Source organism: Lolium perenne, chromosome 4 (genome assembly GCF_019359855.2).
Source record: "Lolium perenne isolate Kyuss_39 chromosome 4, Kyuss_2.0, whole genome shotgun sequence".
NCBI classification, from domain to species: Eukaryota; Viridiplantae; Streptophyta; class Magnoliopsida; order Poales; family Poaceae; genus Lolium; species Lolium perenne.
In genome coordinates, this window is record NC_067247.2 from 293,504,052 (window position 1) to 293,575,747 (window position 71,696).

Consider the following 71,696-nt stretch of genomic DNA (forward strand, 5'->3'; position numbering starts at 1 on the left):
CAAGCATGGAGAAAAGTTCGAGTGGAACGAAGAAGCGGACAAAGCATTTGAGCAGCTCAAGCGCACAATTTCGATACCACCAATACTGGTGGCTCCAAAGGATAAATAACCTCTCATGTTATACATTGCGGCCACACCTCAGGTGGTCAGCACAGTCCTCATGGTGGAGCGAGAGTAAGAAGGGAAGATTCATGGGGTGCAGCGGCCAATATATTTCCTTAGTGAAGTCTTATCACCATCCAAACAACGCTACCCGCAGTATTAGAAGCTAGCGTATGGAGTTTTCATGTCAGCAAGAAAGCTAAGGCACTATTTTTCGGCACACCCGATAATAGTAGTCAATGAAGCCCCTCTTTCAAATATACTGAACAATCCAGAAGCTACATGACGTGTCTCCCTCTGGGGAATCGAGCTTTCCCCTCGGGACATCACATACGAAAATAGAAAGGCGATCAAGTCGCAAATTCTGCCTGACTTCGTCGCAGAGTGGATGGAGTTGCAAAACACGGGACTCCCAGATTTATCGCGTACCTGGCACATGAACTTCGACGGGTCCAAAAGACTAGAAGGAGCAGGAGCAGGCATAATACTGGTTTCACCCCAGGGTGGCAAGATGAAATATATACTGCGGATAACCTTTCCCAATGCATCAAATAATGAAGCGGAATATGAGGCTTTAATCCATGTGATGAAGATGGCTAAGGCGTGCGGTGCTACCTGCCTAAAAATATTCGGCGACTCCAAGTTGATGGCTCAACAAGTGATGAACAAGTGCGACGCAATCAACGATAGTATGATAGCATATAAGGAGGTGTACAATGAACTCGACAAACTCTTTGATGGTTGTGAAGTCAACCACATCAGCAGACTCAGCAACGACGAAGCCGACGTTTTGGCAAACATCGGCTCGCAATGTCTTCCAATACCACCTGGAGTCTTTAGGGAGGAAATAAGCAAGAGGTCAACCAAGGTGAAGAAGGTACCAAAGCGATCGAAGAAAAAGGAGAATCCCAAGAAAGACTCGGGGGCTCCAGCAGCTCTAGAGGCACATACATCGGAACACGAGGAGGAACCAGACGAAGTCATGATGATCCAAGTCCCCTGGATGCAAGTATACCTAGTGTCAACACCCGGATTTTTTAGTCCAGATGCCTATTATGCCATACATCGCAATCCCAGGAAGATTGTTTTTGCGAGACATAACAGTTGAATATCATAGAGTCATCATTCATTACAACACCATAATAGTCTTACAACAAAAAGGATCACATGATCCAGTCTCATCACAACACTTGATCTAATGATCCATACATAACACATAGCGGAAGCGAAGTCTTAGAATTCCATCTAATCCACAGGAAACGCTTGACGTTAGGAGAAGCTCCTAGTTCGTACTGCTGTCCATCCTCCTGATACTGCTGCTCTTCTTCATAGTCTGGCCATTTGAATAGTCAGGGACACAGCCGTGAGTACTTTCAAGTACTCGCAAACTCATACTAGTGTAAGCGCTAACAGTTTTAGTGAGAGTGTTCTAAGCTCTAGGTTATTTGCATAAAGCCAGTTTTATTTCATAAGCATTTAGTAAACAAAGACTCTTCAATTGCCTAACTTAACTCAAGTGGGAACATTAGTGTCATTCCTACAACTCTGTTATGATTCAAAAGCAAGGTCACATTTCAAATTCAAATCACAAGTCACCCTTTTGGGAAAGTTCTGATGACGGAACAATATGGCCTTTCCAACTGTCCATGACCGCGGACGCGGCTATTCCAATAGGTTTACACTCTGCAGAGGTTGCACACTTGTACCACAATATTTGATTACATCCGTCAGGGATAACCCTGAATAATCATAACTCAGTATGCGGATCATCAACCATTAACCTTTCACTTACACATCCTAGTATAGGTACCTCTCCCCATGAGCTTGGCCTCCCAGTGATAACCAACTGCTATCCTGGGAACTGCACAGGGCTTGGGTAGGACATTCACCTCATTTCACGTCATTTCACTTTCAACGGAGGCAGCCTCGGCATAACCTCTATGACGCTTGTTCAGAGGGAACCCATACTAAGACATATAAATTTCCAGCTAAAGCCTTACCCATAATCAGGTATTGTGGGGGTACTCAAGAATTGGAATGGTATCGCATCCAACTCAATCATCAGTTTTTATCAAATTCAACAAGTCATCCAAGTCATATTCACCTTCAAAAATCTTTCTATAGAATGACCCATCATTCCAAGGTTTTCAAAGTCATTTCAAATCACATGTTCCCATCTAGAGTAGTCATTTTTAGTTTTAGCGCTAGCAACTAGTCATGAGGGGTGCTAATTAGCTTGTATTGCTCTAGGCTAAATTTGAGGCTCTTGTACTACTCCATATCTAGACCAAGTGCATCATGAATCAAAAGTAAACTTTGATAAACTAAAGTCAAAAGCTTGTAAGGTAAAAACTTGGATTGGGATCATTAAGCATAAGGTATTATGTAAGAGTGCCTTGCTCTAGGAGAGCTTTGCACTAAGGTAGCTTGCAAGAATATTAGCTTGCCTTGGTTGGTGTACTGATCAAAGTGGTCTTGTTCTTCCTGGAAGTAGACCTCCTCCTCCTGGTACTCCTCGGTACTAGCGTCTAAAAACGGATACGAGGTAACAATCACCAAACCAAGCTTAAGAGCTATACTAAGCACACTCATGGTTCACACCAGTTATTCTAACATCACCACATTAATCACAAGGGGGTTGGCTTGTGTGTTAAGCAAAGATTTGTAAGAGAAAATAATTTCCTCTCATTGAATCTTATTAAGATTTAATTTCCTCAAATAATAATAAAGTATGAATACATGTTGACTAAGGTCAACACTTCATATCTATTATTTGGGGAAAATGATTTAAATGAGGTACAATACCTCATGCATCTGAAATACTACTATTGCAACAATTTAATGTCTCTAAGTAATCCATTATGAGATACTATAGACCAAAGTCAACACCTCATCTTGAATTGCTTAGGACCATGTTTTAAATGAGAGGGAACCTCTCATACTATTTAAGAAATAATTTGGGCTAATTTAAAATGGACTAGAAATAGCCACATAGCCATTGATTTGCTCTAGTCCATGATCATACAGACAACTATGTGATATTTTTACAGAAACATGTAGAGTATGTGAAATGTGATTTATGAGAGTTGGAATCAACTCAAAATCACTTAGGGTTGATTTTTAATAATTGTTTGAAGTTGCAAAAGGCTATGCCTTGTTATTTTTACCACATTAATTCTACAACTAATTTAGGGTTGAGACCAGTGGAGTTGGGTAGAGCTTTTCACAAGCTTTCCAACAATACCAAATTCACCAAATTTGGCCCAGTAGATCTTCCTGAATTTAAATTTGAAATTGAAACTAATCTGAAAAACCAAATTTGAAAGTTTGGGCCTGGCGGGAAAGCTAAAGGGTTCGAAACGGTTTAAAAACGAGAAAGCCAGCCCAACAATGCGTCCAGCACGCGTGGGCTGCCTGACAGGGTGGGCTCCACCTGTCAGCGACTATTAAAACGCGAATCGGTAAGTTCTGTTCTGAGCCGCACGATTAGAACACGATCCAACGGATCAGGTTCATCATCGTCGACGGCAAGAGGCGAGTGTACTGGCGGCACAGGTAGGGGGTAGGGGAGCTCACTGGCGCTCCGGCGGTCGTCGGCGAGGTGCGCGGCAGAGTTGTGGACGACGGCAAGGCTCTAGGTACAAGCGACAGCTCCGGGGATGGCTCCTAGCTTCTCCTTCTTCCGCAGCGGCGCTACGGGCTCCGACGATGCAATTGGGTGGCTCTGGTGGCTAATGTCGAGGTTGAGATGGCCGAGGAGGGTCAGGGAGAGGAGAGGAGGCTGGCGGTGTGAAGAATTGAGAGAGGGGAGTGCCCCTTTTATAGCGGCGCGAGGGTTTGAGGTGCGGCGGAGGAAGTCGTCCATGGCGATGCGTCTACAGGGGCGCGGAGTGGCTGGCGATGATGCAGGCGAGTCGGCGACGTCACGGCGGTCACGTAGCGCTTGATTGCGGGGAAAACAAGGCAGTGACGAGGGCAGGAGGGTGACGGATGCTTGCAGTACCGCGGCGGACGTCGGCGATGGTGGCATCGTCTACAACGTTCCCGCGAGCAGGTGAGCGTGTCCTGGCGTCTCCTGGTGGCGTGGCGCTGCTGCTGGCGAGCGGAGAGAGCGAGTGGTGGCCAGGGTCAGCGGGGCGGCGTCACGCTCTAGCGCGTACAGGGCTTGTCCGTGCGCGTCCTGGCGTGCACGTGCGTCACTGGGCGCGTGTGTGCTAGCGCATGTGGTGCTCCACTTCGTCGACCACGGTATCTAGCGTGTGCAGGAGAGTAAGGGGAAGGTGGCTGACAAGGTTTGGCACGCTGGAAGAGGATGGAGAGAGGAGTGGCATGTGTGTGTGTCATGCCATGCACGGCATGGCCAGGTTTTGTCAAAATGGTGACGATTTGGTCTACCACTCTTTGTCTCTGGTGCTTGGCAAGGTGGAGAGGGTACAGGGGAGTACTTTTGATGAGCAAAGCTTGATGGTTAGGGCTAAAACACACTGGACAAAGGCATGTCTAGAGTTGGCAGCTCAGTGCTCACCATGTGTTCGGTCAAATGGCCGCAAGAAGGAAATTTTCAAATTTTGAAATGAATTTTGGTGGAGTTGATTTGAATAAAGATTGGAGCATAATGGTGGTGGTGGGGTGCAAAATGGAGTTGGTTTGCAAAAAATCAAAATGGGCATAATCTAGAATCTGATTTGATGTCCCTACTTTGCTTGAGCATAACTTTGAATCTAGCAAGAATTTTCAGGGGTGGTTTTGACCAAAGTTGTTCTCCTTGATGAGGTCTTGGATGAGGTGCAAAGAGTTGGAATTGTTTGGTTTACAAATCTCTTAATACAGAGGCTCAAAGTGGGCATGATAAAAATGGCAGATTTGACCATTATCTCATGTGAGCTCAATTTGAATTCAAATTTGATTTGATTTGAGTTTCTTTGATTCAAATGGTGTTCTTAAGTGTTTAATAACAATCTCCAACCAATGGCACAAGTCAAATTGGCCTAAGTTAAGTGTTTTCAAAAATGGCCATAAACCATATGTGAGGGTTTTTGTGATTTCTCACTTTTATTCTTTTCTTCTTGTTTTGCTTCTCTTCTTGATCTTAAGGGATCATCCTCTAGGGTTTTAGTAGTAAGCATAAGCACACAAACAATCCTCATGGCAAAGTCACACAATATTGCACAATTACCATGAATAACACTATAAGCAAATAAAAGTTTTTGTTAGGTCTAAAATTTGAAATTTGGAAACCACCTTCTTTTATTTATTTGAAAATTGGGATGTTACACCTAGCGTACATCACAAAGAAAGAGATACCCGATGATCCGGTCGAAGCAAGGTGAGTTATTCGGCGATCCAAGGCTTTCACCGTGGTCAAGGGAGAACTATAGAAGTGAAGCATCTCAGGAGTACTGCAGAGGTGTGTCATACCTGAGGAAGGGCGAGTGATATTGAAGGACATACACGGAGGAATATGCGGCCACCAAGCGAGCAGCCTAGCAATAGCAGCCAAAGCTTTTCGCTCATGATTCTATTGGCTCTCAGCAACAGAGGATGCAAAGGTAATCGTGCGAACCTGTGAGGCGTGTCAGATATTTGCATCGAAACCTCACTCACCAGCAGCAGAATTGATGCTGATATTGGCGTGGCCTTTCGCGCGATGGGGCTTAGACATGGTTAGGAAATTACACAAGTCCTGGCCCGGAGGACATGTGTATATATTGGTGGTTGTCGACAAATTTACAAAGTGGATTGAAGCAGTACCGGTAACATCGGCAGATGCAGCATCGGCGGTCAACTTCGTCAAGGGGATAGTTTTTCGATTTGGCGTCCCTAACAGCATAGTTACGAACAATGGCATCAATTTCACCTCCCGAGAAATTAAAGAGTACTGCAACAAATTCGGGATCAAACTACAGTTTGCATCAGTGGTGCATCCGCAAACCAATGGCCAAGTAGAAAAAGCAAACAACATTATTTGCAATGGAATCAAGAAGCGATTATTGACAGCACTGGAGAAAGCACGACACAATTGGGTAGAGGAGTTACCCAATGTATTATGGAGCATACGAACAACACCCAACACAGCAACCCAAGAAACTCCATTTTTCTTGGTTCACGGAGCCGAGTCGGTACTCCCGATAGAAATAGAGCATGACTCTCCCAGAGTTGCAGAATATGATGAAGAAACCTTACAGAAGGCACTCAAAGATGATGTGGACGCACTCGACGAAGCCAGGGATGAAGTACTTTCGAGAGTAACCATGTATCAGTAAAATCTCAAGAATTATCATAGTCAACGACTGCGGCTCAGGTCGTTTGAAGTTGGCGATCTAGTTTTCTTCGACTCAAGCAAGAAAGCCACGAAAATTCGAGTCTCCGTGGGTAGGACCATACATATTTACTGAAGTAATTCCAGGAGGCGCATACATGCTGAAGGACAAGAAGACAGGAAAGGACGATCCTAACTCGTGGAACGTGGCACAGCTACGACGTTTCTACGCTTAGAGATCAATATAGTATCGACTATGTAAGCATACATTGTACTGAAGAGCTCGCAAGTTTTTAGACGCACTCTTTTCCTTTCAGGGCACCGAGTGGGGCTGCAAGGTTTTTAATGAGGCGGGTTTGCAATGCTGCAATATAATAAAAATAGTGATGGCATATGTTTTTCTCGCAAGGCTCGGGGGCTCATACCCGAAGAATTCGCAAAATATACTTGACTCTCAAAATATAGCTCAAAATTATTCTCCTTGGTTCACAAAAAACCTCGCGGATAACAAACATAGATACGCCAACGAGGACACTCGAGGGCTTTAAAAGAAAACAACAACATACAAATTTGCTTTGACTGTACATAAGTCTCGCAATAATGATTACAATATATACGAGTTACAAATATATTCGGCTCAGACTACATATCTCGGGAAAAGCGAAAAATTGCTTTCACATGAACCTATCTATGGCTATGTTCTCCTTGGCAGCACGAATATTCTACGTCGAGTCATCATACCGAAGATCTGTGAAGAAAGCGGCGCCGTACCGAAGAAGCTCGTCAATCATTTTCTCGGCTACAGGTGATGCAACTTCATTGTGTTTATCAACGTTTACCCTCCTTTTCGACGTATTGCGATAAAAAATGTCGAAGAGATTGTTGAAGTCCAATTTCGAGTGACAAACCTTCAACCAAATCAGAGCAAACTTTGCACCGGCCATCATCTGGGCCTTCGTGAATACTTTCAACATCCCTGAACTTATTCATAAGCTCAATAAGATTCGCAGGCTGAGGGTTCTGAGGAAACAGAGCATTATACACCATGGCCAAAGTGCTGCCAAAAAAATCTCGGAACTCACGAACTTGAGCGGCTCAGTCCTGGAACTAAACAATTCGGCGGGTACGATTTTCGTCCGCCCAGAAGTCAATATCATTCTTTCTAGCGAGTTCAAGGAGAACCTCGAATCGCGAGTTCACACGTTGTTCTTCAGCGACTGTGTCAAGGAAAGAACCTACACACAACATAGGAGAAGCAACACAGTCTGAGAAGAGACACGAAAAATGTAAAAAGAAAAGGAAGGATAAAACACAACATACCCGCCATATCTTCACTTGCATCAGTCATCAGATCAAGCATATAATTCTCGTGCTTAATAGCCCAAGAAGCATCGGCAGCAGCAGATTCTTTCAACTCGAGAGCCTCTTGTGCTTGCCGAAGAGCAGCCCGCTCACGATCCGATAATTTGCGAGATTTATCCATAACGGTGATAGCATGTTTTTTCATAGCTTGCAACTGCTGTCGAAGATCGGCTAGTTTTTGGTACATTGAACTAACACACGAAGAATCATCCAAGAAAACATCGCCAGCAACTCTCGCAGAATGAGAAAGGGCGGGTGAAGTATTGGACGGACCAGCAGCTTTGGTATAGTTATCGCATATAAACTGGAAGAAAAGAAAGTTCGACATCAATTACTCAGCAAAAGGCACTTTTTCATTCATACTTTGGCATATATACACAAGTCAAGATCTTACAAAAGGTGGCTCCTAGCGAGCCCTACAAATCTTCGGAAGCAACAAAAGTTAGCACTAGATACAAAAGAAAATAGAAAAGAAGCGGGTTGGTCTACTTGACCTCCGTCCGCGCAGTACTAGCAGAAGCAGTGGACTGTGGATCAAGGAACGCAATGATTTTCTTCGATTGAGTCGTAGCATCCTACACCAAAGTCTTCCACTTCTCATTGTTTATGCTCGCAAGAGTGTCAGCCTTCGCCCAATCAACTTCTTGGCCGTTGGCAGCGACCAAGGCAATTGTTCCTTCGACTCCGATCTTCAGGCTAGCCTCACGATCAGCCAGAACGGGATCATCCTTTGTCTGGAAGCAATGTACACGCTTGGAGAAGATATCCGGTTGCGTCTGCTTGGGGAAGAAGTGGAAGAAGAAGCGGTTCAGCACTCCCCGCACAGCCGAGATGTTGGTGCGCGCCAAGTCATAGCTTAACTCGAGGAGATCGAGACTTTTGAAGAGGTGATCATCGGATTCTTCCTGCAGGGTATATTCCTCACCCATCCGTCCTGCTGGAGAGAACCGTGAGTTCGTTAATATCAAAGAAACGGACAAAAGCAGAAGCAAAGGGGCAAGAGAAGTAACAGGTTACTTGTAAATCTGCGGATCTGCGTTTCAAGGCGCGTCACTATAGTGTTTTCGCGCTCGATATGCTAGGCCTCCTTGTCGCTTAAAGCATCTTCTGAAGTCTGCAAACTCTGCCGAACACCTTCGACAGCAGCATCATCCTTCTTGGCTTTCTCACGAGCTTTTTCGTTGAGCTTCAGCTTGGCGTCTAGTGCATCATCACGTTCTTCGGCACGACGGAGCGCCTCTGAAATGAAACAGATCAAAAGAAAAAGAATACTCATTAGAAGACAAAGAATTCACTGGCAGAAGTAAGGAACATACAAAAGAGCAGTGCAAGCTTTACCTCTCAAAGTGGCAGCTTCATCACGAAACCCGAGAAATTGGGAACCCAGTTGGATGAGATCCTTCATCAAAGGCTAAACGCAACTCGACAAGACAGAAAAATACCATCAGGATGTAAAAATTTGACAAGCAAAATAGATGTTCAATAGAGAAAGGAGAACTTACATGTTCCAGGTAAGGAGTCGATGAACTCCTAGTGAAAACTTCTTGAGCGTGTCCAGCCCCGGTCCTAGCTTTCTTAGTTGGAGGCGCTCGGGCACTAGGCACGAGAGTCGACGCTTTTGGGCTACGCTCCGGGGGAGGCGAAGTTTCCGCGGTAGTGCGGTTTCCTTCGGAAAGAACCAGGGTGTTGGAAGTGCTCGTAGGAGCTGTTCCATGAGCCGCGGTTCCTTCCTCCTCTGCCTCTTTAGTGGACCTGACAATATAGCGACAAAGGAAGATATTAGAGCATTGAAAGAAAACTAAGATAGATGGAGACAATAAAATGGCAACTTACGAGCTAACTGCGCCCGCGGCGGCAAAAGGGTCGAAGGCACCTTCAGCTTCCGGAGAAGTTTCTTCGGCAATAACTTCGGCAGGCTTTGACGTGCCAAAGTCTTCGACATTGTCTCTCTTCCTTTTGCCGCGCCCTTCATAAGAAGTGGCAGGAGGAGGAGAGATGGAATGGGCAGAATCAGAGGGTTTCCCTGACTCTGTCTCCTTGCCGGAGGAACCCGCGGATCTTTGGGAACCCGCGGTTTCACTCTCAGGAAGAGAGGATTCATGCGAGTCGTCGGTGATAACGACTCGACCATCTACCTCTCCACCTTCAGGAAGGGGGGAAGATAAGAAAGAACTTGGTGACCCTACATGAAGCAAAACAAGGAAAACACAAGAAAATGAACACAAGAGAAACAAAATAGAAGCCGAAAAAATAGCGAACTTGACTCGAGAAAAAGCATTTACTTCAGGGAGAGCATGGCCGACACTGTATGGCTCCACGCGACAGGATGAGGGGACTTCATGTTTCTTTCTCAAGGAGGTAAAATGTCAGAAGAGCCTCTCCAAGTCCTTTACAGAAAGATCTTTGGACAAGCGGTCGACATCGTTTGCTCCCGAGTACATCCAAAGAGGGTTTTTGCGAGCCTGCAGCTGCTGCACCTGAATTCTAAGGAAATAAGCGATAATCTGTACACCCGAAAGTTCCTCTCCGTCGCTGTTTTAGAGTTGATGGATTCGGGTCATCAAGGCTTTAACGTCTGCTTTTTCTTTGGCAGTGGCTTCCATGTCCCAAGATCGGCGCCTCTGAATTTCTTCGGCACCCTTAAACGGCGCAATGCCATATTCTTGGGGAGAGGAGGACTCGTCTTGCATGTATAGCCACTTCTTGCGCCAGGCTTGGACGGAGTTAGGGAATTTATCGTCAAAATAATCAACGTCGGGATAGACTCAGATACAAACGCCACCTACATTTTAGATGACGTTCCTAGAGTTGTTGCGCCGGAGATATAAAATGTGTTTCCACAGGCCCCAATGAGGATGGATGCCGAGGAAACACTCGCAGAGAGTGATGAGAATAGAGTTGTGGAGGACAAAACAGGAGTAGGCTTGAATCCAAGATAGGCGAGGATCTTCTTTGTGTTGGGTTTCGCAGCCTTGATCAGTGATCGCCACTTCGTGGTCTCCATCTCCTGTGTGTCGCCAACTTTGGTCCAGTCGATGTTTTGCTGGCTGTTAGCAACCAGGGCGACAGTGCTTTCAACGGCAACCTTCATATTTTCTTGGCGCAGCTTCAGTCCAAGATCTACTGGCGGATTAAAGTCCTTGGCAAGAGCAAGAAAAGTCGCGGGTTCCTTTTTCTTCGGGAAGAAGTAAGGGTAGAGCCGCGACAATCCTTCCTTGGCCTGATCAATGCCGTCGCGTGCTTCCATTCCGTGAAACTCAAGGAAAGCAAGCGCGTCAAGAAGAGGATCATTGTCGGGATCTTCAAGTTCATATTCTTGAGAGGTTTTCCCTGTCAAGGCAAAAAATTCTATTAGTCAGCAAACAAGTAAAGAAAAGCAAGTCCAAAGGATGCAAAATAGAGCGGGCACTTACTGACAAAGCGACGGTTTTGTGAATCCAAGCGCTTCGTAATCGCCTTTTCACGAGCAGTTTGTGCGGCCTTATGCTCGCTCAAAGCAGTCTCGGCGTCATGAAGCCTCTTCTGAAGTTCTTCGACACCAGCAGCTTCTGCTTTGGCCTTGTCAGCATCTGCCCTAGCCTTGCTGGCATCTGATTCGGCCTTCTTACGAGCCTCCTCACTTTGCTCTAATTTTTGAGCAAGTGTGTCGGCACGTTTGTTGGCCTCCGCAAGTTTTTCTGCCAAAATAGTCAAAAATAGTTAAAATCGCGACAAAAAAGGAGCAAGAAGTCATGGGTAAAGGAAAGCAGGGAGTCATTACCTTCAGCTTTGTTAGCGTACTCGCGGTACCCAACGAATTGGGCACCGAAGCGAATGAATTCCTTAATCAAAGGCTGTCAAAGAAAGATAGAGAAAGAAAGCGCCGGTATGGGAAAGAGTGCGATAGCACAAAATGAAAAGAAACAAATAGTGAAAACATCGACAGCATCAGAAAGCATTCGAGGACTTACATCATCCAAAAGAGGAGTCGAGGAGCTACCCAATGATAAGGTAGGCTCCGTGACTGTTTCAACCCTCGCCCTTTTTGGTGAAGGGACAAGGGGGCTTGCAGGAGGAGTAGGTGCGTCGGTGTTTTGTTGAGGAGGCGAAGATTCTTCTCCTTCAACTTGCACCTCAGAAACAACTAGAGTATGTGACGTACTCATTCGAGCAGTCGCATCAATAGCTGGCATTTCTTCCTCGTCACCACTACGATTAAATGGCGACAGTATAAGAAGCAAGATAGACAAAAATCTTCACGAAGCAAAACAGTAAGAAACAAAAGTTGACTTACGAACTGACGAGGGCTTCAAGGTATGGATCGAAAGCTGCCTTCCGACGCGAAGGAGCAGTTTCTTCGGCTTTGGAAGTGCCGGAATCTTCGACATCAGTCCTCTTCCTCTTGTTCTTTGGAGAAACAGCAGGAGGAGGAGACTGTGCCGATGTGGTAGCCTCAGAGCCAGCCTCCTTTTCAGAGGATCCCGCAGATTTTCGAGAACCTGCAGGTTCACTATCAGGGCAAGGAGCATCTTGGTTGTCATCAGTGACAATAGCTCGTTCTTCGACTTCCCCACCTTCAGGAAGGGGAGGAAGAGAGACAATATCTGGATGGTTCTGTACAAAGCAAGGAAGGATGTCAATAAAGGAGTTATGCAAAGGATGTCAAACAAAAATTGAGAGTCAACCAAAGTTACCTCGGGAAGTGCATTGGTGGCGTTGTATGGTTTTACCCGACAAGAAGAGGGGACAGCATCTTTTTTGCTGAGGGAGGAAATTTTCCGGACGAGTTTTTCTAAGTCCTTGACCGGCAAATCCACCGACAGGCGATCCACATCATTATCGCCAGCATACTTCCAGAGGGGATTTTTGCGAGCCTGTAGAGGCTGCACTCTGTTCCTAAGGAAATACGCCGTGATTTGGATACCCGACAGTTCTTTACCGCGGGTGCTTTGGAGCTCGTGGATGCGGGTCATCAGCGCCTCCATCGCCGTTTTTTCTTCCTCGGTAGCATCGGCATCCCAGGAGCGGCGGCGATAGATTTTCTCGGCACCATCAAAAGGAGGGATGTTGTCTTCAGCACATCCATGATTCTCCTCATGAATGTACAGCCATTTTTTGCGCCACCCTTGAACTGAGTCAGGGAATTTGACATCGAAGTAATCGACATCAGGGCGAACGCAGATAACAACGCCGCCTATGTTATAGGCGACATTGGGAGAGCCATTGCGGTGACAGAAAAAGATGCGTTTCCACAACGCCCAGTTAGGCTGGACGCCGAGAAAGGACTCGCAAAGGGTGATGAAGATGGAAATATGGAGGATAGAGTTGGGAGTGAGGTGATGAAGTTGCAGACCATAAACAAAAAGAAACCCCCGAAGAAAAGGGTGAATGGGGGCAGAGAGGCCGCGGATGAGATGATCAACGAAACTAACCCGATACTCCATTGGAGGGGTTGGGTAGCTTTCTTCGCTGGGGAAGCACAGCGCCTTTGGCTTCTTGCTGATCCCCAGTTTCTTCAGGAGGTTGATGTCTTGGGCGGAGATTTTGGATCTCTCCCACTCAGCGCTCCCTAGATCTGCGGAAGCCATCTTGGATTCAGGAGTGCTGTGCCTGATCAATCTACGTGGTGGCATCAACAATGGCGCAGGAACACAATGTGAGAGTGGTTGAGCTCAGGGAGTTATGGAGCGCAAGAGGGGATTTTTGCAGAGGAGAGCAGAGGAGCGGCGCGAGCGAAAGTGCTGGAGGAAGAAGATGAAGACCTTAAATAGAGGTGCGGCGAAGCGGTGTACCGTTGGATGGAAAAAGTGTGCGGCAGATGATGTACACATGGAACAGGGGTAAAAAAGTAATTTCACCCTGGAAGAGTTACAGTGCGTGCGCCAGAAAAAGCGGAGGACGTGTGTCCCCCACTTGCACGACGTGTCAATACGATGCGTAATTTGGGCCCGCAAGGCAGCGAGAAAGAACTTCTCGCGATTTCCAAGAACAGCGGTCGTGGCTATCGTCAGCAATGATGTCATCTTAGCAAGAGAAAATTTCGACTCAACAGTTTCATAAAAAGGCGATAGCAAAAGATATTGGAGAGACTTTGATCAAATACAAGTTTTTGATCAAATGCTCGGGGGCTACTTTGGTAAAAATGAAAAGTTCGAGAAAGACAAAATAGAAATGGTGTGAGCCTATGATCAAATACAAATATTTGCTCATAGCCTCGGGGGGCTACTCCCATCGGGAGCACTGTTCGCGCGCCCGAGAGATTTGGAAATATCGGGAGAGAAAGAAAATATAGCGACATAAGGCGTGGAGCCTACACCCAAGCACAAGTCCTTGGCTGTAGCCTCGGGGGCTACTCCCATCGGGAACTCTGTTCGCGTGCCCGATGAAATTATAAAAAAAAAAGAAAGATAGAAGAACAAGAGTGTATATTTCGAGTTATAAGTAACTCTGCATATACTCCCATCGGGAGATCAATATAAGTCATCCGTTGACTCAATAAAATGTACCATTCCAACAGCCGAATAAGCACTCGACAATATATTCTCAGAACGCCAAAGTTGCGAACAATTTCTAAATGCCGCAAGACTTTGCGAAGGTAAGACCCCAGATCCGTTCTGTGTGGCGTGGCGCCGTCTCTGACGTCGGTTTGCTACTTTTATCCGTATCAACAGATACGAAGAAAAATCCTAACGGACGCGTTAGGTACCCGATAAATATGACAGGGACTCGACAAAATGGTAAGACCTTAAGCGGCACCTGTCGAAGTTTACACCAGTATCCCGAGATCATGTCCAGGGACGTGATCTTGAAGTAGATTTTTGCGGATTGCCACTAGAGCAGTTAACTAGTACCTGATCCGTCAGATGAACTAGCCCCAACTACCATTTTCCCTGTACAATATAGAAATTCATATGAAGAAATATAGATAAGTTTAAAGTTGGCGAGTAAATATAAACAATGGAGATTTTCCCTGACTCTACGATTCAAGCAAAATCTCGGGGGCTACTGACATAGGCATCCCCAATGGGCCTGCCGAATATAGTACCCGGGGTTTACTGAAGGCCCACGACTCGAAGAATAAGAAGAATCGGAAGCCCAAGTTGTTATTAAGGAAAACTAGAGTTGTATTAGAAGATAATATTTGTAATCTTGCGGGATGAGTTGGAAACCCTCCCGGACTCTGTAACTTGTACAATACGAATCCCTCGGCTCCACCTCCTATATAAGGGGGAGTCGAGGGACAAAGAAATCATCGAATCATTGTCTCACAAACCCTAGTTTTCATAATCGTCGAGTACTTTTCGGCTGAAACCTTCGAGATCTACTTGCCCTCTACTTCCAACTAAACCCTAGTCTACAACCCGTAGGCATTGACAAGTTAATCCCTTGTCAGATGGTGCAGCTGAATCCCGTAAACAAAAAGGAGACCACGAAGAAATTCGTGGATAGGAGTGGAGAGGCCACAAACGAGGAAGTCGATGAATGTTACCGGGAATCCGATTGGAGGATGAGGGAAGCTTTCATCACCGGGGAACTTTAGCGACTCCTGCTTCTTCAGTAGGCTTAACTTCTTCAGAGTCTTTTGGTCCTGAGTGGAGATCTTGGACCGCTCCCAACCAGAAACCCGGGCTTTCCCCGCGGGTGCGTCAGTGCCTGGAGCTTTGTTCCAGCATCTTCGTGCGAGGAGGAGCCATGGAGGAGAGCTTTGGTGGAAGAGCAGGATGAAGGGAAGCAGGAGCGCAAGGAGCTTAAGGGATGGCAATGGCGGAGTAAGAGAGAGAAAGCAGATGTGCGGCACGATGAAGGGTATGAATGAGGATGATGCGGTGAATATATAGTGAGAAGCTGACCCGCTGCGCCGTTGGATGAAAAAGAGAAGTATTTTTAGCCTTACGCGTGTCCACAAGGGTAGAATGGTTTCGTCAGCCCTAAATTACTGGACGGAGTTACTGCGCGTGTGCCGGAAATTACGAAGGACCTATGTCCCCCACTTGTGCGACGTGTTGACGGTGCAGAAATTCTGGACCCACAACCCAGTGAGGTGACAGGACCTGTGGCTTCCCAAGGAGAGAATCGTGGCTATCGTCAGCAGCGACGTCAGTCGAAAAATCTTCGGGTGTTTTCATTAAAAGATGGCGACAGGATCTACTTGTCATCTACTTTTTCATAGTCAAGCACATTTTTCGGCTGAACCTTTGAGATCTATTTGTCCTCTACTTTCTACGAAACCTAAGTCTATAATCTGTAGGCATTGACAAGTTAATCCCCTGTTATATAGTATATGCCAAGCTTTATGCACTATTTTGACAATACAATCAGAAGTTCGAACTGATGGATCGGAGTAGTGCAATTCACTTATACACTTTAGCAACCTCACTCACATGTGACGGGAAGACAAGTCAACACGTGTAGATACTCAAAGGTAAATTTTTTAGGATAAACTGTGAAAACTAAAACTTAAACTTGAGACTCTTGGCTTTGATACCATGTTTAAGGCTTTAAGCAACAGGTTAACGCAGCCAAAAATCTGAGTAATAAAAGTAGCTACTCTCTCTCTCTCTCTTAGGCGTGCGTATACCTCTAGATATATAGGTTAAATTGACGACCTAGATATACGAAGAAGACTAGTAAACTGAGACGGAGGAAGGAGCGCAATCCATTTATACGCTTCAATAATAGTATATTGTTTGCTAGCATTTGTAGGTGCTGGATCGGACCGGCAATGCATGTCAACGTTCGATTGAGGAGGGCATGAGTGTTGTCCAGTGATTTGCCCGGGCTCGTTTCTTTATCACGAACCGATGGTTGACCGTGAATTTTGTTTCTACCCAGATCTTTAAGTAGAACCGGTAGTGTGGTTAATGGTTACTGGTCGTAGTCTAGCCGGTGGGGTGTCTCGAGCTTTTGTTTATTTCGGGGATTTATGGCGATAGGGGCGTCACGATTCTCCTTTCACGTGATGGGCTACTATATGGGTTTCATGGCACCGTGCATGTGCATCTCAGCGTGGAAAGCAAGAATGACCAGACATGAGATCGAGTAGTAGTAGGATGGTCATGTAGGATGGAAAGAAGTCTAGATCACCCCCTATCTTTCACGTTTGGGACATTTAACCCCCCTAGGTTTAAAGTGGAGCATATAACCCCCTCAAGTATGGATTACCGGTTAAATTACCTCCTCAGGCTCTAGATGGCTGTTTTAGCTGACTTGGACGGTGGTTTTGCCCACGTATATTTGCCCACGTAGATTGCAGTTAAGAGATGGGGAAAAGGAGAAAAGTCAACTGCACGGAGACGGCGGCGGCCAACTACAGGAAGCTCAAGTGCCCATCGCCCGTCCTGGGAGACATCCACGAGGGCATGCTGGAGCGCGTCCTGGCGCGCCTCCCACCGCCCAGCTTCTTCTGCCTCCGTGCTGTCTGTCGAGAGTTGTGCGCGGCTGTCGTCTCCAGGAGACCACGACGCTGCGCCCGTCCTACCATAGCCTTCAACGCCATCGAGCGGTCCTGGAATCCTTGCTACGTCGCGCCAGGGTCCATGCCGGTGGTCGCATCGGGCGGCCTCATCCTCTGCGTGTGCTGGCCATCGTGTCCAACCCTCTCACCGGCGCGTCCCACGTGCTTCCCATGCCGCCGCAGAACCAAGGCGTGCCGCAGCTCAACGCAATTGCGATGTACGACTCCCTCTACAGACTACAGCGTGCCGCTCTTCACGGGCTAGGTCCCTGGCATGTCAATGTTAGTGTTTGACTCGTCCAAGGACTCGTGGGAGAGCCCCATGGCGCTGGCCCGGAGCAGCCAGATCTCTTCCACTAAAGCACCAACTGAGGGTGGCGGCGGCGACGACTGCTTTCTGAGCAAGTCCGGCGAGTTCCACGAGCGCTCGGGGCATCAAAGCAGTAGCAGTAGTGGAGTACTCCTTGGTGGTCGTCTCGTCAAGGAGAGAGGAGGAGCAGAGCAGCGCTTCGACAGGAGAGAGGAGAAGCAGCGCGGCGCTGGTAGAGAGGAGGAAAAGCGCGACGCTGGGAGAGAGGAGGAGCAGCCCGGCGACGGGCCGGCAGAGAGGAGGAGCAGCGCAGCGATGGGAGAGGAGCAGAGCGGACCAGTTCCCATGCGCTCGACCGGATAAGACCAGGTGCCAACGGGTTCTACCACCTCGCCAACGCACCACCTCCACGTGGACAAATACCGCCTCCCAAAACAACCATAAGCCTCACAAACCGTCTGGAGGGGGTAATTTAACCGGTAATCCATACTTGAGGGGGTTATGTGTTCCACTTTAAACCTAGAGGGGTTAAACGTCCCAGACGTGAAAGATAGGGGGGGGGGGGGGGGTGATCTAGACTTCTTTCTGTAGGATGGGAGACATACAAAGGTGGTGTCGAGGAAAACTTTTTGGTGTTGGGGATGGGCAAATGTTGTCAGCATTTTCAGTTATTTCGAAAAAGAACATGTTTTACGAATTACGACTACAAACGTAGAGCGGATTTTTTCAGAACATGGAGCGGTTGCTCTCACAATATTAGATGTTAACCATTTCGTGATTGGGGGGGGGGGAATCTTCCCAAACTTACATCACATCAGGTCTAAGTTCTAAAATTTCCTAAGAGCTAAGAAAAAAGACAACAAAAGATTTAGAATCTAAAACCTACTTCCTCATTTTAGAATTGCATCAAACGACGTATTATTATTGCATGGATAAGTTTTAAATCAACATCTACGTGGAATACTTTATTGGTACAACTGAACTGTAAAATATTCCACATAGATATGGGGGTATTGCTTCTGAATTTGTATAGTTCAGTTTTGTGGGGTCATTCCATCGCTTCCACAATATCATTTGATCTTTTTTTCCGGAATTCCGGTCTTGCACAATTTGCATTTCTTGAAAGTGGCAAAGTAGATGAAATAAGAACCATTGTCACGAATTTCAGAGCAGCCCATTAAGGGAGAATCCAACAGTGTTACATGCTAGCTAGACATATCCAACTATTTACTACCGTTGTTTGTAAATATTTTCATGACATCAGAATTACAAAAATATCTTAACAAATATGCAAATTTTTATTAGCACACGGTGTAAAAATAAGGTAAACATGTATATTGGTCACTATATCCAAATCCAAAACATCATCTCTGCAAACATGATAGATCTTAGAAAAATATAGATAGTCCTTGGTGTGTGCTTATAGGATCAACATTATACCCAAAATCAAGAGGAAGAGATATAAGATTTTTTATGAACGCCTCAAAGAGGGGTATATGCACCTGAAACTCATTTGAGAAGAGATAATTGATATTGTTTATGAGAAAAACTAAGCCAAAACCATACAAATCATGATTATTTAAAAAAATGCACAGAAACCTAACCACAAGCAAGCCACACCTAGGAACCTAGGCTCGTAGCTAGCATCCCTGGACCAAAAGGTTGAATCGGCTGAGCAAACCTCCGCCACAGAGCTCTAGTGTCGGAGAGAGAAGCTAGACTCCTTATGATAAGGAAGGCAGGCATATCTGGGTCTTGACCAATTCTAAGAGAACAAGGACAATCGTCTTGACCAATTTCGCCCAATCCATGACGAGTTCCCACTTTCCCGAAGTTACAACCACTAGCTAAACCATATCTAAGTTTTTCACCCGGAGAACCTCAACCATAAGGCTTGTAGAGGGAGTGGTGTTGCACAACAATGCCTTCAAGAAGGGGACAATGTTCGCGTTGTCGCAGGCTCAGAGATGGGGTTTCACACAAATCCACCACATGCCCCCACCGCAAATATCAAGAGACGACCATTGTTGGGGGCCCTCCCATCCTAGATCCAGTGGCACACTGAGGGATCCGAACAATTGCAACTGCCCGCCTCCTTGCAACCCCGTCAACTAGCTAGGATCCCGCGTTGATGATTGTTCTTGAACGTGTCACTATTTCTGCCTCGACAAGGCATTATTGTAGTGCCACATGGACATAGCAACACCTAGCAGGCCATGCCACTAAGCCACTATGTGCACCGCAACCACCATGAAAAAGAAGTGCAAAGAGACCATGTTGCCCGCTAGCCTCCGCGGGTGAGGGTGAACTAAGGTGACCCCCGACGACTAGGATTTTCCCGACTAGCTTGTGTCGCGCTAAAGAGAGCGACGATCGCCTTTTTTTAGATACATAAGTTCACTTTGAAGCTAAGTAGCCCACATTGATGAACAAATTGCATATCCGTGGGGAATGATTAGATCAACAAACCAAACAATTTTAAAACAAGAGAAAAAAAAGATCAAATAAAAGCTTCTTGTTGTGTTGTCGCCTTCGTGCCGCCTCCCTTTCCCTCTCGTCTCCACCACCTTCGGCTGCCACTTTCGCCGTCTCCACCGCCCTCCTCCCAACCAAACCACGGGCCATCTCTCCTGTAGCATCCCGCCTCCCGTGACCGGCGCCTCAACCCCCATCCACCTGCCGGACCGGGTTTCCCCCTCTCCGGCGCACGCCGCTGGTCCTCTGCTATTATCTTCTCGGCTAACCGATGGAGTGGCCGCCGCCCCACAGGCTTCTTCTTCTGTTCCTGGTTGCTGTTTCTTGGGCGCTCGGTGGCGCAGGTTTGGTTCTCTTTGACTGGGCTTTGGATTTCTCGAAGTTGCTGGGTGTGCAGTTGGACTTGGGCTCATGGCGTTTGCCATTTTGGTCGGCTCTTTTGGTATGCTGCAGGGATTGGAGGCTTTGGAGTTGGAGCTGAGGCCCTGATCAGCAATGGAGCTTCTTTTAGCCGTAGGTAAGCGCTCAGGTTCTGAGAATCGGTTCTACTTTTGTTCTGTAACTCTAGTAGTTTCTTACTTGCAGGGAATGGGGCCACTACGATTTTACTATCCAGATTTTTCTTTAGATATTGGAGTTGCAAAATAGATTCTTTTTGGTGTTGGGCTATTAGCCTTAATTGTTAGAAGATGCCCCAAAGTTTTCACTTCGGTAGGCACTGAACACTAGTATCATGTATCTGAACTAAACTGTTACTGTATCATCCCTAAAAAGCTGTTACTGTGTCAGTTATGCATAAAAGCAGATAGTAGCGGTCTGGTTCCCTATTGATATTTTGTTTCTGGTAAGAACTGGAATTAAGCTTATTGTGTTCCCATTATATACTATTTATTTCCATGAATTGAAATATAATTTGTTGCCACACTTCTCTTTGCATTTTTATCCAGACAGAGACAATTAAATGGGTGAATTCTGCAATTGTAGCAATTTCTCTAGTGCCTGTGTAGATTTTAGAAATCCATGGTACTATAGTCACGGAGACATAAGAAATTCGTCAGTACGCTATATCTAACTAATTTGTCAACTTCAAATATATAAGTACTGAAAAGAAAATAATACTGTATTGCACTATCTCTTAACCTAGAAACGATCATGTGAATATTGGCAGTAAATGAATCAATGGTAATTATTTTTTATAATTGAATCGGCAGAAATATCAATCATTTATATTGACAATATATCTCAAGTCTTAACTATTGCTTCTCTAGGAATTATAGAAGATTGCTGCAGATTGGTGGTGAAAACCAAGGTGCTCAGTTTCTATTCTCACCTGGGCAAGCTCCCTCATCAGGACCAGTGTCTGCTCCTTCACCCTCACCATTCATATCCCTATCAGAAGGCTCACCATCACCATTTTCACAACCCATACGACAGCAACCCCCTTCACACCATCATCCACCGATAGTCCGTCCACATCCACTTACGGCTAGGCCGGCAACTCACGGAGCTGAGCATGATCATTCGGCTCAGACTCCATCGCGCTCCGCGCATAAACATTCCTTGACAACCTATGGTTTAGTTGCGGCAGGGATTTCTGCTTTCCTTATCATATCAGCAGTTGGGGCTTTGTACTGCCGAGCTAAAAAGGTGGGGACTGTGAAACCTTGGGTGACAGGACTTAGCGGGCAATTGCAAAAAGCTTTTGTAACAGGTACGTTTTGTTTCTGCTTTGGCATATATGTACCTAGGAGATTGCCCTGATTTGACACCACAACTTAATCATAATTATAGGTGTGCCTGCACTAAAACGGTCAGAGCTGGAATCAGCTAGCGAGGATTTCAGCAATATAATTGGTTCTACATCTAGTTGCATGATGTACAAGGGAACTTTATCAAGTGGAGTTGAAATTGCAGTTGCGTCAAGTTTGATAACATCTGCAAAGGATTGGTCCAAAGAATGGGAATCACAGTACAGGAAAAAGGTACTGCTCAGCTACCTGCAGCATTTGAATGTGCATTGTTTATTTAATAATATTGGATTCCAATGGTTATGCTTTCAGATCACAAGTTTGTCCAAAGTAAACCACAGGAATTTTATGAACTTACTTGGCTACTGTGAGGAAGGGCATCCTTTTACAAGAGCAATGGTGTTTGAATATGCTCCGAATGGAACACTTTTTGAGTATCTACATGGTAAGTATATTCATGATTTTATAATTTTTCCTAGTCACAAATGTGTTCTCTTCACCCTGAACTACAGAAGTCATCTGTACATTTTATGTGAATATTTGCCAACATTGTTGCAAGTCATCATGCAGCATAACAAATTAATAATACATAAAAGTTTCCCAATTAATAGACTATGCATATCAGTTGAGCAACAAGATTCCAACAGATAAATATCCATATGCTTTATTCTTATTAAATATCATATAAAACAAAATAGAAGGTAGAGTAAAGATATTTCACTTCCTTAAAAATAAGATAGACAGAGATATCGTGAAATTCTTGACCCAATATTAAAACCTAAGCTAATTTTTTGATTAATGGGACAATGACCAAACCACCAATTTTTATAAAACGATGAACGTGGTCTTATTCAAAGTCAAAGTGCTTTGCGATCTTTAACCATTTATGTGTTTCAATATAATTTCCAGTAATGAGTCCTATGGTTGTAACAAGCTTCCGCAATTTGTGAAATCACCCAGTAGACTTCCTTCCCCTAGAACCGTACTTGAGAATTTGTTATCTTAATTTCCCCTACCTTAACTGAATTTGATTTCTCAAAAACTGGTCCCATCGTGTTAGTTCTTAAGATATGATAGTTTGTGCATCAACTACGTACGTGTATTTATTACACAGGGATCGTCTGTTTCTGTATTACTTCTTAATTGTCATTCAGTCTTCAACATTTTGACAATGTCATTTGCAGTTAGAGAATCTGAGAAGCTGGATTGGGTGACGCGGCTCAGGATATCCATGGGGATTGCTTACTGTCTGGAGCACATGCATCAGCTGAAACCACCTGTTATTCCGAGGAGTTTTGACTCAACGACCATATACCTTACTGATGATTTTGCCGCGAAGGTCTCGGATCTTGAATTTTCAAGCAACACGAGGGCACCCAGTTCGAGCCACGGTGTCTCCAATTCCTCATCGGAGCTGGAAGACGCCGTGCATAAATATGGCATGGTGTTGCTGGAAATACTGACAGGAAGGGTCCCCTGCTCCGAGGAGGACGGGCGACTGGAACAGTGGGCGTCTCGCTACTTCGACGGCGGGATGGGTCTTGCAGACCTGATTGACCCGAGCATCGGTTCCTTCTCCGAGGAGGCTGCACGTGCATTGTGTGAGATAGTGAGATCCTGCATCAATCCAGACCCGAAGAGGAGGCCGACGATGGCGGAGGTTGCAGCTCGGTTGAGGGAGATCACGGCACTGGGGCCTGACGGAGCAACTCCGAAGGTGTCACCCCTGTGGTGGGCTGAGCTTGAGATCATGTCTTCCGAGAGCTAGCGCTGCCTGAGTGCGGAATGGCATACACGTAGTGTGCTGAGTGTGACAGGAAGTTCTTTATTCTGTTAGTTGCTGCTGCTAATCTTGTTTGTGGAGTTGGTAGTCGGGTAGAAGATGTTTGAGAATTTGTTTCCTGTGCAGGATTGCACAGAGTAAGTGGTGTGCTCTGCTCTCTGTACATGTAAAAGGATGACTGTGCTAACTGAGTGGCAAAAGTTTCAGACTAGTGAGTTGCACTATAGTTCCTGTAATTTAACCCAAAGATCATGTACCAATTTCAAGCATGAAAAGGAAACAGCAGTTATAAACAGTCGAAGCATGCAATGAAATAAATTTGTAACATTTGAGATCCACAGGCTTAGTACCTTTCTCGCAAGGAATTGCAGGCTAGTACCTTGTCGCAAGGAGTTACACAACTAGACGAAAATTTTGCAAACATATTAATGTAGGACCACTCATGGAGAAGGAACCCTAAAAAAATTAGCGTATGCTGCTTGGTGTGGCGAGCGTACGGTATTCTTTAGTAAAAGGCGAAAGAATAGTTCGCTATGTGCTCACCACGCAGCTGCGTGCTCTCTAATGCTGGTACTGAGAGCTGTTTTAAACAGGCCCAAGTGAGATGACTCTCTACCGTTTAGCGGTGTGGGACTAAACAAACTGATCGAATCTGAAATGCAATTGCTGATATCTGCTTGGGCAGGGAAGGACCTAATTAATCACCTACCGGTTATCTCTACCCAACGGTAGTTTTTGGTCACTCGCACAGACTGTTTGCAACAAATTGTAATGCCAAAATTTTGGAATTGGAGTGGGACAGAGGTGTGCTAGGCCTTCGCTGGTGGAGAGCACGCAGTGGCCGGCGACAACCTGATCAATGATCACGACGCGGCAAGAGGAAAGAAATACACAATATTTGTCCTCGCTGCATCGTGGAAAAGCACGACTCTTCTATGCATAGATCGTGCATCCGAATAAACACCAAGAGGCATTAAGAAATGGAAGAAAATAAAGACGAAGATGGTGAGAAAGTATGAGCCGGTCTGATTGAAGGACAACCTGTATTCTTTAGCTCCCATTTCCCTTTCTTGGAGCTCTTGTCATGTTGGTCAGTTGATGTATACATATGAAAATGCCTTTTACCATTTACACGCGCTATTCTTACATTTGTTTACAGCAAGTTCATCATCATCTCCTGAACGTATGTGCAGTCAGAGCTCGATCGACCTTTGCCGGTATACTTACACTCAGTTGACATGTGTGTGTACATGTGCCGCAGTCCCATTCTCCTGCCCGCCTCCGCTAGGCTTCTCCTGGCGTTTGGAAGGACAAAATCGTTTCATCACTCTGCCGGGCAAACACAGGTTCACCCCTACGCTGAATCGAACACGACGACGATGATGATCGCAGGCGCGAGGTAGGTTTCACTAGCTCTGTGACTGATCGGCCTTGGTGGATGCTCTGCTGTAGAGATCTAGCGTGTCACCGTGCGTCGGGTCCATGCACAGGGCGGCCTCGCAGTCGCGGAGCGTGCTCGTGTTGTCACCCATGGAGTCGAAGAAGGCTGCACGGAGGTGGAGCAGCTGGAGGTCCGGCTTGAAAGCCAGGGCCTGTGACAGCTCCCCGATCGCCTCGTCCTCCTTGTTCTCGTCCATCAGAACTGCGAGAGCACAAGACACCATGTTACTCCAGCCAATGAAGCTATTGAAAATTTGAATACTATCTCTGAATTGTGACTATCCATTGACGTCTCCAGATATTTGGTGAACCAAAAATGAGTGTAGCGCATAGTTAATTTCTTTCTGAACTTAACAGAATGCAAAGCCTTTTAGATGTTTAGCATTTGGTGTCGAAAGTTGGCACTACTGTAAAGTTTGTATGCACAATAGAATACTGCAGGCAATCATATGCTCAGCGGACTCACCAGCTGCTCTGTATCTGTAAGGGTAGGTCCTGGTCGGATCCAACAACGTCGCCATGTTGAGATCACTTTTTGCGACATCCCGCTCAGCATATTCCGACCGTTTCTCGTATGCCGATGCGCTGTTCTTGGCGATCTTTAGAAGCGATGACATCTCATCAAATGCAGCCTTTTTTCTATTCTTCAGGTAATGGACCCGTGCCAGACCCTGGTGTGCCCGTGTGTGCTTAATGCTCAGTGCTATGCTGTAACACTCGGTTGCCTCATCCAGCAGATCACAATCCACGTATATGCTCCCCATATTGTTGTATGCCTGGAGAACGTTAATCAGCCATTCATTAGCACAAATGATCAACATATTTCATGAAAAGCATAAGAAGTGAAGGATGATTCTCTTACTTGCCCCTTCCGAAGGTTGTCTGATGCACAACTGTTGGCCTGCTCTAGAAGTTGAACAACAGAAAGCGCGGATTCGACGTCGAGGCTAGAATCTCCTAGAGCGTAAGCCTTCAGGAAAAAGGCTTCAAATGATCTTTGGAGTCTGATTGATTGCTCAGCCTTCTCGAGTGCTTCCTCACGATGCCCGGTGTCGTATAAAATCCATCCTTCGTATACAAGTCTCTCGTGCTCATGAATCGAACTATTCCGTGCTAATCTCAAACTACGCATAGCAGCCTTCTGACAATTAAGCCTACAATGCATGTGAAAAAACAAGGAGAATGTTAACCTTATGAATTTGAAAACATCTATCATAATTGTTCTGTAAGTTATACTCCCAAATCCCCCATTTTTCATGAAACCAAAATTAGCCAGTATAAACTTGATACAAATGATTATGGGATGAAAGGACTGCCGGAAGTGTTATAGCCAATTCTGCTTATGTATAACCAGAACTCACAAGTGGGATGCATGCCATACCTTAACAGGAGCAGGGACTGTCTGAACCGCAAGCTGCTGTTCCCGGGTTCCCTGGCGAGCATCTGCTGCACAACAGCCAGAGAGCCGATGTCGTCGACCCCCGACCACCGGTCGTAGAGCTGCATCCAACAATCAGCCATGTCCCAGTGCTGCACATGCCCTCGGAGGAGCTCGATCAGCTGCTCCCCGTGCATTTTCCCATGGAACATCATGTAAGTCGGGTCCAACGTCAGTATCGCCCTCACGTCCTGCAGGGCGGCCTCAAAGTCCCCAGCGGCAAGGTAGAACCAGGCACGGAGCTCGAGGCAGTCGGGCACCATCCTGAAGCTGAGCACCTTGTCGATCTCTTCCAGCGCAGCCTCGTACTTGTCCTCCTCCAGCAACGCCGCGGCGCGGTACTTGTACGGGTACGTCAGCGTCGGGTCGAGCTCCGTCGCCGTCCGGAGATCGGCCATCTTCTCCTTGCCGACGCAGTAGACGGAGCGTTCCTGGTACATCCACCCGGCGGGGTCGTAGTCGCCGACGACCCTGTTCATGAGCTTGTAGGCCATGTACTTGTGCCCGCACTTGTACTTGGCGCGCGCCACTCCGGCGAGCGAGTAGACGTGGCCCTCGGCGACGGCGTCCTCGAACCAGCCCTGCGCGTCCTTGAACTCGCCGCGCTCCAGCATGACGCAGCCGAGCTGGTGCAGCGCGAGCTGTTTGTGCCATGGCTGCTCGGCGCACTCCCAGAGCCGCTCCAGGAGCATGACCGTGGTGTTGGACCTCATGTCCTCCTCCATGGCCACGTACGAGAGGAAGTAGTAGAGCGCGAATGACGCGTTCCCGGCGGCGTCGAGGAGCTCCCTGCCCTCCGGGCTGCACAGCAGGCGCGCGACCTCGGGGTTGGCGAGCGACTTGGGGAGCTCCCGCAGGAACGCCTGGAGGCACGTGGCGACGAGGAGGTGCGCGGCCTCCTCGAGGCCGAGGTCGATGAGGGAGAGGGCCTCGTCGACGCCGCGCACCATGGAGGCGAGCTTGTTGTCGCAGGCGACCTTGAGGCCCTCGCAGCAGAACTTGTTGGCGAAGGCGAGGAGCTCGAGCATGGTGTCCGGCGGGAAGTCGTCGAGGCGGCCGTTCCGGCTGTAGGCGGCGACGGCGCGCATGCCGCGCGGCGAGATCCCGTCGCGGCTGAAGTCGATGTGGTCGCGGCGCGCCTCGGCGAACCCGCCGTAGAGGAGCGTGTTGAGCGGCTTGGCCAGCGCGGCGATGCAGGAGCGCTCGCACGCCACCTCCTCCTGGCCGATGATGAACCACAGGTCGTTGGTCTCCGCCTCTTCCTCCTCGTCGTCGTCGTCGTCGTCGGCGGCGGCGGCGGCGGCACCGAAGGCGTTGGACGGGGTGCGCATGAGGCGCGGAGGGCGAGGGGTAGGGGGAGGAGGCGGCGGGCGGCGGCAGGGGCAGACGGGGTCCACGCCGGAGGACTCCCTGGCGAAGACCGCGGAGCGCGGGCACTCGAGGAGCGGGGTCGTCGGGGTGCAGGGATCGAGCGGCGGCGGCATGGGGTCGAACTCGTCCTCGCGGCGCTCGTAGCGGAGCCAGGCGGCGAGCACGACGCGGCGGTGCGGGTCGCAGGCCTGGACGCGCGCGGCGCGGAGCGCCCGCCGCAGCAGGCGCGCGTCCCCGGTCGCGCGGAACAGCGCGTGCTGCTCCAGGTACACGTCGCAGAGGTCGTCGCCGGCCGCCTCGGCCGAGGACATGCGGCGGTAGGAGGCGGCGAGCGCGGAGACGTGGTCGACGGGGCGGAGGCAGGCGTCGAGCGCCGGGTCGAGCGCCGCGGCCGACGGGAGGCCGCAGGGCAGGGTGGAGTCGGAGCCCGACGTGGAGGGCGCGTGCGGGTAGCACATTGACGCGGACATGAGGGAGACGCTGCGCGGTGGCGGCGGCGGGGGTTGCTTGGCCCCGCCGCCGGCTCCTCCGGTATCACCGGAGGAGCCGGAGGTGGAGGCTCCGGAACTGAATGGGTAGATTTGCGCGGCCTTGTAGCCCTCGATCAGCTTGAGGCTCCGTATTGTGGTCAGGAAGTTGTTCGTCATAATGCGGGCCGCGCGTACCTCTCCTCCTCCTACCTTAATTCGCCGATTCATAGACGGCGGCGATCATGATCGGAAGGGGGAGCCTCGGCCCTTCCGCGCGGCCGCGCCTTCCCGGCGTTGGCAGGGTTGGTTAATGCCGTTGATTTGGTGCGGGCGGCGATCGGTGGAGGGGAGGGGGATGAAGCGGAGGGGCGCGAGAGTCGGGTGGGGTTCCCCGCTGTCACCGTCCGCTCGCTGCACGAACGGAATTGGACCTTGCTTTAGCGTTTAATTTTTCTCCTGCCGCCTTCATTGGCCATGTTTTGTTTTTGGCTTCAACTACATACTATCTTCTTCTTTCTTTCTTTTTTGTTTGAGAAACAGTACATCCAAGGTCTTTGCGGTCATAAACCGAGGCAGCGGATGGCTCCATCGTTTTGGGATGGATTCAAATAATTTATTTGTGATTCTGAAAACAAAACTTGTTTAGCCGCCAAGAAATTGGATTAAAACTTGAAAGCAGCTGAAACTATGCATCGTGTATTCATCCTCGTGGGGTTCACATATATACAAGTTACACGAGGGGAGAGAGGGTACATTTGAGATCCAACTAAGTAGGAACATGCACAACGTGCAAGAGGTGATGGTTATCTCGTTAACACATGTCTAACATCCCCCGTAGTCACATCGTCGGCTTCACGGATGGTGATACCGGCACGAAACTCGTTGAAGACCGTAATAGGGAGACCCTTGGTGAAGGTATCGGCAAAGTGAGAAATGGTTGGAACGTGTAGCACCCTGAATTCTCCTAGAGCAACCTTATCCTGGACAAAGTGGATGTCTATTTCAATGTGCTTGGCGCGCTTGTGCTGGACAGGGTTAGCAGACATATAGGCAACAGAGATGTTATCACAATAAACAACAGTGGATCGAGAGATAGGTCGGTATAGTTCCTGCATTACCTGTCCAAGCCAACAGCTCTCCACAACAACATGGGCGACAGCTCGGTATTCTGCCTCAACACGTCTAAAATCTTCTCATACAAATCGTCGGCTATTGCTTTCTCCTTGGCAGTTAAAATGTTTCGCCAAGACTTCTTCAGCGTCGCTTATAGGACGTCAACTAACCTCGGTAGGCCAGTGATGTGTCCTGGCGCTGGCTGATCTCTAAGATAAAACCACTTCGACCTCCAGCCTTGGATAGATTCTTTCATCGGAAAGTTAACATAATTAAACTTCCTTCCGAACAACAAAGTCAACCCCACCGATTGTCGTTGCCTATCCGACGGTACCTCGGAGGAGGGATCCTCATGGAGGGAGAAGAAGTAGAGGCCATCGGGCGGAGAGTCCTCGGGGCGGTGGTACACGATTTACCTAGCTTCGGAACACCTGCACGATGATAGGGCCTACTGCTGCTTGTCTGGAATTATCTGGGCGCTTTCGGTTGTTACAATGAGTTGTGATTTTTCTCTCTAGGGCTCCCGGGATCCGACTTATAAAGGCGCCAGGATCTAGGGTTTACACGGAGAGTTCTAGCCGGAATACAAGTCACCTAACTATGGAATATTACATTGCAGTGCACGTCAAGGATCCGACTTCCCTTATACATCGTACTGGATCCGGCTACCCCTGATGGGCCAGGCCGGATCCGACTTCCAGGTTGGTCGGTGGATCCGGCTACTTGTTCCCGGGTTGGACTTCATCCATCTTGATCTACAATAACTGGGCCGCCCGATGGGCCATATGCCACCATAACCATCTATGGGCCACCCGGGCTTGCCGGATCTAGGCACTATCAATGGTACACCCATGAAGTATACCCACAACAGTAGCCCCCAGAGTTCTCCGAGATTCACCTCTTGTTTCCGCCTTGCTCGAATCATCTTTGCTTCCGAAAATCCTCTCGGTAATATGGGGAAACTTGAAGAACTCCAACTTCATGATTCTTCCCTTTCTAGCTTGCATGCCGGAAAGATCCTTCATCCCGCGGGACTTCATCCATCGACCTCATTTTTACAACGAGTCTCCGAGTTACTCCCCTTCAGAGATAACGACTTGTCGTTTTGAATTCTTACCCGGAACCTTGAAAGGTTCAAACGGTTCCGCCAATCTTGGCGCCATTTCTGGGTAATTTGAACGGTAACTTATCCTTAGCCATTTTTACCGCTAGGGTTTTAGACACGTGTCCATCATCCAACGGTGCGACGCTTGCGTTCCGACCACAGGATGCGGATCACAAATCTCATCCCGCGCCTATAAATATCCCCACCGCACACACCTAATCACCTCATTCTCCCCCATTTCACCTCTCGCTCGAGCGCCGCCACCGAGCTCCATCTTCCGCCATGCCGGAGTCTACCGGAACTTTGCCGAAGCCAGCGCCGCCGCGTCGTGTTCGTCATGTTCTTAACCTCGGCGAGCCACCACAGCAAATTCCTCGTCGGCGGCGTCTCCGACCACCGCGGAAACAATCTCCAGTAAGCCTTCAGCTCGAGCTTTTTCATCGGCGTTGGTAGGGACGATTAGTGTGTAGCAGTAGTTCCGACTAAGTTAGTTCTTCTGTATTTGTAGATGTCTCCCTCTACTCCGCCTCCATCGCAGACGAAACCCATCGCGGCAAAGCCTATCTCCTCCGCTCCTCCGCCATTCGCCCCTGTCCAGCTGGACCCTTCCAAGGGATCCGGCAAGACCATTGAGGGAACCTCTGCTACTCCTTCGGACTTAGCCGGAGAAAAGCAAATGGAGAAAAAGGTGGATGAGGACACCTCCAAAAATCAAAGGCCCATTCTTTCGAAGGCGAGGCTAAGGGGCAATGGTGGCCCTGCACCACCACAGACAACGAGCTCCGCAACCTCGAGGCGGAAGGATTTCTCAAACCCGGATCCTGGCGAGTGGTTCCCGATTCCCTGAGCCCAGCTCCCGAAGCTGGAGAATGGGTTCTAACAAGGGCGTTGGTGGAATGCGGATTCTCGCTGCCCCCGAGCGATTTCTTTTCGAAAATCCTCGAGGCATACAAGCTGCAGCCCCATAACATTTCGTCAAACAGCGTCCTCGCCATCGCCAATCACATCACTCTGTGCGAAGACCACCTCCGGGTAAAACCTGATCTGCCCCTCTTCCAATATGTCTTTTCCGTCAAGAAGGAGACGGTGACGCAAACCTCTTCACTTGCTACCTGCGGGAGCATCACCTTCAAGATCCGCCCCGGCCGCACCTATCCTCACACTGACCGTCACGGATACGTGAGGTATTGGTCCGAGGGGGTTCTTCTATGTGAAGGATGTCTCCGATCCAGCCAGCCCGAAGATGTTGCCGGAATTCAGGACGAGCCCGCCAGCAACACCCCCACCTGGACAAACTGCCCGCATATCTCTGAGTCAACTCAATTGACAAGGATGGTAAGGCGGATCTACAAGCTGACGGAGTCCGGCTTGTCGGGGGAAGGACCTGACGCTGTCATGGTTCACCAAGCGGATCCAGCCTCTTCAACATCGGGATCGCCTGATGTATGAGTACAGCGGCCGCGACGACACCATGCGCGCCACCAGGACAATCTTTCCTCCGACGCCTTGGGCAAGCGGCTCCGGGTTCTGATCAAGATCCCGCGCGATGTCCGCACTCATGTGTGTCATTTTGACATACACACGAATGGCGTCGGCATCACGGTAAGTCTTCAGACTGATCATCATTCCCTTTTTATGCATGCAAATTTGTCTAAGGACTTTTGTCTTGTGTGTTTTACTCGAAGCCCTCGAGGAGAAAGATCTTGGGACCCTGACTCGGATCCCGCACACCGGCGCCACTATCCCGGAAGCCGCATCAGACATGGAGATTCCTGAAGGTCCTCCCCCTGCCAAGCGGAAGAGAGGCGCGGCCTCCGGGTCGGTGCCCAAGCGCGTGCGCGAGAGATTCAAAGAAGTCAACACCAGCAAAACCTCGCAGGCCAGCCTCAAGCGATTCTTCAACAAACATGCGTAAGAGCTTGACTTCCGACTTACTCTCTTTGCGTAACTTGGGCTAAAATATGCTTAGTGTCACATTATTTTTATTATGCAGCAAAGTTTCCGGAAGCAAGCCCCCCCCCCAAGAAGAAGACCAAGACCTCGCCTGACTCAATACCAGTCACGCCGGAAGTGGAGGTTCCGTCTAAGGCCTCCTCCTCTTCAGCTCCAAATCCGAAGGACATCATCAATCTCGGTGACATCCCGGAGGTCACTGCAAATTTCAAACAAGACACCTCATCGTCCAAACCTCCGCCTGAAGAGCCTAAATCCACCTCAGCTAAAGCTACGGCTAATCATGCCAGAAAGAAACTGTTGCTGAGCGGTTCTATCGGTACGCCCAGACGCACCCGCACTTGTTTTCGGTACTTCAAAAGATTCCCCTGGCACAGCGTCATGCGGACATGACCAGTGGGGGAATCCGTAGACGGAGCAACATGATCTAGCAACCCTCGAGGACAATCTCCGAGTCTTCTTTGCCAAGCACATATCCGTGCGCCAGGTAATACCAGCCCCCAAGCATTGGTTTAGACTTTTTCCGAGTAACATGTGTGAACCGATGCTTCAATTGTATCATCTTAATTGGATCTTGGCAGAAACTTGAAATTTCCCAGCACAAGAAGAACTTTAACTTCGCGTCCAGCCCCCCAGATTTTAAATTTCCGTCTAACCATTCCAACTTACATCACATAACACCCGTAAACTGCATGAAGATCTGCGTACGCTGGTGCTGGAGCAGAAGGCGGAGATCGAGAGGTTGTACAAGAAGGAGGCGGAGGATCGGCGGGCTATCACACTCCTTGAGATTCGTTTAAAAAACAACGAGGGTATGTTTTCCGCCTTACTATAGATTCCTCAACGCACTCTCTATTATTGAATATGTTTGTTTACCTTTGAACTTGCTTTCCACCTTATAGAACAACTTGCCAAGCGCCCCTCCATCGACTCCATCTCCACCGAGCTCGAAGTGCTAAAGACCGAGCATGCATCCATTGAGAAGTTCCTCAAGGAGTCATCCGAAAAGGAGACTATGGCCAAGAAGGAGCTGGAGGAGAAACATGCGCAGGCTATATCGGAGCTGGCCGAAAAGCTTAAGACGAGCAACCAGAGAATCAAAACTCTGGTGTCTAAGGCGAAGGCTTACGAGGCAGAGGCATCAGATATTGACGAGTTGATCTTCCGTAAGGACTTCACATCTCTGGCGTCTCCATTGCATTCTTTTTGTCCTATCTCGGAAACTGGCCGTGCAATTGTTTGTGTATATCAGCATGTCTCGGATTTGAATGGACAGCGGAATCCAGCCTTTCCAGGACTGAAGCTTATGAAGAAGTGTGGAACTCTGATACGTCTCCGACGTATCGATAATTTCTTATGTTCCATGCCACATTATTGATGATATCTACATGTTTTATGCATACTTTATGTCATATTTATGCATTTTCCGGAACTAACCTATTAACGAGATGCCGAAGGGCCGATTCTTTGTTTTCTGCTGTTTTTGGTTTCAGAAATCCTAGTAAGGAAATATTCTCGGAATCGGACGAAATCAACGCCCAGCATCTTAGGATTGCATGAAGCTTCCAGAACACCCGAGAGCCGCCAGAGAGGGGCCACAGGGGGCCCACACATGGTTGCGGCGTGGCCCAGGGGGGCGCGCCGCCCTAGTGTCTGGTGGCCCCAGACCCCTTCTGACGCCGCCTCTTCGCCTATAAGAAGCCCCTCGACCTAAATCTTCGAGACGGAAAAGCCACGGTACGAGAAACCTTCCAGAGCCGCCGCCATCGCGAAGCCAAGATCTGGGGGACAGGAGTCTCTGTTCCGGCACGCCGCCGGGACGGGGAAGCGCCCCCGGAAGGCTTCTCCATCGACACCGCTGCCATCTCCACCGCCATCTTCATCAACGCTGCTGTCTCCCATGAGGAGGGAGTAGTTCTCCATCGAGGCTAAGGTTTGTACCGGTAGCTATGTGGTTAATCTCTCTCCCTATGTACATCAATACAATAATCTCATGAGCTGCCTTACATGATTGAGATTCATATGATGATGCTTGTAATCTAGATGTCATTATGCTAGTCAAGTGGATTTTACTTATGTGATCTCCGGAGACTCCTTGTCCCACGTGTGTAAAGGTGACAGTGTGTGCACCGTGTGGGTCTCTTAGGCTATATTTCACAGAATACTTATTCACTATTATGAATGGCACAATGAAGTGCTTATTTATATCCCTTTATGATTGCAATGTGCTTTGTATCACTACTATTCTATGTGCTACTCTAGTGATGTTATTAAAGTAGTTTATTCCTCCTGCACGGTGTAATGGTGACAGTGTGTGCATCGTGTAGTACTTGGTGTAGGCTATGATTGTGATCTCTTGTAGATTATGAAGTTAACTATTGCTATGATAGTATTGATGTGATCTATTCCTCCTTTCGTAGCGTGAAGGTGACAGTGTGCATGCTATGTTAGTACTTGGTTTGGTTATGTTGATCTGTCATGCACTCTAAGATTACTTAAACATGAATATCGAATATTGTGGAGCTTGTTAACTCCGGCATTGAGGGTTCGTGTAATCCTACACAGTTAGTGGTGTTCATCATCCAACAAGAGAGTGTAGAATCTAGCATCTATCTATTTATTCTGTTATGTGATCAATGTTGAGAGTGTCCACTAGTGAAAGTATGATCCCTAGGCCTTGTTCCTAAATACTGCTATCGCTGCTTGTTTACTGTTTTACTGCATTTGTACTGTCTGCAATATCACCACCATCAACCACACGCCAGTCCTGGACAGCAAAGCACTTTTCTGGTGCCGTTGCTACTGCTCATACTTATTCATACCACCTGTATTTCACTATCTCTTCACCGAACTAGTGCACCTATTAGGTGTGTTGGGGACACAAGAGACTTCTTGCTTTGTGGTTGCAGGGTTGCATGAGAGGGATATCTTTGACCTCTTCCTCCCTGAGATCGATAAACCTTGGGTGATCCACTTAAGGGAAACTTTCTGCTGTTCTACAAACCTCTGCTCTTGGAGGCCCAACACTGTCTACAAGAATAGAAGCACCCGTAGACATCAAGCACTTTTCTGGCGCCGTTGCCGGGGAGGAAAGGTAAAAGGTACTCACACTCCGGATCTCGGCTACTAAGCACTTTTCCGGCACCGTCGTAAGTACTCGAAGCTATTTCCTTTAGATCCTGCAATTGCATCTTTTTGTTTCTTGTTTACACTAGTTTGGCATAATGGACAACAATGAGCTTCTTATTCTATTTCCTGATTTAAGACATGGATGGTTTGATGCGGAAATTTAAAAACCTATGGAACCTTATTTGCATGCTAGTAGCAATAATATTAGTATGAACGCTTTGACACCATTGTTGCTAATGATATGGAAAATTCTAAGCTTGGGGAAGCTGGTTTTGATGAGCATGATCTTTTTAGTCCCCCAAGCATTGAGGAGAAAATTTACTTTGATGATACTTTGCCTCCTATTTATGATGATTATAATGGTAGTAGTCTTTTAGTACCGCATGTTATGGAGGATAAATTTGATTATGATTACAATATGCCTCCTATATTTGATGATGAAAATAATAATGATAGCTACTTTGTTGAATTTGCTCCCACTATTACTAATAAAATTGATTATGCTTATGTTGGGAGTAGTAATAATTTTATGCATGAGACTCATGATAAGAATGTTTCATGTGATAGTTAAATTGTTGAGTTTGCTCATGATGCTACTGAAAGTTATTATGAGAGAGGAAAATATGGTTGTAGAAATTTTCATGTTACTACACCTCTCTGTGTGCTGAAATTTTTGAAGCTACAGTTGTTCTATCTTCCTATGCTTGTTGCTTTGCTCTTCATGAACTTGTTTATTTACAAGATTCCTATGCATAGGAAGCATGTTAGATTTAAATGTGTTTTGAATTTGCTTCTTGATGCTCTCTTTTGCTTCAACTACTATTTCTTGCGAGTGCATCATTAAAACTGCTGAGCCCATCTTAATGGCTATAAAGAAAGAACTTCTTGGGAGATAACCCATGTGTTTATTTTGCTACAGTAATTTTATTTTGTATTTGAGTCTTGGAAGTTGTTACTACTGTAGCAACCTCTTCTTATCTTATTTTTATTGCATTGTTGTGCCAAGTAAAGTCTTTGATAGAAAGGTTGATACTAGATTTGGATTACTGCGCAGAAACAGATTTCTTGCTGTCACGAATCTGGGCCTAATTCTCTGTAGGTAACTCAGAAAGTTATGCCAATTTACGTGAGTGATCCTCAGATATGTACTCAACTTTCATTAAATTTGAGCATTTTCATTTGAGCAAGTCTGGTGCCTGTTAGAAATTCGTCTTTACGAACTGTTCTGTTTTGACAGATTCTGCCTTTTATTTCGCATTGCCTCTTTTGCTATGTGGGATGGATTTCTTTGTTCCATTAACTTCCAGTAGCTTTGGGCAATGTCCAGAAGTGTTAAGAATGATTGTGTCACCTCTGAACATGTAAATTTTAATTGTGCACTAACCCTCTAATGAGTTGTTTTGAGTTTGGTGTGGAGGAAGTTTTCAAGGATCAAGAGAGGAGGATGATACAATATGATCAAGGAGAGTGAAAGCTCTAAGCTTGGGGATGCCCCGGTGGTTCACCCCTGCATATTTCAAGAAGACTCAAGCGTCTAAGCTTGGGGATGCCCAAGGCATCCCCTTCTTCATCGACAACATTATCAGGTTCCTCTAGTGAAACTATATTTTTATTCCATCACATCTTATGCACTTTGCTTGGAGCGTCGGTTTGTTTTTGTTTTTGTTTTTGTTTGAATAAAATGGATCCTAGCATTCATTGTGTGGGAGAGAGACACGCTCCGCTGTTGCATATGGACAAATATTTCCTTAGGCTTTACTCATAATATTCATGGCGAAAGTTTCTTCTTCGTTAAATTGTTATATGGTTGGAAACGGAAAATGATACATGTAGTAATTGCTAAAATGTCTTGGATAATGTGATACTTGGCAATTGTTGTGCTCATGTTTAAGCTCTTGCATCATATACTTTGCACCTATTAATGAAGAAATACATAGAGCTTGCTAAAATTTGGTTTGCATAATTGGTCTCTCTAAGGTCTAGATAATTTCTAGTAAAGAGTTTGAACAACAAGGAAGACGGTGTAGAGTCTTATAATGTTTACAATATGTCTTTTATGTGAGTTTTGCTGCACCTGTTCATGCTTGTGTTTGCTTCAAATAACCTTGCTAGCCTAAGCCTTGTATTGAGAAGGATTACTTCTCGTGCATCCAAATCCTTGAGCCAATAACTATGCCATTCGTGTCCACCATACCTACCTACTACATGGTATTTCTCCGCCATTCCAAAGTAAATTGCTTGAGTGCTACCTTTAAACAATTCAAAATTTATTACCTCTGATTTGTGTCAATGTTTTATAGCTCATGAGGAAGTATGTGGTGTTTATCTTTCAATCTTGTTGGGCAAATTTCACCAATGGACTAGTGGCTTCATCCGCTTATCCAATAATTTTGCAAAAAGAGCTGGCAATGGGATTCCCAGTCCCAAATTAATTAACAAAAATAGACACTCCTCCATGGTATGTGATTGTTGGACGGCACCCGAAGGATTTGGTTAGCCATGGCTTGAGAAAGCAAAGGTGGGGAGGAGTGTCATCATAATAAAACTAAAATAAAAAGGCACTCCTTCATGGTATGAGATTGTTGGCAGGCACCCGAGGATTCGGTTAGCCATGGTTTGTGAAAGAAAGGTTGGAAGGAGTGCTACCCAAAAATAAAATAAAATGGGAGCCGCTCTTTGAAGGTTTGTCTGGCAAGGGGGTTAGAGTACCCGCTACCATTCGTTGACAACAACAAACACCTCTCAAAATTTTACTTTTATGCTCTCTCTATGTTTTCAAAATAAAAGCTCTAGCACAAATATAGCAATCGATGCTTTCCTCTTTGAAGGACCATTCTTTTACTTTTATGTTGAGTCAGTTTACCTATTTCCTCCCACCTCAAGAGGCAAACACTTGTGTTAATTGTGCATTGATTCTTACATACTTGCGTATTTGCATTCATCATATTACTCTATATTGACAACTATCCATGAGATATACATGTTACAAGTTGAAAGCAACCGCTGAAACTTAAATCTTCCTTTGTGTTGCTTCAATACCTTTACTATGAATTTATTGCTTTATGGGTTAACTCTTATGCAAAGCTTATTGATGCTTGTATTGAAAGTACTATTCATGAAAAGTCTTTGCTATATGATTCAGTTGTTTACTCATTGTCTTTACCATTGTCTTGGATCACTGCATTCATTAATATGTTTACAATAGTATGATCAAGATTATGATGGCATGTCACTCCAGAAATTATCTTTGTTATCGTTTACCTGCTCGGGACGAGCAGAAACTAAGCTTGGGGATGCTGATACATCTCCGACGTATCGATAATTTCTTATGTTCCATGCCACATTATTGATGATATCTACATGTTTTATGCATACTTTATGTCATATTTATGCGTTTTCCGGAACTAACCTATTGACGAGATGCCGAAGGGCCAGTTGCTGTTTTCTGCTGTTTTTGGTTTCAGAAATCCTAGTAAGGAAATATTCTTGGAATCGGACGAAATCAACGCCCAGCATCTTAGGATCACGCGAAGCTTCCAGAACACCCGAGAGAGGCCAGAGGGGGGCCACTGGGCCACCAGACGCCAGGGTGGCGCGGCCCAGGCCTTGGCCGCGCCCCCCTAGTGTGTCACCGCCTCGTCGACCCTCCGACTCCGCCTCTTCGCCTATATAAAGGTCCCTGACCTAAAACATCGATACGGAAAAAGCCACGGTACGAGAAACCTTCCAGAGCCGCCGCCATCACGAAGCCAAGATCTGGGGGACAGGAGTCTCTGTTCCGGCACGCCGCCGGGACGGGGAAGTGCCCCCGGAAGGCTTCTCCATCGACACCACCGCCATCTTCATCACCGCTGCTGTCTCCCATGAGGAGGGAGTAGTTCTCCATCGAGGCTAAGGGCTGTACCAGTAGCTATGTGGTTAATCTCTCTCCTATGTACTTCAATACAATAATCTCATGAGCTGCCTTACATGATTGAGATTCATATGATGATGCTTGTAATCTAGATGTCATTATGCTAGTCAAGTGGATTTTACTTATGTGATCTCCGGAGACTCCTTGTCCCACGTGTGTAAAGGTGACAGTGTGTGCACCGTGTGGGTCTCTTAGGCTATATTTCACAGAATACTTATTCACTGTTATGAATGGCATAGTGAAGTGCTTATTTATATCCCTTTATGATTGCAATGTGCTTTGTATCACTACTATTCTATGTGCTACTCTAGTGATGTTATTAAAGTAGTTTATTCCTCCTGCACGGTGTAATGGTGACAGTGTGTGCATCGTGTAGTACTTGGCATAGGCTATGATTGTGATCTCTTGTAGATTATGAAGTTAACTATTGCTATGATAGTATTGATGTGATCTATGCCTCCTTTCGTAGCGTGAAGGTGACAGTGTGCATGCTATGTTAGTACTTGGTTTGGTTATGTTGATCTGTCATGCACTCTAAGGTTACTTAAACATGAATATCGAATATTGTGGAGCTTGTTAACTCCGGCATTGAGGGTTTGTGTAATCCTACGCAATTAGTGGTGTTCATCATCCAACAAGAGAGTGTAGAGTATAGCATTTATCTATTCTGTTATGTGATCAATGTTGAGAGTGTCCACTAGTGAAAGTATAATCCCTAGGCCTTGTTCCCAAATACTGAAATCGCTGCTTGTTTATTGTTTTACTGCATCTGTACTGCCTGCAATATTACCACCATCAACCACACGCCAGTTGTAGCATCAAGCTATTTTCTGGTGCCGTTACTACTGCTCATATATATTCATACCACCTGAATTTCACTATCTCTTCGCCGAACTAGTGCACCTATACATCTGACAAGTGTATTAGGTGTGTTGGGGACACAAGAGACTTCTTGCTTTGTGGTTGCAGGGTTGCTTGAGAGGGATATCTTTGACCTCTTCCTCCCTGAGTTCGATAAACCTTGGGTGATCCACTTAAGGGAAACTTTCTGCTGTTCTACAAACCTCTGCTCCTGGAGGCCCAACACTGTCTACAAGAATAGAAGCACCCGTAGACATCAAGCACTTTTCTGGCGCCGTTGCCGGGGAGGAAAGGTAAAAGGTACTCACACTCCGGATCTCGGCTACTAAGCTATTTTTGCCGTTGTAAGTACTCGAAGCTATTTGATTTAGATCCTGCAATTGCATCTTTTTGTTTCTTGTTTTACACTAGTTTGGCATAATGGACAACAATGAGCTTCTTATTCTATTTCCTGATTTAAGACATGGATGGTTTGATGCGGAAATTAAAAAACCTATGGAACATATTAGTATGAACGCTTTGAACACCATTGTTGCTAATGATATGGAAAATTCTAAGCTTGGGGAAGCTGGCTTTGATGAGCATGATATTTTTAGTCCCCCAAGCATTGAGGAGAAAATTTAATTTGATGATACTTTGCCTCCTATTTATGATGATTATAATGATAGTAGTCTTTTAGTACCGCCTGTTATGGAGGATAAATTTGATTATGATTACAATATGCCTCCTATATTTGATGATGACAATAATAATGATAGCTACTTTGTTGAATTCACTCCCACTACAATTAATAAGAATGATTATGCTTATGTTGGGAGTAGTAATAATTTTATGCATGAGACTCATGATAAGAATGCTTTATGTGATAGTTATATTGTTGAGTTTGCTCATGTTTCTACTGAAAGTTATTATGAGAGAGGAAAATATGGTTGTAGAAATTTTCATGTTACTAAAACACCTCTCTATGTGCTGAAATTTTTGAAGCTACACTTGTTCTATCTTCCTATGCTTGTTACTTTGATCTTCATGAACTTGTTTATTTACAAGATTCCTATGCATAGGAAGCATGTTAGGCTTAAAGTTGTTTTGAATTTGCCTCTTGATGCTCTCTTTTGCTTCAAATACTATTTCTTGCGAGTGCATCATTAAAACTGCTCAGCCCATCTTAATGGCTATAAGGAAAGAACTTCTTGGGAGATAACCCATGTGTTTATTTTGCTACATTACTTTTATTTTGTATTTGTGTCTTGGAAGTTGTTACTACTGTAGCAACCTCTCCTTATCTTATTTTTATCGCATTGTTGTGCCAAGTAAAGTCTTTGATAGAAAGGTTGATACTAGATTTGGATTACTGCGCAGAAACAGATTTCTTGCTGTCACGAATCTGGGCCTAATTCTCTGTAGGTAACTCAGAAAATTCTGCCAATTTAACCGTGAGTGATCCTCAGATATGTACGCAACTTTCATTCAATTTGAGCATTTTCATTTGAGCAAGTCTGGTGCCTCAATAAAATTCATCTTTACGGACTGTTCTGTTTTGACAGATTCTGCCTTTTATTTCGCATTGCCTCTTTTGCTATGTGGGATGGATTTCTTTGTTCCATTAACTTCCAGTAGCTTTGGGCAATGTCCAGAAGTGTTAAGAATGATTGTGTCACCTCTGAACATGTGAATTTTTGATTATGCACTAACCCTCTAATGAGTTTGTTTTGAGTTTGGTGTGGAGGAAGTTTTCAAGGATCAAGAGAGGGAGATGATACAATATGATCAAGAAGAGTGAAGAGTCTAAGCTTGAGGATGCCCCGGTGGTTCATCCCTGCATATTTCAAGAAGACTCAAGCATCTAAGCTTGGGGATTCCCAAGGCATCCCCTTCTTCATCGACAAAATTATCAGGTTCCTTCCCTTGAAACTATATTTTTATTCGGCCACATCTTATGTACTTTACTTGGAGCGTCTGTTTGTTCTTGTTTTTGTTTTTGTTTGAATAAATGCTTGTGTGGAAGAGAGACACGCTCCGCTGGTTCGTATGAACACATGTGTTCTTAGCTTTATTCTTAATGTTCATGGCGAAGGTTGAGACTGCTTCGTTAATTGTTATATGGTTGGAAACGGAAAATGCTACATGTGGTAATTGGTAAAATGTCTTGGATAATTTGACACTTGGAAATTGTTGTGCTCATGATTAAGCTCTTGCATCATATACTTTGCACCTATTAGTGAAGAAATACATAGAGCTTGTTGAAATTTGGTTTGCATGATTGGTCTCTCTAAGGTCTAGATATTTTCGAGTAAGGGTTTGAGCAACAAGGATGACAATGTAGAGTCTTATAATGCTTGCGATATGTTTTTATGTGAGTTTTTCTGTACCGGTTCATGCTTGTTTTTGCTTCAAATAACCTTGCTAGCCTAAGCCTTGTATTGAGAAGGATTACTTCTCGTGCATCCAAATTCTTGAGCCAATAACTATGCCATTTGTGTCCACCATACCTACCTAGTACATGGTATTTCTCCGCCATTCCAAATTAAATTGCTTGAGTGCTACCTTTAAACAATTCAAAATTCATTACCTCTGATTTGTGTCAATGTTTAATAGCTCATGAGGAAGTATGTGGTGTTTATCTTTCAATCTTGTTGGGCAACTTTCACCAATGGACTAGTGGCTTCATCCGCGTATCCAATAATTTTGCAAAAAGAGCTGGCAATGGGATTCCCAGTCCCAAATTAATTAACAAAAATAGACACTCCCCCATGGTATGTGATTGTTGGACGGCACCCGAAGGATTCGGTTAGCCATGGCTTGAGAAAGCAAAGGTGGGGAGGAGTGTCATCATAATAAAACAAAAATAAAAAGGCACTCCTTCATGGTATGAGATTGTTGGCAGGCACCCGAGGATTCGGTTAGCCATGGTTTGTGAAAGAAAGGTTGGAAGGAGTGCCACCCAAAAATAAAATAAAATGGGAGCCGCTCTTTGAAGGTTTGTCTGGCAAGGGGGTTAGAGTACCCGCTACCATTCGTTGACAACAACAAACACCTCTCAAAATTTTACTTTTATGCTCTCTATATGTTTTCAAAATAAAAGCTCTAGCACAAATATAGCAATCGATGCTTTCCTCTTTGAAGGACCTTTCTTTTACTTTTATGTTGAGTCAGTTTACCTATTTCCTCCCACCTCAAGAAGCAAACACTTGTGTGAACTGTGCATTGATTCTTACATACTTGCATATTTGCATTCATCATACTACTTTATGTTGACACCTATCCATGAGATACACATATTACAAGTTGAAAGCAATCGCTGAAACTTAATCTTCCTTTGTGTTGCTTCAATACCTTTACTACGAATTTATTGCTTTATGAGTTAACTCTTATGCAAAGCTTATTGATGCTTGTCTTGAAAGTACTATTCATGAAAAGTCTTTGCTATATGATTCAGTTGTTTACTCATTGTCTTTACCATTGTCTTGGATCGCTGCATTCATTACACATGTTTACAATAGTATGATCAAGGTTATGATGGCATGTCACTCCAGAAATTATCTTTGTTATCGTTTACCTGCTCGGGACGAGCAGAAACTAAGCTTGGGGATGCTGATACGTCTCCGACGTATCGATAATTTCTTATGTTCCATGCCACATTATTGATGATATCTACATGTTTTATGCATACTTTATGTCATATTTATGCGTTTTCCGGAACTAACCTATTGACGAGATGCCGAAGGGCCAGTTGCTGTTTTCTGCTGTTTTTGGTTTCAGAAATCCTAGTAAGGAAATATTCTCGGAATAGGACGAAATCAACGCCCAGCATCTTAGGATCACGTGAAGCTTCCAGAACACCCGAGAGAGGCCAGAGGGGGGCCACTGGGCCACCAGACGCCAGGGTGGCGCGGCCCAGGCCTTGGCCGCGCCCCCCTAGTGTGTCACCGCCTCATCGACCCTCCGACTCCGCCTCTTCGCCTATATAAAGGTCCCTGACCTAAAACATCGATACGGAAAAATCCACGGTATGAGAAACCTTCCAGAGCCGCCGCCATCGTGAAGCCAAGATCTGGGGGACAGGAGTCTCTGTTCCGGCATGCCGCCGGGACGGGGAAGTGCCCCCGGAAGGCTTCTCCATCGACACCACCGCCATCTTCATCACCGCTGCTGTCTCCCATGAGGAGGGAGTAGTTCTCAATCGAGGCTAAGGGCTGTACCGGTAGCTATGTGGTTAATCTCTCTCCTATGTACTTCAATACAATAATCTCATGAGCTGCCTTACATGATTGAGATTCATATGATGATGCTTGTAATCTAGATGTCATTATGCTAGTCAAGTGGATTTTACTTATGTTATCTCCGGAGACTCCTTGTCCCACGTGTGTAAAGGTGACAGTGTGTGCACCGTGTGGGTCTCTTAGGCTATATTTCATAGAATACTTATTCACTGTTATGAATGGCATAGTGAAGTGCTTATTTATATCCCTTTATGATTGCAATGTGCTTTGTATCACTACTATTCTATGTGCTACTCTAGTGATGTTATTAAAGTAGTTTATTCCTCCTGCACGGTGTAATGGTGACAGTGTGTGCATCGTGTAGTACTTGGCGTAGGCTATGATTGTGATCTCTTGTAGATTATGAAGTTAACTATTGCTATGCTAGTATTGATGTGATCTATGCCTCCTTTCGTAGCGTGAAGGTGACAGTGTGCATGCTATGTTAGTACTTGGTTTGGTTATGTTGATCTGTCATGCACTCTAAGGTTACTTAAACATGAATATCGAATATTGTGGAGCTTGTTAACTCCGACATTGAGGGTTCGTGTAATCCTACGCAATTAGTGGTGTTCATCATCCAACAAGAGAGTGTAGAGTATAGCATTTATCTATTCTGTTATGTGATCAATGTTGAGAGTGTCCACTAGTGAAAGTATAATCCCTAGGCCTTGTTCCCAAATACTGAAATCGCTGCTTGTTTACTGTTTTACTGCATCTGTACTGCCTGCAATATTACCACCATCAACCACACGCCAGTTGTAGCATCAAGCTATTTTCTGGTGCCGTTACTACTGCTCATATATATTCATACCACCTGTATTTCACTATCTCTTCGCCGAACTAGTGCACCTATACATCTGACAAGTGTATTAGGTGTGTTGGGGACACAAGAGACTTCTTGCTTTGTGGTTGCAGGGTTGCTTGAGAGGGATATCTTTGACCTCTTCCTCCCTGAGTTCGATAAACCTTGGGTGATCCACTTAAGGGAAACTTGCTGCTGTTCTACAAACCTCTGCTCTTGGAGGCCCAACACTGTCTACAAGAATAGAAGCACCCGTAGACATCAGGACCCTGGTCCATTCTTTTACATCTGAAATACAATCTACTGCAAACATTATTCTTTACTGTTTTTCGCAAACAAACACCATTTTCCACACCATACATTTAATCCTTTGTTTACAGCAAGCCGGTGAGATTGACAACCTCGCTATTAAGTTGGGGCAAAGTATTTGGATTGTGTTGTGCAGGTTCCACGTTGGCGCCGGAATTCCTGGTGTTGCGCCGCACTACACTCCGCCACCAACAACCTTCACGTGCTCCTTGACTCCTACTGGTTTGATAACCTTGGTTTCTTATTGAGGGAAACTTGCTGCTATACGCATCACACCTTCCACTTGGGGTTCCCAACGGGCGTGTGGTTTACGCGTCATCAAGCTAAATTTCTGGTGCCGTTGCCGGGGACGTGAAGGAAAATTACACCACAGAGATTTCTAACTCCCATGTCAACTGCACGCCAGCAGCTAAATTTCTGGCGCCGTTGCCGGGGAGATCAAGACACGCTGCAAGGGGAGTCTCCCACTTCCAATCTCTTTACTTTGTTTTTGTCTTGCTTTACTTTACTTTATTTACTGCTTTGTTTGCTTTCTCATATCAAAATACAAAAAAAATTAGCTACTTGCATTTACTTTATTTACTGTCTTGTTTGCGTTCTCTATATTAAAAACACAAAAAATTAGTTACTTGCATTTACTTTATCTAGTTTGCTTTATTTACTACTGCTAAAATGAGTAATCCTGAAGTTGAAGTTCGTTCATTTAAGCAACAAGGGGGAGAATGTTTAAAAGATGCTTGGTATAGAATTAGTGATGCTCATAATAGGTGCACTAAGAAACACTCCACTATTATCCTACTTAGGAATTTTTATGTTGGTATCTCTAGTTGGAATAGGTATGTTCTTGATACTCTCGCGGGAGGTAATTTCCTAGGCACTCCTGCTTTAGAAGCTAGTTGCATTATTGAGAGTCTAGTTGGAATACCACCTGTTAATGAAGTTAAATTGAAATCTCTCTTGAAGATGTCATGAAAAAGTTGGAGACCATAGAGCAAAATCTTCCAAGTATTAAGACTAAATTGGGAATATTACTTAATAACACTGATAAACTTGATAAAGCTCTTGGTGGAATTAATGAGAGAATTGCCGTTTTAGAAGCTTGTGCTACTCATGATAATCAAACCCATAGGATTAGTGAACTTGAAGAAGCTATGTGAACCTTGGGTTCAACTTTTTCTTCTCTTAAGTTTAAGGAGAAAGCTTATGTGGGTAAGGAGCAAAAGTTCATGTATGTCTCTAAAGTGCCTAAGCCAAAAAAAACTATTATAGGCCTAAAATTGACAAAGCCCTTAGTACCACTATAGATAATGGAACATCTAAGATACCTATTGTGACAAGTTGTGAAAATTATGATCTTGATGCTTCATCTCTTGATAATACTTGATTCACACTTTCTGCGCCTAGCTGAAAGGCGTTAAAAAAAGCGCTTATGGGAGACAACCCATTATTTTACTTCTGCACTTTTGTTTTATATTTGAGTCTTCGAAGTTGTTACTAATGTAGCAACCTCTCCTTATCTTTATTTTATCGCATTGTTGTGCCAAGTAAAGTCTTTGATAGTAATGTTGATACTAGATTTGGATTACTGCGCAGAAACAGAATTCTTACTGTCACGAATTTGAGCCGCCCTTTCTGTAGGTAACTCAGAAAAATCTGCCAATTTACGTGCGTGATCCTCAGATATGTATGCAACTTTCATTCAATTTGAGCGTTTTCATCTGAGCAAGCCAGTGCCTCTAAAAAAATCGTCTTTACGGACTGTTCTGTTTTGACAGATTCTGCCTTTTATTTCGCATTGCCTGTTTTGCTATGTTTGATGGATTTCTTTGTTCCATTAACTTTCAGTAGCTTTGTGCAATGTCCAGAAGTGTTAAGAATGGTTATGTCACCTATGAATATGTGAAGTTTTGATTATGCACTAACCCTCTAATGAGTTTGTTTTGAGTTTGGTGTGGAGGAAGTTTTCAAGGATCAAGAGAGGAGGATGATACAATATGATCAAGAAGAGTGAAAACTCTAAGCTTGGGGATGCCCCCGTGGTTCATCCCTGCATATTTCAAGAAGACTCAAGCATCTAAGCTTGGGGATGCCCAAGGCATCCCCTACTTCATCGACCACTTATCAGGTCACCTCTAGTGAAACTATATTTTTATTCCGTCACATCTTATGTGCTTTACTTGGAGCATCTTTATGTTTTTATTTTTGTTTGTGTTTGAATAAAATCGGATCCTAGCATTCTTTGTGTGGGAGAGAGACATGCTCCGCTGTTGCATATGAACACATGTGTTCTTAGCTTTACTTTTAATGTTCATGGCGAAGGTTAAAATTGCTTCGTTCATTGTTATATGGTTGGAAACAGAAAATGCTACATGTCGTAAATTTGTATAATGTCTTGAATAATTTGATACTTGGCAGTTGTTGTGCTCAAATAGATCATGTTTAAGCTCTTGCATCATATACTTTGCACCTACTAATGAAGAAATACCGTAGAGCTTGTTGAAATTTGGTTTGCATGATTGGTCTCTCTAAAGTCTATATATTTTCTTGTGAGGGTTTGAACAACAAGGAAGACAGTGTAGAGTCTTATAATGCTTGCAATATGTTCTTATGTAAGTTTTGCTGTACTGGTTCATACTTGAGTTTGCTTCAAACAACCTTGCTAGCCTAAACCTTGTATTAAGAGGGATTACTTCCCGTGCATCCAAATCCTTGAGCCAAAAACTATGCCATTTGTGTCCACCATACCTACCTACTACATGGTATTTCTCTGCCATTCCAAAGTAAATTGCTTGAGTGCTACCTTTAAAATTCCATTCTTTGTCATTGCAATATATAGCTCATGGGAAAAATAGCTTAAAAACTATTGTGGTAAAGAATATGTCGCTTATGTATCTTATTTCTTATAAGTTGCTTGTTGAGCGGTAACCATGTTTCTGGGGACGCCATCAACTATTACACCTTTGTTGAATGTCATGCGAGTTGCTATGCATGTTCATCTTGTCTGAAGTAAGGGTGATTTATCATGATCAAATGGTTTGTGTATGCATATTGTTAGAGAAGAACATTGGGCCGCTAACTAAAGCCATGAACCATGGTGGAAGTTTGAGTTTGGACATTAATCCTCAATCTCTTATGAGAATATTATCTGTTGTTGAATGCTTATGCATTAAAGAGGAGTCCATTATCTGTTGTCTATGTTGTCCCGGTATGGATGTCTAAGTTGAGAATAATCAAAAGCGAGAAATCCAATGCGAACTTTCTCCTTAGACCTTTGTACAGGCGGCATAGAGGTACCCCTTTGTGACACTTGGTTGAAACATATGCTATGCAATGATAATCCATGTAAATCCAAGCTAATTAGGACAAGGTGCGGGCACTATTGGTAATCTATGCATGAGGCTTGCAACTTATAGGATGTCTTATACATAACACATATGAATTATTACTACCGTTGACAAAATTGTTTCTATGTTTTCAAAATAAAAGCTTCAGCACAAATATAGCAATCCATGCTCCCCTCTGCGAAGGGCCTATCTTTTACTTTATGTTGAGTCAGTTTACCTACTTCTTTCTATCTTAGAAGCATTCACTTGTGTCAACTGTGTGCATTGATTCCTACATATTTGCTTATTTGCATTCATCATATTACTTTGTGTTGACAATTATCCATGAGATAAACATGTTAAAGTTGAAAGCAACTGCTGAAACTTATATCTTCCTTTGTGTTGCTTCAAAACTTTCTACTAAGAATCTATTGCTTTATGAGTTAACTCCTATGCAAGTCTTATTGATGCTTGTCTTGAAAGTACTATTCATGAAAAGTCTTTGCTATATGATTCAGTTGTTTAATCATTGTCTTTACCATTGCTTCGAATCACTTCATTCATCTCATATGCTTTACAATAGTATTGATCAAGATTATGATAGCATGTCACTTCAGAAATTATCCTTGTTATCGTTTACCTACTCGAGGGCGAGTAGGAACTAAGCTTGGGGATGCTTGATACGTCTCAAGCGTATCTATAATTTCTTATGTTCCATGCTACTTTTATGATGATACTCACATGTTTTATACACACTTTATTTCATCATTATGCATTTTCCGGCACTAACCTATTGACGAGATGCCGAAGAGCCAGTTGCTGTTTTCTGCTATTTTTAGTTTCAGAAATCCTACAAAGGAAATATTCTTGGAATTGGACGAAATCAACGCCCAGGGTCTTATTTTTTCACGAAGCTTCCAGAAGACCGAAGGGGATACGAAGTGGGGCGACGAGGCGCCGCCACCATAGGGCCGCGCGGCCAAAGGGGGCCACGCTGCCCTATGGTGTGGGCCCCACGTCAGCCCTCCGACTCTTCCCTTCTGCCTACTTATAGCCTTCATCGCGAAAACCCCTGTACCGAGAGCCACGATACGGAAAACCTTCCAGAGACGCCGCCGCTGCCAATCCCATCTCGGGGGATTCAGGAGATCGCCTCCGGCACCCTGCCGGGGAGGGGAATCATCTCCCGGAGGACTCTACATCACCATGATCGCCTCCGGACTGATGTGTGAGTAGTTCACCCCTGGACTATGGGTCCATAGCAGTAGCTAGATGGTTGTCTTCTCCTCATGTGCTATCATTGTTAGATCTTGTGAGCTGCCTATCATGATCAAGATCATCTATTTGTAATGCTACATGTTGTGTTTGTTGGGATCCGACGAATATGGAATACTATGTCAAGTTGATTATCAATCTATCATATATGTGTTGTTTATGATCTTGCATGCTCTCCGTTGCTAGTAGAGGCTCTGGCCAAGTTGATACTTGTAACTCCAAGAGGGAGTATTTATGCTCGATAGTGGGTTCATGCCTCCATTAAATCTGGGATAGTGACAGAAAGTTCTAAGGTTGTGGATGTGCTATTGCCACTAGGGATAAAACATCGATGCTTTGTCTAAGGATATTTGTGTTGATTACATTACGCACCATACTTAATGCAATTGTCTATTGTTTGCAACTTAATACTGGAAGGGGTGCGGATGCTAACCCGAAGGTGGACTTTTTAGGCATAGATGCATGCTGGATAGCGGTCTATGTACTTTGTCGTAATGCCCGATTAAATCTCACTCTACTCATCATGATATGTATGTGCATTGTTATGCCCTCTTTATTTGTCAATTGCCCAACTGTAATTTGTTCACCCAACATGTTATTTCTTATTGGAGAGACACCACTAGTGAACTGTGGACCCCGGTCCATTCTTTTACATCTGAAATACAATCTACTGCAAACATTGTTCTTTACTGTTCTTCGCAAACAAACACCATTTTCCACACCATACATTTAATCTTTTGTTTACAGCAAGCCGGTGAGATTGATAACCTCACTGTTAAGTTGGGGCAAAGTATTTGGATTGTGTTGTGCAGGTTCCACGTTGGCGCCGGAATCCCTGGTGTTGCGCCGCACTACACTCCGCCACCAACAACCTTCACGTGCTCCTTGACTCCTACTGGTTCGATAACCTTGGTTTCTTACTGAGGGAAACTTGCTGTTGTACGCAACACACCTTTCACTTGGGGTTCCCAACGGGCGTGTGCTTTACGCGTCATCAAGCTAAATTTCTGGCGCCGTTGCCGGGGACGTGAAGGAAAATTACACCACAGAGATTTCTAACTCCCACGTCAACTGCACGCCAACATATACCTGGATCGGCTCGGCCCAATATGGAGAAGACCCAACAAGGCAACTCGAAGAAGTAGTCGACTAGGACACTCTTGTAAAAACCCTAGGATGGTTGCATATATAAAACCAGCCAGGGCACCCGATAGAGGGGAGGCCAACATATAGACAGAAGATAGACAACATAGCTCCGCCTATGGCGGCACCCTGTAAACATACATATGATCATATACTGGATTGCTAGCAGCACGTAGGGAACCTCCACAGAGGGGACCCGAAGCTGGGTACGTCGTGTGCCTAATCTCGCTCCCGGAATCTCCATCGTCGCTCTCTCCCGAAATCCAAGTCTACAATACGTAGGCATTGGCGAGGTGATCCCTTGTCAATTGGCGCCGTCTGTGGGGAACACGGCGAGTGGATTTTGTTATCCGGGCGAGATCCGTCGACTTCGCCATCAACAACATTCAAATCGCATCCGGGAGAATAGTCCACTTCAAACTTCACGGAATTCATCATTAGTAGTGGCGTGTTCGTGTCTGGTCGGCTAGACATCCCGGCCAAAACCGCCTTTCAATCGTCTTCAAGATAAATCATCCGACGTTCCTCGCAATTCGATGCCGCAGAGTGTCTCCATGCCGCACGCTGGGGCCAAGTGCTGGCCAAGAACGGCGCAGCGCCATACAGTTGGGTTAGAATCAGACAAATCAAAATCCTACATGAATTGATGATGCCGGTAGCTCAAGTTCCAAGAGAGAAAAGGACAGAAGCAAAAGCAAGGTTTCGTTCAAGATCTCAAGGAAAAAAAGGAGGGGAAGGAGGCGATCAACTCCAAGAAGTTTGGATTAAAATTCTCACGCGAGTTTACAATCGAAGGAGAAGATAAAGAGAAAGACTGTGATTCAGCTGCAAGCCAGACTCTTTATCAATGGAAAAAATTCGCGAAACTTCCATCACGAATTCGGTGACACGGAACTTCTTGGACATGCACTCGTGGGCTCCTTCCGTTCAGAAACTCGTCAGCACGAGCTCATCATCAGACTTAAAAACTATCAGATTGGAACAAGCTTCGATGTTTCCTCGCGCATAGTCGTCACATTGGGGGGCTCGCTTGTCGCATCGCGGACTCGATGTATTCGGGAGTTCACCCGTCGCGGACCCATCACTTCATCGACCACTACTACATGGATTCGACCATCCAATACAAAAATATCAGGTGCTAAATAATTACTATTTGCAAAATTTATTTGGCCAAATATTTTCGGCTCGAGCTATTATTTGCGCCCGAGCTTGCGCACTACAATATAACTGCAGATCGCAATAAAACTTCGATCTCCGCTGCTGCGTCGACCCTGTTCACCATGGCGCTCACTACACTTGGGGGTCGATCTACTACGTCCACTGCTTCGACTGCGTCTGCCGGACGACCTACTTCCACGTCGACTCCGCCACACCCGATAAAAAAAGCTAAGTGTTCCTCTTTCGAGAGTTAATTATTATTTGGAATACTCGGGGGCTGTGCCATTACAATGTTACAGCAAAATTACCCGACATCCGGGGCTACGCCATTAATTCGTTACCGCAAATACACTTGGTTACTTGGTGAATTTCTTTTCTTCGGCTCAGTGAAATTACCTTTTTCGGCTCAGTGGAATTATTTTCTTCGGCTTAGTGGATTTATTTTCTTCGACTTAGTGGAATTATCTTCTTCGGCTTAGTGGATTTATTTTCTTCGGATTATTGGATTGATTTTCTTTGGGATATTATTGGTTCACTTATATTACCCGATGCATTTCTGGGCCAATGGATTCATCTTCTATGGTTATTACTGGAACTATCTTCTTCGGATCAATGGATTCATCCTCTATGATATCGGCGGATTCATCTTCAATATATGATTCATATGTGATGGTGTAATCTTTAATATGGATTCATCTCAAGTACTTCATCTCGGATTCATCTTCAGTATTTCATGCTTAATGGCCTTCTTTCGGCGTCACGGATAATACTCGGGGGCTCGACAACGACTTCGCCCCAAGTAGCAACTGTGACACAGCGTCTAAAGCAACAATCATGACATCACCCCGGCAGTGCTCAGGGGCTCGACTATCTCTTCATCAACAATTTGGTGGCATCCACTTTTGCTATTCGGTGGTTTCTACTTCGGCTCGACTTTTCGCTACACTCGAAGACTTTATCGCGCATCGACTCCATCGTGCCCAATAAGCTAAGTGTTCTTTTATTTTCACATAAAGTTGATTATCATTTACTTTCGCCGCACCCGACGCTCGGGGGCTGCGCGGCATATATTCACTTTATATATCATCGAATCCGAGCATCTGACACCGCATGCGAAAAAGAGAGTCAAGGAAAAGATAGAAAAAATTTGTTTATTTGTGCAGGAGAAAGCAAATTTCAAAGTATATAAGTTGTTGAGCCTATGCCCGGATGCACGCACCCGACCATAGCCTCGGGGGCTACTCCCATTGGGAGCGCTGGTCGCGCACCCGACGAAATCTTCTTCATGGAGGAACCCGACAAAAAATTTCCTAAAGGAGGAACCCAAAAAATTATCCTCAGGGAGGACCCGAAGAATTATCCTCAAGGAGGACCCACAGAATTATCCTCAGGGAGGACCCGCAAAATTTTCCTCAGGGAGGACCCGAAGAATTGTCCTCAAGGAGGACCCGAAGAAATTTTCTTCAAGGAGGAACTCGACGAAATTTTCATCAAGGAGGAACCCAAAAAAAGGTGGACAAATCTTCGGGTCCATTGACTCGTCATATTGTTCCGATCAAGAGCATCGGTGATGTACCCGATAATATAGAAGAACCCATATATTCGGCTGTCTCATCATGCCCGATAAAAATATAGAAGAACCAGCAAAATGGGTCATTCCAACTGCCGAAAAAGCACTCGACAATATATTCTCAGAGCGCCAAAAGTCGCGAATAATCTCTGAATGCCGCAAAACTCCGCGAAGGTAAGACCCCGGATCCATTTTGAGCGGCGTGGCACCGTCTCTGAAGTCGGTTTGCTATTTTTTTCAGTATCAACAGATATGAAGAAAAATCCTAACGAACGCGTTAGGTAACCGATAAAACATGACTGGGACTCGACAGATGGTAAGACCTTAAGCGGCACATGTCGAGTTAACACCAGTATCCCAAAATCATGTCCAGGGACGTGATCTTGAAGTAGGTTTTTGCGGATTGCCACTAGAGCAGTTAACTAGTACCTGATCCGTCAGATGAACTAGCCCCATTTACCATTATCCCTGTACAATATAGATATGGATGTCAAATAAAAATAGCAATGGCCTGGAGTCGATAAAAAGAAGGACTGCGCCCAGCAATATAGTTCTTCATCGAGTAGTACAACTTGAGTCTATGCCCAAGTGCAAGCACTTGCCCATAGGCTCGGGGGCTACTTTTATTGAGAAGATTGTTCACCCTCCCGATAAGTACAAGATAGAGGAAAAATTGTGGAATTGAGCCTACACCCAAGTGCAAACACTTGGCTGTAGCCTCGGGGGCTACTCCCATCGGGAGCGCTGGTCGCGCACCGAATAAATAATAACTTTGAAAATTGTCGACAATATAAGTACTATACATGATGTATGACATTCAAGGTTTGTAGACTCAACTCGAGTCTGCGACTCAAGTGGAGTCTACTCCCACCGGGAGTGCATGGATTTCATCAAGTCCTCCAGAAGTATAATTAAGTTCTTCATCGAGTAGTACAACTTGAGTCTATGCCTAAGTGCAAGCACTTACCCATAGACTCGGGGGCTACTCCCATCGGGAGCGCTGTCGCGCACCCGATAGAAAAATAACTTCGAGAATCGTCGACATCATTTATGCTACACATGATCTACGACATGGACCTCGCATTCGGAGATGATTATGCTTGGAGTCTCTACGCAAGTCTTCGACTTCCCTAGACACTCGGGGGCTACTGACATGGGTATACCCTTCGGGTACCCATTATTAGTATACCTGGATCGGCTCGGCCCAATATGGAGAAGGCCCAACAAGGCAACCCGAAGAAGTAGTCGACTAGGACAATCTTGTAAAAACCCTAGGCTGGTTGCATATATAAAGCCAGCCAGGGCACCCGATAGAGGGGAGGCCAACATATAGACAGAAGATAGACAACAGATAGACAACATAGCTCCGCCTATGGCGGCACCCTATAAACATACATATGATCATATACTGAATTGCTAGCAGCACGTAGGGATCCTCCACCGAGGGGACCCGAAGCTGGGTACGTCATGTGCCTAATCTCGCTCCTGGAATCTCCATCGTCGCTCTCTCCCGAAACCCAAGTCTACAATACGTAGGCATTGGCGAGGTGATCCCTTGTCACCAAGTCACCTTCCTTAAACGAGCGGTTCCGAACTCGACAACTATGATAGCATCGAAGTTTCTGCTGGTAAATGGTGGAATGTTGGTCAGCCAGATTCCGAGCTTCTTCGATCAGGTCCACAAATAGCTGTCGAGCCTTGTCAGCAGTTTCTTCATTGTAGGCGGAAACTCGGGGGGAATCATGGATGATGTCGGAGGGGAGCACAGCTTTAGATCCGTATACTAGGAAGAATGGCGTAAATCCAGTCGACCTGTTAGTGGTAGTTCGTAAACTCCACATAACAGAATCTAACTCCTCAACCCAGGCTCCGGCTTCTTGTCGCAAGGGTTCTTCAAGGCGAGGTTCGACTCCGGCTAATATGAGGCCATTGGCTCGCACAACCTGCCCATTGGATTGTAGATGGGCCACATATGCAAGGTCAAGCCGGATCCCTACGTCATTGCAATAATCCTTTTGTTCTCCCTGTGTGAAGTTCTTGCCATTGTCTGTGATTTTGCTGTGTTGGATGTCGTATCTCACTACGAGGCTGCAGACGAATTTTAGTGCAGTAGCACAATCGGCTTTTCTCACTGGCTTTGCCTCGGTCCACTTACTGAATTTGTCAATAGCAACCAAGAGGTACTCAAAACCTCCAGGAGATGATTTCTTTAATTTTCCGACCATGTCGAGCCCCCAGACCACGAACGGCCAAGTGATAGGGATGGTCTTCAGCTCTTGAGCCGGAGCATTTGGTTGAGTAGAATAGTACTGACAACCTCGGCAAGTTTTCACTATTTTCTCAGCGTCTTCTTTAGCTGTCAGCCAGTAAAAACCTTGCCGGAAAGCTTTTGCAATGAGGGATCTGGGAGCGGCGTGATGCCCGCAATCACCTGCGTGGATCTCTCTGAGGATTTTGATGCCATCTTGATTTGAGACGCATTTCTGAAATACCCCGTTTCCGCTTTGTTTATAAAGTTGTCCATCAACTATTGTGTAGGATCTTGCTCGTCTAATGACCTGTCGTGCGAGGACTTCGTCCTCCGGCAACTTCTAGTCAATGAGGTAGTCCAAGAAATGTTGGGTCCAAGCCGGAGTGATGGCCATACCCTCCTTAGCTGGAGACACCGCCACATCTAGGTTTTCCGGGTTAGCGCCCTTTACCGAGGGTGTCCGTAGATTCTCAAGGAAAATTCCAGGCGGAATGGGTTTCCTGCCTCATACGAACTTGGACAGCATATCAGTCGCTGTGTTATCATCTCTCCTGACCTACTTGACTTCGTATCCGAGGAAGCACTTGGCAATCTCGTCAACTTCGTCTCTGTAAGCCGCCATAATGGAGTTTCTGGCGTTCCAGGTTCCGGCTACTTGTTGTGCCACCAGATCGGAATCTCCGCAACATATGATGTGATTGATCCCAATTTCCTTAGCGATGCGCAGTCTGTGTAGTAGAGCCTCATATTCCCCTATATTGTTTGTGGCTTCGAAGTGAATCTGCAGAACGTACTACAATTCTTCTCCAGTAGGTGAATTCAGGGTAACTCCAACCCCGAGCCTTGATGCTGCTTGGATCCGTCAAAGTGCATGACCCAAGCCTCAGGTTCTGGCACAGGTGTGCCCTCCGGTGATTTAGTCCAATCGATGAAAAAATCCGCCAAAATTTGAGACTTGATCGAGGATCTGGCTTTGTAGTTGATGTCGAAGGCGGAAAGTTCTATTCCCCACTTCGCTACGCGCCCTGTTGCATCGGAGTTGTTGATAATGGTTGACATTGGAGCCTTGCTCACAACTGTCGTGGATGCTCCTGGAAGTAGTGTCTTAGCTTCCGCCCACCTAGGAACACTCTGTAGGCTAGCTTCTGAAAGTGAGGGTATCTTTGCTTGGATTCTGTCAGTACCTCGCTAATGTAATAGACTGGCCTTTGGGCTCCATACTCATGACCTTCTTCCTTTTGCTCCACCACGATAACGATACTGATGACCTTGTTGGAGGCTGCCAGGTAGAGGAGCATAGGATCTGACTCAGTCGGAGCTGCCAAGATAGGCGGGGAAGAGAGTATGTCCTTCAACCCCTGAAGAGTTGCATCTAATGCGTCGTCCCAGAATTTTTTTTCTGTTTTCTTCAGCAGTTTGTACAAAGGTTTTGCCTTCTCACCAAGATGGCTAACAAATCTACTGATTGCGGCAACACATCCAGTTAATCGTTGCACATCTTTGAGACAAGTTGGCCTTTTGATGTTTAGGATAGCCTTGATTTTTCTGGGTTTACTTCAATGCCTCTGTGAGACACAATGGAGCCAAGGAGTTTTCCGGTTGATACTCCAAAGACGCACTTGAGCGGATTCAACATCATCTTGTACCATCGAAGATTCTTGAAGGTTTCCTTGAGGTTGCTGATCAAGTAGGATCCTTTCCGGGTCATGACCGCGATGTCGTCGATGTAAGCGTGCACGTTTCGGCCAATTTAGTCCTTCAAGCATCGTTGCATCGTACGTTGGTAAGTGGCACCTGCATTTTTCAAACCCAAAGGCATCGTGATATAACAGTCAGTTCCAAAGGGTGTGATGAACGAGGTCGCCTTTTGGTCGAACTTCTTCATCCGGATATGATGATACCCGGAATATGCGTCAAGAAAACACAGAAGTTCCGCCCCTGCCGTCGAACCAATGACTTGGTCAATGTGCGGCAAAGGGAACGGATCCTTCGGACAATGCTTATTCAAGGCGGAGTAATCAATGCACATTCTTAGTATTTCAGAATTCTTTTTGGGGTACAAGGACGGGGTTTGCCACCCACTCAATATGAATAACTTCTACTACAAATCCTGCCTCTAGTAACTTTGTTACTTCTATCCCTATGGTGCGGCGCTTCTTGTCTCCAAAGCGTCGCATAGCTTGCTTCACCGGTTTTGCACCCGGATTTATGTTGAGGTAGTGCTCTGCGAGTTCCCTTGGTACTCCAGACATGTCAGAGGGTTGCCATGCGAAGATATCTATGTTAGCACAGAGGAACTTGAGGAGCGCGCCTTCCTATTTGGGGTCCAGGTCAGCTCCGACGAACACTTGCTTGGAGGCGTCGCCTTCAACAAGGTCGACCTTCTTGGTGTCTACCGCAGCCTTGTACGCGGTCGTCTGTCTGGAGATCTTGTTCTTGGTGGTATGCATCTCATTCGGATCCACCACGGCCCTGTAGCCTTGCAGCTCCTCTCCAGATATTACGGATTCTGCAAAGGCGGTTTCGCCTTCCTCGCAGTCTCAAGCTTTCTTGTAGTCTCCGGATATGGTGATCATACTGTTGGGACCCGGAATTTTGAGCTTGTTGTAGATGTAGCACGCCCTTGCGTGAAACTTGTGGTAGGTGGGCTTGCCGAAAATGACATGGTAGGAGCTCTTGAAGGGCACAACCTCAAACGTGATCATCTCTTTGCGGAAATTATTAACATCGCCGAAGGCCACGGGAAGTTTGATGTTGCCTAGAGAGTTTGCCTTTTTACCCGGAACCACACCATGGAACTCCGTGGTGCTGTGCTTGAGCTGCTCCTTAGTAAGGTTCATCTTCTCTAGAGTCTCCAGGTACATGATATTTAGGCTGGCTCCACCATCCATGAGGCACTTGGAGAAGTCATACACGTCGATGTGTGGACTCACAACCAAAGCGTAGAACTCTTTGGGGATAACGTTCGGATGGTCTGCCCTATCGAAGGTGCATGGGTTTTCCGAGCACTTGACGTACTGCGGCACGGCCGGAAGTGTAGCGTTCATGATCCGGAGGGCCGATTTTTTGGCCCGGACGATTGCGGTTCCGAGGAAGGTGTGGTACGCGCTAGCACTCTTTTTGATGAAGGGATTGGATTTGTTAGTTGCGGAACCCTTTTTTGGATCCGGCAAAGCCTCGTCCTCTTCCATCGCCTCGGAACTGTCCTCGTCCTTCTCCTTTTTCTTGCCCTTGCCTCCTTTTCCTCGCGGGCGGTGCTTCCGAGCACGCTTGTATTCTGCTTCCGGGTCAGTCTTCAGATCATTGACCCACTTGCAGTTGCGGTTAGTGTGGCAAGAATTGCCGGTAGGCGGATCAATATGGGCTAAGCATGGCATGTACATGTACTCTTCGTAAGTTTGGGGAGCGCGGAACCCAGCAACGGTAACCTCGTCAGCGCATTGCTGGCCCCTGCCAGCTCCACCCCCACGGCTGCGGCCTCTTCCGCCTCCTTGACCTCCGCGTTGGAATGTCATGGCAACCATTTCGGATCCGCCGCTTTTCTGGTCGTCGGAGGGGTTCTTTCACTTTTTGTTGATGTTGCTGCTATTATCACGATTCTTCTTTTGCTGATGCGGGGGTATGGCTATGGCTGCGAGTTCTCCACCTGCGTCATCATCATCATCGGTGTGAGTGCTGGCAATGCCGATCATGTCATCTAAGGTCAGATTATTCTCGTTGATCAGGCAAGTTAGCTTATGCCGGAGCATCCCTCCTTGCCTCAAGCCTCCTATGAACGCGTGCATAGTTGTGCGGTTATCGACGTTCTCGCACTCGTTTCTTATTGCTAACCACCGAGTGAGAAAAGCTCGAGAGGTTTCATTCTTCTTCTGGACACATGCCTATAGGTCACTGGTTGTGGCAGGTATTTTGTAGGTGCCTCTGAAGTGTTTCTCGAAGGCGATCTTCAGGTCGAACCGGCAATAGATGGAGTTTTCCTCAAGGTCACTAAGCCAGGTACGGGCTGGGCCAACAAGGTACAACTGAAGCATGCGGCAGGCTACATTGGGGGTCCCTCTGGCAAAGCTGGATGCGTTAAAGAAGTCCTCGATCTAGGTATCGGGCCTTTCGTTGCCATCGTAATGCTTTAGGTTTCCGGGTAGCTTGAGGCTCAAACCTTTTGGCTTTGGCTCCTCTCGGATCATCCTGCCGAAGCACTTTGGCCCAATGTATTCAGATCTTTATACGTTGAGACATTCCCGTGCATCGCGCGGGCCGTTGCGGGGGGGGGGGGAGACTTTGAGCGGGAGTGTGATCTCCGACCTCCGCCTCCGCTTCCACCTCCTCCACTAGGTGGTGGGGATGAGATCTGCGAGGGGGGCGATGAGACCTTCTGCTTCCACCTTCAGAATCTCTACGCCCTTCTTGGTGCAGACTCCGGCTTCGGTGGCTACCTTCTCCATGATGGCGGTCGCCACCCTCATTCCGGCTTCTGCGTGGCTCAAGCTCGCGTTCTTCATTTTGGTTCCAACGCGGCTTCGGCGTGCCCTCCTTGTTCCGATCCCTCTGAGCGGCCACTTTGTCGCGGATGTTAATTCCACCAGGGCCATGGGGTATGGTGTTTCCGGCTGGACTGCGTCAGCGAGGTGGCGGAGGGGGATGCAGGGTCTGGGGCGGAGGTGACGGGTTCCGGTACTTGTCCCTGCCAGTGTACATCAAGGGGCGAAGCTCTCCTTTGGGAAAGGTGTGGCAGCTGCCCTACCTTAATTTTTGGCAAAAAAATTGCTTATATATATATGCATCTTTAGACATACATACAGTTTGTATAGTTTCTGAATGTTCATATTAAGAAAAACAGAAGAAAACAGCACCGCTGGGCCGCTGGGGAGAACTAGGTCTGCTGGTTGTTGCTTATTGGGCCGCACATGGTAAAGCCAATTAGCCAAACGTCACCAGGACCGAGTCCACGAGTCGAGTATTGCTCCACCCCCTCGATCATGTGTGGTGCCCCTACCCTTCGTCTTCGAGGTTTCCACGCGACGGGAGCAGGACTCAACTCACTCGATGGTTCCCCTTCCTTGGTGATTTGATGGTGTGCTACATCGAGCAAAGGATATTCAAAAGTCTTGACCTTGGTGAAATTGAAAAGGATTTTCAAAAGAAAGGTACAGTTTTATCATTGTCTGGAACTTCTCGACGACATTAAAGCTTTATTATCGGTATGGTTCTAGGTTCTACTTATAATTGAATATGTTGCTATTACTATAGTACTGAGTGACTGAATAGGGGAATACGAACATCATACAAAGCATTAATGTATCAAGACAATTTTATTTGTTTGCGTCAAATTTTTATGTTTTAAAGTTCGCCCGACCTCAAATTTTTTCTGCCCTTCGCCACTGTGTACATCGGATCCTTTCCCTTGTTTAGGTCCATCGGAGGTGTTTTCGAAGGTACGGGGATCGGATTTGGATGTTCTCTGGTTCTTCTGTGCTCCGTGGATCCGGTGCGCGATTCTTCGTCACGATGCTCCCTTCCTGAGGCGTCCTTCTACGCGGTGGATACACATAGTTCCGGGTTGGATTCCAACCTGAGCGAAGTATATGCCTTACTCTTTTGCTTCATGGATGAAGCTACGAGTGTGCGGAGGTGGTTGATGGCGATTTCTTCATCATTTTTGGCCAAAAGCTCCGCATCCTTTTTCATATTGCCCTTTGGAGTTGTGAGCGGCAGAAGATTGGTGGGGCTCGCAAAGTTGATCTTACGGGGCCGATGGCTTCCCGACAGATCCTATCTGCTTTCCTGGTGGCGTCTCCTATGAGAGTTTCCCATCGTTCTCGGAGTGCTTTGGCCTTCTCTAAGTATTCTATAGCTATGCGCTCTTTTTCTTCGACCTGTGCCATTACTTGCTCCGCGTCTTGCCTTTCCTCCAGCATTACTACTGCGGTGTTTGCAAATCGTTCAGCGGCAGCCAACAATTCCTTCCTTTTGGCCTCTAGAGCTTCCGGATTTGCGGCTTCTTCCGAAGTTATTGGCTTGGTCAGGATTTCCGAGTTTGCAATAGCACCTTGGCCTGCTTGCCTGGCGAGCTCTTCTATGGACATATCTTCCCCGTGTTCGAGGACTCATCCTTCTCCAGGATCCCGCACAATGCGATAACGCATCCGTTGTGGAGTCTCCGAATTGGACGGGCCTGGCGTTTCGGTATCGGTCGGAGTCGCTTCTGCGTCAGTTCCTTGCTCCAGCCCAGTTAAGGTTACGAGGACCTCCTTTGGCGGGGCGTATTTTGCCTCAGCTTTATCCTCATCCTCCAATTCCTTCATAGCACGATTGTAGTCCTATGTGTTCATGGAGGAAGCATCATCAGATATTGGGCTTAGGTTGCCAAGGATTGATTCTTCTTTGTCTCCGGCATCCTCTTGCTGGTCTGGGGCGTTGCTGTCTCCGCCAACCTCTTGCTGATCTGGAGCATCGCTGTCTCCGGTAGCCTCAACCTGCATGGGTCCGGCTCCCTCCTGAGGAGGGGTGGTTCTTGCGGTATGTGCGAGGAAGTGCACAAAGTGGCACCTTTGCTTTTCTAACACCTGGGAGACCCAAGCGGATCTGCATTGGTCTTCCACCGTAATTTCCTGCTCAGGGGCGGATTGGGTGGGTTTTGAAATTTCCAGATCTAAGGCGGAATCTTCCTTAGGAATCTCCTGCATCTCAGATCGGATCTTCGTGATTGCGTCTTGCTCAGCAGCGGTCGCGTCATCATGACTTACCAGGGCGTTTCCGTCGGAATCGACGGTCTCACCGATGAAGATGTGAATGCCGCCGATTTGGGACGATGGAGAGCTTGATGGGGTCGGTCTTAGCCGAAATCCAACACTTGTCCCGAGGGACGATCAGAAAGTTCCCAGCGTAAAGGACACGCCCCACAGCGATGGAATCGGCGTAGCTTCCCATGGCGGAACCCTCCCGGTTCCGGCCTCCAGATGACGCTGGCCCCACGGTGGGCGCCAACTGTCATTGCCTATCTGACGGTACCTTGGATGAGGGATCCTCACGAGGGGGAGAAGAAGTAGGGGCCATCGGGTGGAGAGTCCTCGAGACGTTAGTACGCGATTTACCCAGCTTTAGAACACCTACACGATGACAGGGCCTAGTGATGCTTGTCTTGAATTATCTGGGTGCTTTCGCGTTGTTACAATGAGTTATGGTTTTTCCCTCTAGGGCTCCCGGGATCCGGCTTATAAAGGCGCCAAGATCTAGGGTTTACACGGAGAGTCCTAGCCGGAATACAAGTCACTTAACTAGAGAATATTACATTTCCGTGCACGTCAAGGATCCGCCTTCCCATATACGCCGTACTGGATCCGGCTACCCCTGATGGGCCAGGCCGGATCCGACTTCAAGGGTCGGTCGGTGGATCCGGCTCCTTGTTCGTGGGCTGGACTTCATCCATCTTGATCTACAGTAACTGGGCCGCTCGATGGGACATATGCCACCATAGCCATCTATGGGCCACCCGGGCTTGCTGGATCTAGGCACTATGGATGCTACACCCATGAAGTACACCCACAACACCGGTGATGTAAGGTCTTGCTAGCACTTGACAAAGAATATCTTCTTCCACATGCCCCAGTGGGGATCGATACCAAGAAAAACTTTGCAGGTAGTGATAAAAATTGCAAGATGGAGAATAGAACTTGGCGTCAACTACCAAAGCTGGACGCCGTATGAAAATAGAAGGCAATGAAGAAATTCGTGTGGTGGGAGAGACAATCCTCGTTACAGGAAAGCAGCTGACAAGGTATCGATTTGTCAATGCCTACAGATTGTAGACTAGGGTTTTCGTGGAAGTAGAGGGAAGTAGATCTCGAGGGTTTCAGCCGGAAAAGTACTCGACTGCTAGAAAACTAGGGTTTTGTTGACAATGGAATTGATCCTTTTTTTTGTCCCTCGACTCTCCCTTATATAAGAGGCGGAGCCGAGGGTTTCGTATTGCACAAGTTACAAACTCTGGGAGACTCTTCGAGTTCGTCCCGTATAGGTTACAAGTCTTTTATTCCTAATACAATTCTATCTTTCCATATCGACAGTTAATTGGGCTTCCGGGCTTCATATTCTTCGAGTCATGGGCCTTCAGTAAACCCCAGGTACCATCTTTGGCAGGCCCATTGGGAATGCCTATGTCAGTAGCCCCCGAGATTTTTCTTGAATCGAAGAGTAAAGTAAAATCTCCATCATTACAATTAACACATAGTTTCTTCGAGTCACTGAATAATTTTTATAAAATAATCATATATTGTACATGGATAATGGTAAATGGGGCTGGTTCATCTGACGGATCAGGTACCAGTTAACTGCTCTCGTGGCAATCTCGCAAAGACCTACTTCAAGGTCAAGTCCCTGGACTTGACCTCGGTATACTGGCGTAATTCGACATGTGCCGCTTAAGGTCTTACCATATGCCGAAATCCATTCATATTTTATCGAGTACCTAACGCGTCTGTTGGGATTTTTCTTCGCATCTGTTGATACGGAAAAAAGTAGCAGAGCACATTCATGTGCGATACCACGCCACACAGGACGGATCCCGGGATCTTACCTTCGCAAAGTATTACGACATTCAGAGATTATATCGTGACTGAGGCGCTCTGAGAATATATTGTCGAGTGCCTTTTTCGGCTGTTGGAATGACACATTTATTCGAGTCATATGATGACTTATTTTCTTGACTTCCTGATGGGAGTATATGAAGAGTTATATTATAACTCGAAATGTACTAATTTCGGCTCCTTCAGTTTCATCGGGTACGCAACAAGCGTTCCATATGGGAGTAGCCCCCGAGGCTACAACCAAGTGCTTGTACTTGGTTGTAGGCTCACGTTTTACCATCTTGTCGCTATATTGTCAATTTTCATATTTTCCATCTTTATCGGGTGCGCGACCAGCGCTCCCGATGGGAGTAGCCCCCGAGGCTACAGTCGAGTATTTATACTTGGATGTAGGCTCATCTTTGCTATCTTTTGAATCAACTCCATATCAATCTTCCTACAAAAAGTAGCCCCCGAGCATTTGAACAAAAACTTGTATTTGATCAAAGGCTCCCGAAATTATTTTGTCTGCATTATTAATACTCCTTTGTCGCTAATTTTCGAAGAATTGCAGTAGAAATTTCCCTTATAGTGACATCAGTGCTGACGATTTCCACGATCATTGTATTGGGAAGGTGCGGGTTCTGTCCTATCACTGACTTGTGGACCCCTAACACTGCGTCGCTTGACACGTTACGCAAGTGGGGACACACGTCCTCCGCTTTTCCTGGCACGCGTGCTGCGGCGCCTGCCCAGTAACTTCTCAGTAAATATATGATTATACCCTTGATAACACATGTAAGGCGTCGGATTCATTTCCTTTTTATCCAACGGCGTGACGGATCGCGTTCTTGGTATAAATGGTCTCCTTCTTCCTCAACCTTTCCCTTCGCTGCGCCGCTCAACTTTTCCCCCTCTCTGCAAAAAGCTCCATTGCCTTCCCCCAAGCTTGTTGCGCTGCTTCTCATCTTCACTTTCCTCCACCACTTATTTGAATGCCACCGCGCACCAAGCTCCTCAGGCACACCGCTCCAGGAACCAACATGGCGACAGAAGATTTTGAGATCTCTGGATGGGAGAGATCCAAGATCTCAAACCAGGACGTGAACATGCTCAAGAAGCTTGGGCTGATGAAGAAGGAAGAGGGGCTGATCTTTCCCGAGGAGGAAAGCTTCCCTACACCTTGCATCGGATACCGGGTAACATTCATCGACCTCCTCATCCGCGGCCTGTCCACCCCCATCCACGAGTTCCTCCGTGGATTACTTTTTGTCTATGGGCTGCTGCTACACCAGCTGACTCCCAACTCCATCCTCCACATCTCCATCTTCATCACCTTGTGTGAATGCTTTCTCGGGACCCATCCAAATTGGGGTATGTGGAAACACATCTTTTATCTTCGCCACAACAACTCCCACAACACCGCCTACAATGTAGGTGGTGTTGTTATCTGCATCCATCCCGACGTCGATTACTTCGACGTCAAATTCCCCGACTCCGTCCAAGGGTGGCGCGGGAGAGGGCTATACATCCGCGAGGAGTACATCGACTCGTAGGAATACAACGTCGCGCCTTTTGATGGTGGCGCAAAAATCCTTCGACACCGATCATGGGATGCGGAAGCTACAGAAGAACAGAAGATGGCGACAAATGTGCTGATGAAATGCAGCCATGAGCTTCAGAACACCCGCGGTAAGGAACTATCGGGTGTTCAGATTACTGCGCAGTTCCTCAGGATCAGGATGCAGCCTCTATAGGCTCGCAAAAAACCCCTCTGGATGTATGCTGGCAAAAAAGATGTCGACCGCGTATCCAAGGATCTTTCTGTGAAGGATTTGGAGAAGCTTGTCCGACGTTTTTCGTTGCTAAGCAAGAAAGACACAGTTCCAACCTCTTGTCGCATGGAACCATACAGCGGCAACCACGCCCTTCCCAAAGTAAAAAATCTTTTCCTTCAAGTTGTGTTTTTTTCCCTTTTTCGACTGCTATATTGTTTCCTTATATCATTATATTTATTTGTTGTTTTTTCGACAGAACCATCAACCTTTATATTCTCTTCCTCCTCTTCCTGAGGGTGGAGAGGTGGACGAGCGAACCATCATTACTGATGAGTCGCAAGAATCCTCTCCTCCTGAAGCAGAAGTCGCGGGATCTCACAAATCCGCGGCTTCCTCTGAAAAAGACACGGAAACAGAAGCTTCTGAATTCACGCGCTCTCTCCCTTCCGCTGTTTCTCCAAAGAACAAGCGAAAATGGGACAAGGTCGAAGACTCCGGCACCTCCAAACCCAGTGGGTCACCCGCCGAAAAAACCTCTCCCAAGGAAGAGGGTGCCTTCTGTCCTTACGAAGATGCCATTATTAGCTCGTAAGCTATGATGCCCCTTACTCTTGCATATTTCTTGCGAATATTCTCATGTTTCATTGTTGGCAGTGGCGAAGAAGAAGAAGAACCCGCTGCTAACGTGACAGCTTCGACAAGCACGTTGAATACCTTGGTTCTGTTGGAAACACGTCGTGCTGCTGAGGAACCTTCGCCTTCTCGCCATCAAGACAGGGAAATGTCGGCTCCGATCGCCAGCCCCCGAGCTCCTTCACCGAAAATACCAAGGGTCGAGCTTGGGAAAAACTTCGACTTGCCGGTCGGAAGTTCAACGACTCCTCCCCTGGATGACGTAAGTATTCCTTTGGCTATCTTGATTTTTTGAATCTCATTTTATACTATTTTGTCAAAAATTTCCCTTACGACCCTACCTCTCGATTTTCTCTGTATAGCCTCTGATGAAACATTTCATCAATCTCGGTACCCAATTTATTGGGTATCGTGATACTGTCGAAGATTTAAAAGGTAAATCTTGCTTTCTGTGGATATGATACTTTGTTTGTCCTCCACTAAGTTTCAGCGTATTTTAACTTCAAAACCCTGCAACTTCTCCTTCCGCCAGGGGCTCTCGCCAAAGCCAATGAACGCGCTGATGATCTTGCTACCAAGTTGGAGCAAAGCGAAATGGCTCACAAGAAAGTTGAACAAGACGCTGCCTCTGTTGGAGATCTTCGGAAAAGGTTCCATCATGCTGAGAATGCTTTAAGCGAGAAGACAACGCAACAGGTTGCGCGTGAAGAGGCCATTATAGGTCGGTTAGAGTCACAAAACCGACGCTTTGTCAGTAAGTGCTTTAATCGTATTTCTCAAACTTCTTCTGAGATTGGCTCTCTGCATATTTTTGATGAACTTGAAACTTGTTTCAGCAGGAAAAATGGGTGAAGATTTCAGACTTCACGAAGCTGAGGAGGATCGTCTTCTCGACACCCTTTCAATCCTTGAGCTTCATGGGGATTTGGCGCGCATCAGCATTGCTAGTGCGCGAGCCGCGTTCACGCGCCTCTTCCCTTACTTCTTCCCCAAGCAGAAACATCCAGATACTTTCTTTGAGCTCGCCAGGCGCCTCCTTCCTAAGGAGGATCTTGGATTGGCTTTTCGGCAAGAAAACTTAAAGGTTGGAGTTGGAGGGACCATAGCCCTAGTTGCCGAAAGCCAACAAAACGTCGACTGGGTGAAAGCTGGTGAAACACGGGGAATAAACAAGGAGAAATGGAAGTCCTTGGTGAAGGCTGCCAAGCCACATTCTAAGAAGATTTTCTCCTTCCTCGGATACAAACCAGCTGCTTCCTCTAGTACCGCCAAGCCGGAGGTCAAGTAGACCAACTTACCCCTCCATTTGTATTCTTTTCCTCTTTTGATAGTTGTCGATATCTTTAAGATATGCGTCTGCCTTTGTCGACTCACTAGGAGTGGTCCTTTTGTAATGAATCCTTGCTTATGTAAATATTTCGACTTATGAATGAAAAAGAAGGAATATCTGTTTAGTAATTGTTGTCGACCTTTTCTTCCTTCCAGTTGGTGTTTGATAATTACTCTAAGACTGCTGGACTATCCACTGCTTCTCCTGCTACGTCTCACTCGAAACGGATATCTGACCATGTTATCTTGGATGATTCTTCATGTGCAAACTCAGATCAACTGGAATTAACTGAACTTCGACAACAGCTCCAAGCCATGAAAAAATAGTCCATTATTTTCATGGATCTGTCCCGCAAATCTTCCGAACGGGAGAAGACAGCTCTTCAGCTAGTTCAAGAAGCCTTAGAATTGAAAGAATATGCGGTTGCCGAGGCTTTACAGGCCACCTCTCGAGAAAATTATATGCTTGAACTACTGACTGACGCAAGTATGGATATGGCGGGTAAGTGTATCTTTTTGTGTTCTCCTTTTCCTTAGCTGTGTACAAGTTTCAATCCTCATCACATTTCCTGATATGGTTAGGCTCCTTCTTGGATGCTACTGCCGAAGATCAGCGTGTTGATGCGAGATCCGAGGTTCTTCTTTGACTTGCTCAACAAAACAACTCCAGCTTCGAGTCTTCCCCAGACCGGACCCGTCAGAATGTACGATTCCAGGACCGTGCTGCTCAGGTTCGGGAGTATCTTGAATTCTGCACAAATACTCTGGCCATGATTTACAATGCCATGTTTCCTCGGAATCTCCAGCCCACAGCTCTTCCTGAATTGATGAACAAGTTTAAGAGCGTTCGTCGAATTCATGGATTTGTAAAGGCCCAGTTAATGGATGGTACTAGGTTCTAATTATGTTGTAGATCTGCCATCTGAAGCTAGACATGTCCAACATTGTTGATCTTTGCCACTCCCGATTAAGAAAAAGGAGAAGAAACGTCGACAAGATCAATGATGAGGTGTTTGAACCAAGGCGAAGAATTTATATGTTATATGTTTGTAAAGATCAAGTCTATTTTGTTGAATCTGCGAGTTGCAAGCCCCCGAGCCTGACAAACAAAATATGTATCATCATTATTTTTACTATGTTGCAGCATTGCGAGCCCGCCTCATTAAAAATCTTTCAGCCCCACTCGGTGCCCTGAAAGGAAAAGAGTGCGTCTGAAAACTCGCGAGCTTTTCAGTATATTGTATGTTTACATGCATATCTCTATTTTGACTTCTACGTGTAGAAACGCCGAAGTTGCGCCACGTTCCATGGATTTGGCTCTACGACCCCTGTCTTCTTGTCCTTTATTCTGTATTCTCCTCCTGCGATCACCTCTGTGATGATGTATGGTCCTACCCATGGCGATTCGAACTTTTCATTGTTGTCTTAGGTAAGCCGAAGAACTAGGTCGCCAACTTGAAAAGACCTTGGACGCAAACGTCGACTATGGTAGTTTTTCAGGTCTTGCTGGTACTTGGTGACTCTTGACAACACATCATCTCTAGCTTCGTCGAGTGCGTCGACATCGTCCTCTAGTGCCTTTCTCGAAGTTTCTTCATCATATTCCGCCACTCTCGGAGAATTGTGTTCTATTTGTATTGGGAGCACTGCCTCGGCTCCATGGACCAAACAGAACGGAGTTTCCTATGTTGTTGTATTGGGTGTTGTCTGTATACTCCATAACACGCTAGGCATCTCTTCTGGCCAAGTGTGTCGAGATTTCTCCAGAGGTGTTATCAATCATTTCTTGATACCATTGCAGATGACACCGTTTGCTTTCTCGACTTCACCATTGGTTTGCGGGTGCACAACCGATGCAAAGTGTAGTTTCATGCCTACCTCTGCGCAATATGCCTTGAATTCCTTGGAGGTGAAATTGCTGCTGTTGTCCGTGACAATGCTGTGAGGAACACCAAACCGCAGGACGATGCCTTTAACGAAGCTTACCACCGATGTTGCATCTGGCGAAGTTATTGGTTTTTGCCTCAATCCACTTGGTAAACTTGTCGACATCCACGAGCATATATACGTATCCTCCTAGCCACGCCTTATGTAATTTTCCCACCATACCGAGACCCCATTGTGCGAAAGGCCACAACAAAGGTATTGGCATCAATTCTGCTGCCGGAGAATGAGGTTTTGCCGCAAATCTTTGACACGCATCACAAGTGCGTACTATGTCCTTTGCATATTCTACTGTAGTTAACCAGTAAAAACCTGCCCTGAAAACCTTGGTTGCTATTGCTCGACTGCTTGCGTGGTGTCCGCATACTTCCTCTGGTAGATCCTTCAGAATAACTCTTCCTTCTTCATGTGTAACACATCGCTGCAATACTCCCGATATGCTTCGCTTATACGGCTCTCTCCTTTTACCACGGTAAAAGCTTTGGATCATCGAATAACTCGCCTTGCTTCTACCGGATCTTCGGGTATCTCTTTCTTTAGGATATATGCTACGTAAACCTGCATCCAAGGAACTTGCACCACCATCATCTCATGTGGTTCCTCTTTATCTCCTGATGTGTTTGCTTCTGATCCTGCTGGAGCCCCCGAGTCTTTCTCAAGCTTCTCCTTCTTCTTTGGCTGTTTCTTCGCCTTAGTTGATCTTTCAGTTATCTCCTCCCAAAATACGCCGGGTGGTATTGCTAAACATTGCAACCCGATGTTTGCCAGAACATCGGCTTCATCGTTGCTGAGTCTGCTAATATTGTTTACTTCACACCCATCAAAGAGTTTCTCGAGTTCATTGTATACCTCCTTGTATGCTATCATACTGTCATTGACTGCATCGCACTGGTTCATCACCTGTTGAGCCACCAGTTGTGAATCGCCGAATTTTTTTAATCGGGTTGTTCCACAGGCCTTCGCCATCTTCATCCCATGTATGAGTGCTTCATACTCTGCCTCATTGTTGGATGCATTAGGGAACGTCATCCGCAGCACATATTTCATCTTATCTCCTTGAGGTGACACTAATATCACGCCTGCTCCAGCTCCT

At 46.1% G+C, this 71,696-nt stretch overlaps 2 protein-coding genes and 1 non-coding gene across 4 annotated transcripts; 1 reads left to right on the top strand and 2 right to left on the bottom strand.

Annotated features, from left to right (window-relative positions):
• Positions 1–19,941: 19,941 nt before the first annotated feature.
• Positions 19,942–23,767, top strand: LOC127295787 (protein MALE DISCOVERER 2). Of its 2 annotated transcripts, none has more exons than XM_051325783.2 (6): positions 19,942–20,285; positions 20,395–20,458; positions 21,210–21,652; positions 21,733–21,923; positions 22,002–22,134; positions 22,874–23,767. In XM_051325783.2, exons 1-6 carry the CDS (start codon positions 20,213–20,215, stop codon positions 23,455–23,457), a joined length of 1,488 nt encoding a protein of 495 aa, XP_051181743.1. In that variant the 5' UTR covers positions 19,942–20,212; the 3' UTR covers positions 23,458–23,767. The 2 variants fall into 2 exon arrangements, with proteins under 2 accessions (XP_051181743.1, XP_051181744.1); XM_051325784.2 differs by having other exon boundaries at positions 21,219–21,652.
• A 140-nt stretch (positions 23,768–23,907) lies between these two features.
• On the bottom strand, positions 23,908–24,024 carry LOC127297855 (U5 spliceosomal RNA). Its single transcript, XR_007849537.1, has one exon. It is a non-coding gene; the product is annotated as a U5 spliceosomal RNA (small nuclear RNA).
• Positions 24,025–24,501: 477 nt separating this feature from the next.
• LOC127295788 (ethylene-overproduction protein 1) lies at positions 24,502–28,608 on the bottom strand. Its single transcript, XM_051325786.2, has 4 exons — positions 26,294–28,608; positions 25,775–26,066; positions 25,379–25,688; positions 24,502–25,114 (listed from the first exon to the last, which is right to left on the bottom strand). The coding sequence occupies exons 1-4, from the start codon at positions 28,417–28,419 to the stop codon at positions 24,882–24,884; spliced, it is 2,961 nt and encodes a 986-aa protein (XP_051181746.1). The 5' UTR covers positions 28,420–28,608; the 3' UTR covers positions 24,502–24,881.
• Positions 28,609–71,696: the final 43,088 nt, after the last annotated feature.

What these genes read in the sequence shown, in the direction of transcription:
- LOC127295787 (XM_051325783.2), top strand. Translation starts at nt 20,213, where the DNA reads ATGGAGTGGCCGCCGCCCCACAGGCTTCTTCTTCTGTTCCTGGTTGCT. An exon ending in GGAGCTTCTTTTAGCCGTAG is followed by an intron (nt 20,459 to 21,209) that starts GTAAGCGCTCAG and finishes TTGCTTCTCTAG; the next exon opens with GAATTATAGAAGATTGCTGC. An exon ending in AATCACAGTACAGGAAAAAG is followed by an intron (nt 21,924 to 22,001) that starts GTACTGCTCAGC and finishes TTATGCTTTCAG; the next exon opens with ATCACAAGTTTGTCCAAAGT.
- LOC127295788 (XM_051325786.2), bottom strand. Translation starts at nt 28,419, where the DNA reads ATGAATCGGCGAATTAAGGTAGGAGGAGGAGAGGTACGCGCGGCCCGC. An exon ending in CAGTCCCTGCTCCTGTTAAG is followed by an intron (nt 26,067 to 26,293) that starts GTATGGCATGCA and finishes CATGCATTGTAG; the next exon opens with GCTTAATTGTCAGAAGGCTG. An exon ending in TTACAGATACAGAGCAGCTG is followed by an intron (nt 25,115 to 25,378) that starts GTGAGTCCGCTG and finishes GTGCTCTCGCAG; the next exon opens with TTCTGATGGACGAGAACAAG.